General features: G+C 60.4%; 1 protein-coding gene across 1 annotated transcript; it reads right to left on the bottom strand.

Moving 5' to 3' along the window:
- Window positions 1-1,983: 1,983 nt before the first annotated feature.
- Window positions 1,984-48,534, bottom strand: NOTCH1 (notch receptor 1). The gene is made up of 34 exons (XM_074331350.1): window positions 48,240-48,534; window positions 46,410-46,491; window positions 29,020-29,282; window positions 28,099-28,437; window positions 25,856-25,978; window positions 25,140-25,373; window positions 24,619-24,774; window positions 24,281-24,466; window positions 23,855-23,968; window positions 22,848-22,961; window positions 22,334-22,567; window positions 22,143-22,253; window positions 21,222-21,414; window positions 19,629-19,774; window positions 19,245-19,358; window positions 17,363-17,482; window positions 16,862-17,014; window positions 16,138-16,366; window positions 15,242-15,443; window positions 14,403-14,556; window positions 14,119-14,303; window positions 13,476-13,608; window positions 12,947-13,204; window positions 12,744-12,856; window positions 11,490-12,061; window positions 10,834-11,262; window positions 10,099-10,247; window positions 9,155-9,371; window positions 8,910-8,997; window positions 8,652-8,817; window positions 7,772-8,067; window positions 6,567-6,714; window positions 6,372-6,469; window positions 1,984-5,075 (listed from the first exon to the last, which is right to left on the bottom strand). The coding sequence occupies exons 1-34, from the start codon at window positions 48,298-48,300 to the stop codon at window positions 3,654-3,656; spliced, it is 7,602 nt and encodes a 2,533-aa protein (XP_074187451.1). The 5' UTR covers window positions 48,301-48,534; the 3' UTR covers window positions 1,984-3,653.
- Between the last annotated feature and the right edge of the window lie 12,414 nt (window positions 48,535-60,948).

The raw sequence follows: 60,948 nt of genomic DNA, 5'->3' as shown, positions 1-60,948 counted from the left end.
CTCTTGCTGCCAACTGCAACCGCAGTCCTCAGCCCAGCCCAGGGAATAAAAAGGACAGGAAGGTGACAGTCCTAAGCACCATTGGTTAAGTGTGTAACTGAAGTTACAGGTGTGGACTTGGAGGCCAGAAGCGGGGAGGCTGTGGACCGGAAAGAGGAAGGGCCTGGGTGGAGCTGGGAAGAACTCCAACATCTTCAGGTTGCCAAGTGCCAGGCTGGCTGTGGCATTAACTCCTGGCAGTGACCTTGGCAAGTCCCTCCCTGAACATGTTTCTTTGTCTGAATAGTGATGGGCTGAGTGACATAGGCCCTCCAGGCCCCCCTAGTCCTTCCAGGGAAGGTGACCCCTCAAATGGTGATAAGAACATGGACCTGGGAGTTTCCCGCCCTGGCTTAAATGGGTGAACCTGGGGAAGTCACCTACTTCTCTGAGCCTCAGCTTCCTCATCTGTTAAATGGGATAATAACACTGTCGTAGGAAGTGGCCATGAGCGTTAGGTGAGGTGCAGACATAAACCTAGTGACTCACCGGTCTGGTGGAAGTGCCCATCAGAATGACCCTCTTGCCAAAGGGGGCACTGGCGGGGCACTGCCAGCAGGGGGAGGCAGAGCGTTGCCTCTGAGAGGGCGGTTGGAGTCCAGAAAGCCATTTCCTTGCTGGAGGCTCCTCCCAGGACTGGGCGGGACTCTGGGCTCTGGGGTGCTGGCGTCGGACACCCTGGCTGGTTCAGGACCTGGTCCCAATGCAGCCAGAGGAAGGTTTCTGGCTTCCCCATCAACCCCAGACGGCAATTTCTGGGAGAGGGTGGGGCATTCATTTCTGGACTTCCCCAGGGATGGGGGTGGGAGTCGTCGGCTGATAACAGATGCTCCATAAGTGCTCCCAGACTTGACTTAATGGCACAAGAGGACGTTTATTTTTCAAGCTCCATGCTTTGTGATGTAATACTCTGCTATGGGGACTGGTAAGTGTTGCTTTTTAATAAGTTTGATATTCAGCCTCGGCCTGAACCCATTAGGGGCACTGGTGACCGTGAGGTCCTCAGCCAGGTGTGGCCAGGGAGAGTGTCGGTCCACAGTCCGGTCTGCATACTCTTCTTTCATTCTACAGATAAGGAAATGGTTGGTGGGGAACACGGAACGTCACTGAAGTTCACACACTTTTTCAGGGCTTGTCTTTAAATGAAGTCATGTGAGCCGTGGTACAGTGTACAGGTTTGTCTTGACCTGGGCTCACTCAGCACAAAATGCAATGCAATCTTGTCGAAGAAACATACGACGCATAGGAAACAGCACGGCTCTATAGACAATCATAGGTTCGTAATAAACATTGATAGTTTGCTGATAATCCCGCTGTGAGGTCCAGAATGGTCACGAGTTCAGGGCTGTATGGAAAATGTGGAAAATCCAACTCTGAGGCCCTTCGCGTGTGGCACCTGTCGTGAGTGCTGCATAAATAATGCTTTCGTAGCACAGATGTCACCACCAAGCCTGGAATTCCCGTCCCGAGCAGGGAGGGTGACAGTATCCCCCGCCCCAGCACCCTCTTGGGTTCACAGAATCTTCCCACCCACTGTGTCAGTCCCTCGGTGGCTGTGCTCAGATGCCTCTGCCCTCCCGACAGGGTCTGGAGGGCCCTCCTGCCCACCAACCCCAGGCGGGTAAGTGGCCCAGAAGATGGGAGAGCGTGGAACCTGGTGTCACCTCAGAGATGTGAGTCCCCGGTAATGGGTTGCACATACCTTGCACTCTGCTGCATCTTCGCCTCTGCGGTGGGATGGAGGGGTGGGCTGGCCCTGGCAGATGCAGGGATCGTAGTAGAACTGAAAAGGCAACGTGGCCCCAGCGCCCCCTTCACACCCCGACGGGCCAGGGCTGGGTGGTCTCTCTCCATCAGAACGGGCAGAGGGACTCTGGTTGCCTCAGAGCAGAAGAGCTAGTGCCTCCCTCCCACCCTCCGAGAAAGGGAGCCACCACAGCCAAGTTTTGCAAAATCTGGATGGCCATCAGCATCATTTTTATTGCAAATCAGTTAACAAAAAAATGAAAAAAAATACATCATTTTTATCATCTACAGTTTTACATGTAGTTAACTTTTTTAAAAAAGTTCCTTTTCCTGTAAACTACACTCTATTTTATAAAACACAGTAAGAATCAACATCTTAGGATATGTCTGGTCATACCCATGAGGGATGGCACAATACTGGCCCCGGCGAGGCCGGAGAAGCCGCCCTGGGAGGTGGACACCTGCCTGAGCGTGCAGGCAGCCTCCCTGGGGTCGCTCCTAGGAGCTACGATCTTGGTGTCGGCAGCGGCGGCAGGTTACGAGGCCTGGGTTGTGAGCAGAGCCCCGTTCTGACACCCCTCATCAGCGTGACCCCTGACAGACTTGTTCATTCAGATTTTTTAAACAAAATCCACCTTTAAAAATGTATTTACAGACATTTATTTTGCCACAGGCTTATACTTGATATTGCAAGAATCTGCTCCTCCTCTGGGGCTTGGCCCCCCTAAACCAGGAGGGGTGGCCCTCGAGCAGGCTCCTGTCGCCCCCAGCTGACCACCTCGGCTGCACCCCATTGAGCCCCACCAGGCCCCCAGAAGAGTGGCCTCCCCACACCAAGGCCAGACACAGCCATGTTTTCCCAAAACCTCAATGTAGGTTGGTCTGACAAGTCTCCTCTATAAAAATGGGGCCCATCAGCAGTTGGGGCCCTTGGGCTGAGCCCAGGCCCTAATGGTGCCAGTCCACCTTCTGCTGATCCTGGAAGGTGCTGTGCCTCCGGCGGGCCAGCCCAGGCAGTCTTTCCCCACAAAAGGGTAGGATTCCTCCACGCGGGGCCAAGGTGGGTACCACACAGCCACACCTGACTCCTTGCTTAAACATCAAGGACTGGGGGCAGGGGACAGAAGAACTTCCAAACGGAACAAGAATTGGCAAGACCAACGAACAACTACATAACACTGAACCTGAAACAAAGATTCATGATTGGTACCACGAATGTACTCTCAGGACACCAAAAACACATTGCTGAAAGCACGCTTTCCAAAAAATCACTAACAAGCACCCAAATGCATAAACCACATCATTTTACATTTTACTTTCATTTGTTAGATGCAAATTAACCCATGTCCCAAAGATGTGAAGGTTTTGCCGCGTCATCTCTAGATGCTGGGAGGAGGTGTGGGGTTTGCACTGCCCGAGGCACCTAGGAGGGTTTGGGGTGGTGCTGGCTCAAACCGCCCTTCTCCGACATCACCTCTTTTTGGATTTTGAAAAAAAGAAATCAATAAATAAATGGCATTTATAAATCATGAATCTTTGTTTTATATTTTTTTACAGATACGTAACAATCTTTATCCTAAGTAGGAAAATTATGATTGAGAACTAGTTTATTTTCCTGGTACAGATAAAAATGTCTACCTGGTGCCATAGAAAACAGTACATATAAATAAAAAGGCAGTGTTTCCATGTAAAATAAAAGTACATAAATAAATACTAAAAAAAAAATTTTTTTGAATCCAGGTCCTCTTATTTTGTATAAAAACATGTGTCTTTTTATAAAAGCTCCTTTGGTCGGCCCGGCATCCGTGGGGCACACGGGCCAGCGCCCCAGCAGAGCCTGGGAAAGGAAGCGCCGGGCAGGCGGGTATTTACTTGAATGCCTCCGGAATGTGGGAGATCTGGGACTGCATGCTGGTGGGCGGGCTGGAGATGCCCTCGGACCAATCGGAGATGTTGGAATGCGGGGACGAGCTGGACCACTGGTCAGGAGACTCGGGGGACGGGGTGAGGAAGGGGTGCTCGGGCACCTGCAGCTGGTGGCTGGGGGTGTTGTCCACGGGCGAGGAGGAGTAGCTGTGCTGCGAGGGTGGCGTCAGGAACTGGGCAGTGGTCATGGGTGGGACCAGGGAGGATGGCAGCGAGGTGGGCAGGACCTGGCTGTCTTGTGGCAGGATGGTATGCACGGCCAGGCCGCTGGGGCCCAGCGGCTGCACGTCGGCCTGGCTTGGCTCCCCGCCCATGAAGCTCCGGCTCACGTGGCCATTGGCAGCTGAGCTCACGCCAAGGTGTGGCTGGATGCTGGGCGGCTGCTGCACCTGCTGGGTCTGCACCAGGTGAGGCTGGGTGGCCAGCCGCGTATTGGGCAGGGCCTGGTAACTCAGCATCTGGGATAGGGCGCTGGCAGAGAGGCCGCTGTGCAGTGGGCCCACCATGCTGTGCTGGAGGGCCGGGGCCTGTGTACTCAGTGTGCCCGGGGCCACGCTCCCTCGCAGTGGGTTGTACTGGTTTGGCACCAGGCCGTTCTGCAGCCGCGACAGCCACTCGCACTGGCCATTCAAGCCCGTGGTCCCACCCACGGTGAAATTCACGGCCCCGCTGCCACCGCCAGTACCCAGGACTGTGCTGGTGCTGGAAGCCACAGGCAGATGGGAGAGGCGTGGCGGCCCCGCCTCGAAGGCCAGCCGGCCACCCCCGCCCAGCGCTGCCATCTCGGGCTTGGCCGCCACACTCAGGTGGCTGATGCCCAGGTGGGTGTCGGGCATGCCAGGCAGGTGGTTGAGGGGCATAGATGGAGACTGCTGGAATGGGGAGGGCAGGAGGGGTGGCGAGGCCACATCCGACAGGTAGCCGTGGGGTGACTCGAGGGAGTCCACAGGTGACAGCACGCTTGCACTGTCCAGCAGGCAGCCCTTGCCGTCCTGGGACTTCTTCCTCCGTGCTTTGAGGTCCCTGGCCTCCTTGCCACCCCCGGCCAGGCCCTTGGTGCTGGGCTTGCGGGCCTTCTTGCCCTGCATGGCTGGCTTGAGGTTGCCCAGGTAGCCATTGGGTGAGCAGAGTGGGGGGGACAGGGTGGGCGCGCCCCCCAGGCTGGCGCCGTGCAGCGCGGGGCTGCGCACCAGGCTGTGCTCGTCCAGCAGCCGCAGGATGTCGTGGTGCATCCGCTCCTGCGCGATGTCGCGGGGCAGGCGGTCCATGTGGTCGGTGATGTCCCGGTTGGCCAGGTGGTCCAGCAGCACCTTGGCGGTCTCGTAGCTGCCCTCCCGGGCGGCCAGGAACAGAGGTGTCTCCTCCTGGGGACACGGGCACAGGCAGACGCGTCACCCTCACCGATGCCCCACTGCTAGGGGGACCTGCGGTTTGACGCCCCCACCCCACCACTGGGGTGGGGGGAGATCCTTTGACCCCACCCCCGCATGCTCCCGCTACCTGGCCCGATTAAGTCTTCTTAAAAAAAAAAAAAGCCTTAAATACATCATCTGAGACTCACCCAGAGGTGAGCCTGTGGGATCCTATATTCTAAACCGGGGGTGGGGGGTTCCTTCGTGGGGATCCCTCATGGGAAATCTAACAAACTGTGGCCTGTCCTCCTCCCTCCAAAACTGCAGACGCAAATGCTGCAGCACTTTCAGGGGCTTGAGGATGCCTGAAGTGTATCTGTGAGCAGCAAGGTGGGAGTCCCCCCTCAAATGTTCCCCCAGTGACCCTAACATCTTAGGTGCTTCCCTGGGTCTCGGCTTTCTTGTCTGTACAGTGGACATGCCGCGTGTCCCTGCTAGGCTGCCATGTGGAAGTGAGGCCTAATGCTGCCCGCCAGGCACACACAAGGCCCTGGTAGTGGCCCGATGCCCTGCGACCGGTCCGTGGGTCTGAGGTTCAGTCTCCCCAGCGGGAGGTGGGATCAAGCCTTGGCCTGCCGAGGACTCAGGAGCCCCAGTGCCCACTGCCTGCTGTGGCCCCTCACCCAGGAGGGAGGCCTCAGCTTGAAACACAGCGCAGATGAGGGGGACAGCAGGAGGTGGGGTGCCTATGCTTCTGTGCCAAGGACCCAGAGGAGCCTAGTGCAGACTCAGGACATGAGGGGCTTCCTTAGCCTCAGCGGAGACCATGAAAGTGGGGGCTGAAGGGGCTGGGGGTGTGGGGTCACATGCAGCAAGGCAGCCACTCATATTTACGTGTGGGGGCCACACAGTGCCCCAGGCCCCAACACCCACCAGCATTCTGGCTCCACCTGTACCATCTGGGTCTCCCTGCCCGGTGACAGCCAAGGGTGGAAGGTGAGGTCCAGGTCATAGAGAGGGACACACAGGACAGCTGCGACCCCACCATTCACTGCACTATGTCCTGCTACGGTGACAGCCCTGTGTTTTCCTGGGCTTGGGAGGCGACCAGTAAGAACAGGTCCAAGGAAGCAAGGGGTGCTAACGACGCCCAGGCACCACGCTACAGTTCTCGTCTGTGCCTAGTTCTCGCCCGGATTTCACAGGTGAGGAGGCCGAGGCCCAGGGTTTCAGTCACTGGTTGGGGGACCCATGGTCAGAAAGGAGTGGCGCTCGGTGCCATGCCCTGCCAGCCGTGCCCCAGCCCACCTTGTTGTTCTGCATGTCTTTGTTGGCACCGTTCTTCAGGAGCACAACAGCGGCCTCCACGTTATTCACAGCGGCAGCCCAGTGCAGGGCGGACTTGCCTGGGGGGAGGAGCAGAGCGGGGGTTGGGGCAGGTCGGGCGCAGTGGGCTGTGCCCCGCGGGCCATGCCCCGGGGGCTGCGCCACAGCCTGGCTTACCCAGGTCGTCCACAGCATTGACATCGGCATGCGAATTGATGAGGTCTTCCAGCATGCCCTCCACGGCCAGGCGGGCGGCCAAGATCAGGGGCGTCGTGCCGTCGTGCATGCGGGCGTCCAGGTCTGTGGCTCGGTTCCGGATCAGGATCTAGGTGACAGGGGGTGGCAGGCTCGGCCCTGATCCGGAACAGGTCCCCAGCAGGGACAAAGCCCCTGCTGGGGTCTGACTAACCACAGAGTGACAGGGTAGGACCCCACCAGCTGCTACCGGAGGGGCCGGGGCCAGAGTGCAGGCCATGCTGCCCACAGACCAGCCCCTTGGTGACCCCATGTGGCCTCATTTCATCCTCGCCACAGGCTTGGCTGCCACCACCACCCCAGGGCACAGGGGTCAGATCCCTGCCCAGCCACAGGGGAGAGTGTGGGCAGCCTTTCAGATGCTGCCCGCCTGGGTGCCACGCAGTGTGCAGGACTGGCCTCGTCCCTGTAAACAGCCTGTGGGAATTTACGGCTCTATGTGCCAGAAAGGCTGCCACGGCAAACAGCCAGGGCCTGCCTCTGGGGACTCGTTCCCATGGTCCTCGTTCAGCTAACCTCAATTTCTGTAGAAAGACAATGGGCTAAAAATTATGAAATCAAAGGTTCTATAGTGACACCCCCTCCTCCGCTGCTCACCTGACCATCTGTACAGAGCTGGGCTGCTCAGAGCCGGGGGACCAGTGGGGGGCTTGCAAAATGAGCCTCTATCGGGGACAATCCCCAGAGACCCAAGCATCCAAATCTCTAAATCCACCCTTGTCCTGGGCTTCCCAGCAAGGTCAAGGCTCAGGGTTGCAGGCAGCAAGCGGCAGACTCTAAACCCTTCTTCACACCGCCACAGGCTACGCCTCTGGCTGTGGCTGGGAGGGAGGAGGGAGGCGTGATGGGTCCGGGTGAGAAGGCCCTGCCCCCAGCAGGTCTCTTCAGCCTCCTGCTGGACCGCCTCCAGCCTGGCCTCCCTTTGAGGAGGACGCGTGGGGTTCAGTGGCCTCCCCAGCCGTGCACCTCACTCAGCAAAGGCTCGGGATAAAGACACCAGCTGTCCGTGCTTAGGCTATGCTGGGGATCAGGGCTCCGGGTCCCCGTGAACTGAGTCGCTGGCGCAGACCAGAAGAGAAGGCCCGTGGGGGGCTGGCCGAGGGTGAGTGCGTGGCACAGCTGCCCACCTGGAAGACACCCTGTGCGTCGGCAGACACGGCTGCGTGCAGCGGCGTGCGTCCCATGTTGTCCTGGATGTTGGCGTCAGCACTGGCCTCCAGCAGGCGCTTGGCCGCGTCAGAGCGTGAGTAGCGGGCAGCCAGGTGCAGGGCGGTCTCACCCGTACGGTCCGTCTGGTTGTGCAGACTGGCGCCCTGGTAGATGAAGTCCGAGATGACGGCCGGCGCGTCCTCTTCCTCGTCACTGTTACCCGTCTCCAGACCCCCTCCACTGCAGGAGGCGATCATGAGGGGCGTGAAGCCGTCTGCAATGAGGGCAGGGACAGGGGTGGGCTGTCAGAAAGCCTGGCCCCAGTGGCAGCTCCGGGCAGTGACGACTGCCCCAAGCTACCGGGCAGCAGTCTACACTCGTGGCCCAGCCTGTGGCGGCCTGCACACACGGTCGTGCCACCTGGGGCTACCAAAGTCAATCCCAGCTTCCCAAGCGATAGAGCCAAGTTCAGTTACCAACTGATCCTTGGGCAATGAATCCCCCCTGTGGCTCTGCTTATGACCTGCCTGCAATTTTTGCTGGCAATCCACCCAGAAAAAAGTGAATGGGAAAATGCAGTTAGGAAATCAACCTTCGATGTCTCAAAAGACGTTGGGAGAAGAAATCAATTTTCAGGGCCACGCAGGCTCAGTTGTCACTGAGGAGAAGCCAGGTGACCGTGACTCTGAGGACCGAGCACCTTGCCGCCTGCCCCCATGCTCAGCTTCCAAAGCACTGACCCCAGGGGCTCAGGGCAGGGAGGCAGGTGGGATATGGGGCCAGGGAAGCACAGGCTGCAGACGAATGGCCCTGACCGAGAACCCCGGGGCCGGTGCGGGCGGCTGGCCGTGCACTTGCCTGGCCCGCGGACATTGACGTCCATGCAGTCGGTGTCGGCCTCGCCCTGGGGCGGTGTGGGGGCCATGGCGGACGCGCGCAGCTCGGCGGCATCCAGGTGCTGCTGGGTCCACTGCCGGTGGTCCGTCTGGTCATCCAGGTCAGGCAGAACTACGGGCTCCTCGAACTAAGGAAGGGGGTCGAGTGGAAAGCCCCATCACAGCAGGCAGGGAGGGGGTGAAGGGGACACAGGGCAAGCCCTGGGGCCGCCTGACTCACCCGGAACTTCTTGGTCTCCAGGTCCTCGTCGCCCCACTCGTTCTGATTGTCATCCATGAGGGCGCCATCCGAGGCGTTCTTCAGGGGCCTGGGGTGGGGGTGGGGGGCAAGAGTAAGTGGGGGGGCTCCCCAGGAACATTCCCCGAGGCTAGGGCTTAGACCACACTTGGTGGGCGACGTGGGGCCATGTGTCTGCAGGGCCCTGCCTCCCCCAACCCCCAGAAGCCACGGCAGCGTCCACTAACTTGAGGCCCACGGAGTCCTCTCCGAGGGGCTCCCGCCGCTTCTTCTTGCTGGCCTCCGACACCTTGAAGCCCTCAGGGAACCAGAGCTGGCCATGCTGCCGCCGACGCTTTCGAGACAGCAGCACCCCACAGCCCACAAAGACGAGCAGGACGAAGGCGACCACGGCCACGTACATGAAGTGCAGTGGCGGGGGCGGTGGTGGCTCCACCGTCTCACCTGCGGGCACAGGAGCCGCCGGTGGGCGCCCGGGCATCAGGCGGCACCTTCGCGGCCGGGGGGCGGCGGACTGGCTCCGCGGCAGGGCGCCTCCTCACCGGCTCTCCTCCATCCCGCCCCCCAAAACAAGGTCATTTCTACGCGATTAATCAGAATTGCAAACTATCGCTAAGTTCTCTCCTGCACCAGCCGAGTATCTGGAGGCAGCTTTTACTTTTCTCCCCTTTAAGGGAGGAGGATTAGCCAACGTGAAACCGCTGCGCCCGCACTGAGCTGTTAAGACAAAGGATTTACGGGGATTTTCGAGATACAAACTTCAACACTTCACATGACACCGATCAATTCTTCTCTCTCCCCCACCCCTCTCTCTCCTTTTTAAAAAGCTGTAATGATTTTGAAATAATACCCAAGAAAGAAAAATCAGGGGGAACGGGCAGGGAGAGGAAAAGGCTCCCCCTTTCTGGCGGATGTATCTGTCCCTGGGGCCAGCCTCACTGGCAGCTGTCACTATGGTAGAGAGGGTGTGTGCCAGGCAGAAAATTCTGGAAAAGCGCTCCCCGAACTCTGGATGGCACGGCACCCACCCGTGGGTGGTAAGTGACACAAAGAGCAAGCGTGTTTGGGGAGGGAATTGGGACTCAGCCCCTCCCAGGCAGACTCTCCCTAAAACGCAAGCCAGCCATTCCTGAGGGTGACAGCCGGGCCGGGCAAGGGGGCTGCCACTTACTCTGCACGGCCTCGATCTTGTAGGGGATATTCAGGCTGCCCAGCGAGGCGAGCGCCCCCAGGAATGCGGCCACGTCTGTGGCGCTCTGGAAGCACTGTGAGGATGACTGGACGCACTGCCGGTTGTCAATCTCCAGGTAGACGATGGACCTGGGGTACGAGACTGGGTGAGGCGCGTGGGCCGCAGCCTTCCTCTCCACTCCCACTGAACGGGCAGGCTGCCTCTGGGGACCAGCTGTGGCCCTGGTGGCATCATCTCGATGGGTGGGGAGACAGGTACTCCAAGAACTCGAGGCGGGACAGCAGGGAACCACATGTGGACGGGAACAGCCCTGGAGGCGGATGGTGCCCCTGACAGCCCAAGTCAAGCACCAGCATGAGCCGGGCACACAGTAGGTGCTCATCAGACACCCCGCAAAGTGCTCCCCCACCCCACCCTGCCATCCTGTGCTTCCCTCGGGTGCCACAAGCTCCCCTTTGGCTCATGTCCGCAGGACAGAGACCTCAGAGGCCCGATCCTCTCCTGGGAGCTGACTGCAGGCCCCAGCACGTGGGCCTTGGGGTCACGTGCCCTGGGTGGGTGGGAACGCTGCCTGTGGCCCTCGCCTGTGGCAAGCCCGGAATTCCCAGGTCCTGTCAGAACCTTGGCCCTTTTACCATCAAATGGGGAGAGCACCTACTCTGGGATGGCCCCAGGGGTCAGGCAACGCCTGGCCGTGCGTCAGGGCTCACTCACCCGCGGATGTCCATGGGGTCCAGCTCCCTGCGCCAGCGCCCACCGCTGCTGGCTGGGAGTAGTGCCTCCTTCACCTGGTCGAGCAGGGCACTGGGGGCGGCCCAGCCCCCCGCGGAGCGCTTGATGGGGTGCTTGCGCAGCTCTTCCTCATGGCCGTAGTAGGGGAAGATCATCTGCCGGCCGCTGGCGTCGCGCTTGAAGACCACGTTGGTGTGCAGCAGGCGGCTGAGCTCCCGCAGGAAATGCAGGGAGCCGTTGCGCAGCTGGTCCGGCGGCATCAGCACCACCACCACCAGCGTGCCGGCCGCCAACCGCTCGGGCATGTGATCCGCACAGTCCAGCCCGTCCCACTCGCACTCGGCTCTGTTGCAGCCCTGGTCGCAGTGCCCATCGCTGAAGTGGTCCTTGCAGTACTGGTCATACAGGGGGCTGCGGGCGCACGTCACACTCAGGCGCCCTCCACCGCCGGGCCCTCCCGCTGTCCTCCCCGGGCCACACAGGGAAACGTGCTCACAGCGTGCACTGGGGGAACCCCCGGCCACCGCCTGCGCCCACACCGCCCTGCATTCAAGCTCGGGGGCCTGTCCTCCACCCATTCTCCCCGCACGGTGAGCCCCGGGCCCGTGCCAAGCCACGGCCATCCCCGCCGGCCTTACTTGCACTGGCTGTCGGCACGCTGGCAGTCGAAGCCGTCGAAGAGGCAGCCGGCCGAGTTGCACTGGCTGTCGCAGTGGCCGTTGCTGAAGTACTTCCAGCACTCCAGAGACTGCGTGCAGTTCTGCCAGGGGTCGTTGAAGTTGAGGGAGCAGTCGCCGCCGTCCCAGCCGCACGCGTGGTTGTTGCACCGCAGGCTGCAGACCTTGTTGCCGGCCTCCTCGCGGCACTCAGGGAGCTCGCAGGCCTCCTCGATCTGCGGCGGGGTGATGTCCAGGCCCGCGCCGCCCCTGAAGCTATAGTCCAGGATGTGGCACAGGAGCCCATTGAACTTGGCAGGACACAGACACCGGTAGAAAGGGCTCTCAGAAGTGGGCTCGCACGTGCCCTGGTTGTAGCAGGGGTTGCCACCCACGCAGGGGCTGCTGGCTGGGAACTGGCACTCGGGGCCTGTGAAGGGGCCCAGGCACAGGCAGGTGGGGCTGCGCGGGCCCGAGATGCAGGTGCCACCGTTCAGGCACCGCAGGCTGCCGCAGGTGCGTGCGTCGTTCTCACATGTGGCACCCTCGAAGCCCTGCCAGGAGAGGGTGGCCGGAAGGGGGAGGTGTCAGGGCGGGTGGCTCCCCAGACACCACGGGGCCCCACCCAGGCTCTGAGGCGTCACCACAGCCCCCCCACCCAGGAGGGGGCAACAGGACCCTTAAAGAGATAGTCTGTCAACATAAAAAGCTCTGGGGCTGCCAGGGGCTGGCCGGGAGGGAGGGAGAACGCATAGGCAGAGCACAGGTCATTTTTCAGGCACTGAGAACACCACACAACACTAACAGTGGACGTGTCACACTATGCGCTGTCAGAACTCGAACAACCCCCAGCACCAGGAGTGACCCTGAGGAAAACTGGACTTGACTCAGCAACGTATTGATGTTGGCTGGTCAATACTAACCAGTCAATAGTACCCGTGTATCGCAGACGCTAATAACAGGGACCTGGGGATGGGGTGGAGGGGGATGGGAACGCTCTACTTTCTGCAGTTTTTCTGTAAACCTAAAACTGCTTTACAATAGTGTACTGACACAACAGACGTGGACGCAAGGAACAGCAGGAGGTGGAGCCCTCTAGCAGGCATGTGTGCAGGGCCAGGTCCAAGTGCAGGTGGTCTCCTGCAGCCCCCTGCAGAGCAGAGAACCCTGGCGGGCTGCACAGGGCTTGGGGGTGAGGCAGCCCCCCTCCCACTGCCCACCCGGCGCTGCACCTACCGCCGGGCATTTGCAGATGAACCCACGGGCGGTGTTGGAGGCCACCGCGCACGTGCCCCCATTCTTGCATGGCTTCCCTTTGCAGCCGTTGATGACAGACTCACAGCGGCGCCCTAGGGACGAAAGTGGGTGTGAAAGACTTGCTTGCCCGCCCAGTCCGGCCCCCCGGCCCCCCGGCCCCCCGGCCCCCCAGCTGCACCCACCGGTGTGGCCGGCACGGCACTCGCAGTGGAAGTCGTTGACGCGCTGCACGCAGTTCTGGGTGCCGCGGGCGTCGCAGGGATTGGACAGGCACTCATTGACGTCACCCTCACAGCGCTCACCCACGAAGCCGGGCAGGCAGGTGCAGCTGTAGCCGCCCACCTGGTCCACGCAGGTGCCATTGTTGAAGCACTTGGGGCCCCGAGAGACGGGGTCGATGGGGGGGCTGCAGTCGTCCACATTGACCTCACAGTGTACACCTACAGGGGGCACGTGCCATCAGGGACCCGTGCGGACCCCACGTTGGCCCCTGCTCCCTCCAGAGGGCACCACCCGACAAGTGGTGAGGACAGGACCACAGACACTCATGAGAAGCAGGAGGAGGGCAGCTGCCAGTGGCCTGGCCACACTCCGCCCCTCAGCCCTGCACCTGCATCCTGGCTGGGTCCAGGAAATCTCTGGCCGATCACAGGGTGCTGCCTGACTGCACACTTTGCCCTGGACCCCAGCCCTGGGTGCAGCACCCCTTACCCTGTGTGCCCCGAGGACAGGAACACTTGTATGTGTTGGTGAGGTCGATGCAGGTACCCCCGTTCTGGCAAGGGTGGGACAGGCACTCATTGATCTCCTCAGAGCAGTTCACTCCATGGTAGCCGGCCACACACTGGGAGACAGACAAGGGATGGGGGCTGTGGCTCAGTGGGGAGCAGGGTGTGGACCCCAGCCCTGCGCAGGCTGACGGGGCCACATAAGCTGCCCTCTTGCTTAGTAAAGCCTAGGGTTCCTCGCTCCTGACTAACCTGGAGCAAGACTCCTGTTCAGCCAACCCTGGGAAGGGCATTGGTAGGCTAAGGGTCACTGCCCAGAGCAGGGGTGAGACCTTATCCTGTGCAATAGAGGTGGGGACCTCAGGGCGGGTGTCAGATGAGCCTAAAGGGAAAACCCTGGGGGAAGGGAAACCCTGTCCCACTTCTCAGTATTCTTCCACTTCTAGCCCCCGCATAAGACAACTCCTCCAGGCAGTCTTCCCTGATTACCCTAGTCCTCCCTTGTTGGAAATGAAAGGTATGCACATCTGTTGGGATCCATCTTCCCTACTGCTCCGGCTCCCAGCCCATGGCCTGGCACTTGATGACACTCAAACCAGACACCCTTACCCAGGATGGGTCCCCACCTCGCAGGAGTAGCCGCCAGGGTAGTCGGTGCAGGTGGCCCCATTCTGGCAGGGGCTAGGCGAGCACTCATCCACCTGGTCCTCACAGTAGCTGCCCGTGTAGCCAGCCTGGCAGCGGCAGTGGTGTGTGTTGCCTGCGTCCATGCAGAGCCCTCCATTCCGGCATAAGTTGGTCACTTCGATGCCTGCAGGGGACATGGCAGCAGGGAGCATGAGGCCTGGGCTTTCCTCCTGGGGGGCAGCCTCGGACCTCAAATGGGCCAGGGAGGGATGTAGCCAGTTACCTTGCTGCCATGCGGCCACCTCACAGGAAACGCTGGGCACGTCACAGTAGAGGCCAGTCCAGCCACTGTGGCACTCACAGCGGTACAGGGTGTTGGTCTGCCAGCACTTGCCGCCGTTCTTACAGGGTGAGGAGTCACACCAGCGTACAAGGTTCTGGGGACAGCAGGGACCAGCAAGCTTAAACTCCCCACCCAGGCCCACAGGCTGCCTCCCACCATGCTGTGTGGAACACATGCCCACCACAGACCCTCACGCCCAAGGGGGGCTGTGACGCCATCCTCCAGAAGTGGAGACTGAGGCCCCACGAGCTCCCCGCTGCTTGGGGGCAGCTGGGGCTGGGGGGGGTCTCTCTCTCTCTGGGCCCTCAGCAAATCCAGACCACCAGCTGTCTTTCCTTGAAGGAAGATTTTTCTTCAGCAGTAAACAACTTTGTTGGAAATTTTTTGTAATTAACGAGTTATGTAAAAACCTTCAATGAACATTAATCTCTAATGCTTTCACACATTTTCTGTAAAAACACTGGTTTTTAAGTCTTTCCCCAAGTTACCCAGTCTTTGCACTTACTCCATAAACCTCTGCAACCTGCCCTGAAGGGCCGCCCCGTCCACCACCTCCAATTCCTTGGGTGGCAGCACAGCCCAGGGCTGGGACCAGGCTGGCAATCCAGACCCCCAGGAGCATGTGACCGAGGCCACTCCCCACCCCGCCCTCTGCGCCGGGCTCTTCTCTACTTGGCTGATTTGAGCAGGCTCAGCAGGGTGGCTGCTATGATGTGCCATAGGCTGGTGCCCCCACCTTGGCCACCTCCCGCCGGGCACCCTGCAGCCTACTCACTCACCTGGCAGTTGAGGCCAGTGTAGCCCTGTGGGCAAGTGCACTTGTAGGTGCCATAGCTATCTTGGCAGGTGCCACCGTGCAGGCAGGGACGCGAGTCACACTCATTGACGTCGTGCTGGCAGTAGCTGCCCGTGAAGCCAGGTGGACACAGGCAGGTGAAAGAGTTGATGCCGTCCACGCAGGTACCACCATTGAAGCAGGAGCTAGAGGTGGGCAGGTAGCAGGGGGGCAGGGTGACTGGGGGCACGGGACCCTGGCTGAGCAGGCACCTCCACTGGCATCTCCCCTTGGCTCCGACCGTATCCAAAGAGGCCTGATGGCCAGAACAGGCCAGAAGCAGCCTGGCTGACCTCAGGGAGTCCAACAGAAGCTCCAGGAGGCTCCCAGCACAGGGCCAGGGACCTCAGACTCTCAAGCCCTCTTTCTTTACCTCCTCATAACTCATCCTGAGAGAAGCTTTACAACACACACAGGTTAAAATACAAATGAGGGAGATCAGACAATGTGGGAGATAACCATGTCAGAAAATAGGGATGAGAATGGCATTTAATGCTGAGTTTCCTGGCAGCCAAGGCAAAAAAGGAAACCAGATGGGTTACAAAGTTCTCCTGTCTGAAAGGAGGCACACCAATTCTTTGGGATAAACTACCAGGGTTCCTGGTTCTCACCCTGGCAATGGACAATGGCCCTTCTAGGAGGAACACTGCAACCAACGAACAACATCTGACTCAAGTCAACTAGCACTGAGTGCAACTAGGGGCACAGCTGGTTGGTGTGCAGTTGCCACACACTGTGCATGGCTCCTGTGGCCCGGTCCTCTCCCTGCCTCAGCCCGAGGCCTGCCCCCCTATGCACAGCACCCCGCCCCCCACTCCCATGGGCCACAGTCCCACCCACCTCTCTGTGCAGTCGGGCGTGTTGTTCTCACAGTGGATCCCGCTAAAGCCTGTGGGGCAGGTGCACGTGTAGCTGGCCACACAGTCGGTGCAGTTGGCGCCATTACGACAGGGGCTGCTGGCACACTCGTTGATGTCCTCTTCGCAGAAGGCTCCCTGGAAGCCAGGGAGGCAGTCGCAGAAGGCCATGTTGATGCCGTCTGTGCAGGAGCCACCGTTGTGACATGGGTCTGGGAGGGGACAGGAGGGCAGGCCTGAGGGGCAGGCGGGGGTGGGGGGGAGCTTTTCATGGTCGTGACAAGGACCTGTAAGAGCCATGCTGGACCGGGACTGGTGCCGTACTGTGGGAGGAGCCACTAGAATCGGGCTGGGAGATGCCAGGATGGGCTTGAAGCTGGGCAGTCTGGCTCCAGACCCTTCTGGAACCATCCGGAAGCACCTCGCTCGGTCCACGCAAGGCCTGCAGTGATGTGCCGTAAGCAGGCACCACCTCCCCAGCACTTCCTCCAGCATCTACCCTGGGCTCCACCCTGGCCGTGCCCAGCTGGATTGAGCTGGGCTTGGCCTCTTTGGGTGTGATGGCTAGCACTGTTGGCACCACCTCTACACCCAGGCACTGCCACCTCCATTCTCCCATCTGACCCCAACAAGCTCCCTGCCCTGTGCCCACCAGGGAAACAGGTCTGAGAGCAGCTCAGGTGGACAGGGCTGTCCAGGCCACTCACTTGGCCGGCAGTCGTCGATGTCCGTCTCGCAGTTGCGCCCCGTGTAGCCTGCCTGGCAGTGGCAGCGGTAGCTGCCGTTGGTGTTCTGGCAGGAGGCACTGTTGCGGCACGGGCTCTTCACACACTCGTTGATGTCGACCTCACAGGTCTGCCCTGGGTGGGGATCAGGGAGCTGTCAGCTGAGCCCCTCCAGGCCTCTCCCCCCTACACCCAGGAGTGGGGCCCCCTCAGCCCCAGAAAGAAAGGAATGGCATTCCAACTCGCCATCCCTAAGTTTCGGGTCCAGCCGATTATAGAAATTCGGGGCAGGAAAGGCAAGGTCAATTGCTGCTTCTAGGACGGCTCCTGCAGGTGGCTCTGCAGCCCATTAGCACACCTCCAAAGACAGGAGCTCACTACCTCATCCCCTGGAGCAGCCTGAGCCCCCGGACCTCCCTCCCTGTCCCAGCCCCTCCTGGAACTCAGCCTAAGCCAGGGCTGTAGAGAGCGGGCCGGCCTCACCCTGCCAGCCCGTGGGGCAGACGCAGGAAAAGCTCTCATAGTCCTCAGATGCCTTGCATTCGCCACCGTTTCTGCAGGGGCCGGAGGCACATGGGGCCAGCACCACCTCACAAGTGGCTCCTGAGGGAAGAAGGACAGGAGGTGAGACGCAGGGAGTCCCGGCCCAGAGGGCGGCTTTGACAGAGGCCACTGTGGCCACTGCCTATTGGTCGTTCCACCATGCGAGCATACTGGGCTGGCCCTGAGGAGGGACAAATGGCACGGCACTGGGAGCCCGTGTCAGCTCCTGACTGTGTCAGGACCTGAGCTGAGGGCTGAAGACAAAGCAGACAAATGCCCGGCTCCCCCACAGGCTGCAGCACACAACAGCGTGGCTTCACCCCACCAGCAGTTCCACGCAGCAAAGACTGGCGGCCTCTCCACATCACAGGGGCCTCGGGGCTGCTCCCAGCCTCACACCCTCCACGCCTCGTGGCAGCAAAGGGCGCACCAAGTGCAGTCCTGGGAGCTAATCCCAGGGGCTATGTCACAGGCAGGAAGTGCCCATCACGACACGCCATGGAACAAAGGCTGTGCCAGCAGGGGACGAGCCCTCCACTCTGCCCGGGAGGTGCCAACCTCGGCCCCGAGCTCGTCCTACTTATCAGGGATCATAGGGCAGTCTGAGGACCTGTGGGACAAGGCAGGGAGCTTGGCTAGAGCCATGTGCACACCAGGGCGACGTTTTCTCTGTGAAAGCCCAGAGGAGTTTTCCTGTTTACAGCCTGTGGGGACCGATTCCCGAGGAAGCAAGGAAGAGTTATCTTCCTCCTCGCCCATTATCTCCCTGGCCTGCTGGTGCGATTTTCCAGGGCCTTTCTTTCTTTCGGTTTCCACGGTGACCTGGGCGGCAGGAAATTCGCCAGAGTTTCCGACAATTGTGTGAAGGGAAGCAGGAAGCGGTAGAAAGGAAGCAGGTCAGCAGAGGCCTGCTCCACCCCGCCGGGCCCTCCAGCCTCCGATAGCAACGTGTCAAAAGGGACTCGGGTGCATGTGGGCGTGGAGGCCCCTGGCCGGCCACAGGGGGGTTTCCTCACTGATGCAGGAGAGAAAATCCAGGTCCCTAGTTTTGGTCAAAGAAAACACTGCTCTGGCCACAGGCCACCCGATGTCATGGGAACCACTGGCATGGCCCCTACCACTGCCTGCCCAGCCAGGCAGGGTCCTCTCAGGACCTCCAGAGCCCACTACTGTCCCCAGGGGCAGCACCTTCAGCCCACCCCGAGCAGAGCCTGGTGGCCCTGGTGGTTGTAGACTTTTGATGTTTAACTCTACATGTATCTCTTCTAGGGAAGGGATATTCCTGTGACCCCCTTGGCTGGGACAACAGCAGAGGCCGGGACACCCAAGGAAATGTCTCCTGTCTCTGCTCAGCAAGAAGAGGGCTCTTTGTTCCCCTACACCAAGACGGGCTGCCGTCAAAGGAATCTCTCGGGCCTGGCCCTAGGGGCAGCGCGGACCTAGGCCATGGAGGCTAACAGCCCAGGCCCAGCTCCTGGCTCTGCTGTCGAGAGTTCCATCTTCTCATCTCCTCCAAAGGCTTGCCAAGTGAAATATTTGGGACACACTTATACTAAAATTTTCTCCTGGGAATCCTGTATTTTTATGCTCATCTGGCAATGATATCTGCAAGGTGAGGCCCAAATTCAGCCAGCCTAGGAAAGCCACTGTGTACCCCATGGCCACCTGTGTACTCAGCCACCGCATTCCTCCGGCTGTCTAGAATAGGGTTAGGCCCCGCCCCACCCTCATAAGCCTATCCTCACCTTGTAGGCCCCGCCCCCACCCGGTAGGGCCCACCCACCAGATAGGCCCCGCCCTAGCCTCACAGGCCCACCCTCACCGGTGTAGGGCAGCAGGCAGTTGCACTTGTAACCGGCCACATCATCGATGCACGTGCCCTGGTTCAGACACGGGTTGGAAGCGCACTCATTAATGTTGGTCTGGCAGTTGGGGCCTATAGAGAGAAGGACAGCAGTCAGGGTATCCGTCACCTGGGTGCCAAGGCTGGGTCCCACTGCAGGCCCGTCCTCATCTGGTGGGAGGAAGAGCCTGTGCTGAGTGAGGGAAGGACCAGCATCAGCCAGGCTGCAGCACCGGCAGCAGGCTCCTCACAGGGAGGGTCTGAGACGACCGTGTCGCGGGTGGTCGTGCTGGCTGGTTGGTGCTCTGCACTGCCCCCTCCCACCCCCGAGGGGGCGCTGTGCTCCAGGAGCCCGCCGCTCACCACTGAAGCCTTCCCGGCAGGTGCACACGTAGCCGCTGGTCATGTCCCTGCAGGTGCCGCCGTTGATGCAGGGGTTCGACTCACACTCGTTGTTGTTAACGTCGCAGTTGGCCCCACTCCACCCAGGGTCACAGTCACACTTATACCTGCAGGGGGAACCACACCACGACTCAGGGGGGGCCAGGATGTGTGGGCCTGGGCTGTGGGCACTTCCGGCTCTGCCACTCTCCTCGTCTGGTGACAGGGAGGCGCCAGTGCCCTGACCCTTACAGTCCTTGGAAGTGGGGCAATGGCACCCAGCCTGCCCATGACAGCGGCAAGGCTTTGGCTTCCACTAGATGTGGGGCAGCACCCAGCGCAGGGCAGTAACCAGAAAGCGTGCCCCACTCACTGGCTATGTGGCCTTGAAGAGAGTGCTTACCCTCTCTGTGCAAAGCAAGGCCATGGGGGCCCTGCCCATGTCGATGCCCCATCTAGACAGCAGTGCCAGGCACATAATGGGTGTCAGACATGAAAGCTAAGCTTTCGATTCTTCTCTGTATCCCAACACTTCTGAGAGCAAATGGGGGGTGGGTTTCCCCACAGCAACTAATTCTCCAGCTGTCGGGACACCAGCTGGGTGTCCTACAGCTCATTTCTGATGCTACCTGCAGCCAGCATACAACCCACAGGTTAAGGGCTCGGTCGCATACGACTGCCCCACGTCAGACGCCAATCACCAGGCCCAGGGTGTCCCCTGCACTTTTAACCAACCAGCCATATTGTGTTCCCGCCATCCCCTCCTTGAATCCAATAATTTGCTAGAGTGGCTCACAGAACTCAGGTTAAGAGTTTACTTCCTTGATTAGTGGTTTATCATAAAAACTTAAACTCAGGAACAGCCAGATGCAAGAGATGCACAGGACGAGGGATGGACCGTTTACACCCTCTCCAGGCGGCCACTCTCTGGCACCATGACGTGGTCCCCAATTGGGAAGCCTTCTGAACCCCTTCAGGGAGCAGTCACAGAGGCCTGGCTGCACAGGCCTGACTGGTTCAACCACTGGCTTTGGGGAACCCAACCTCCAGCCCCTCCCCCACCCTCTAATCACAGGGTAGTTTCCTGGCACGCAGCCCCCATCCTTAGGTTACCTTAGCCACCTCATTAGCATAAGCTTAGGTGTGGTTGAAGGGGGCTTGTTATGAACAACTAAAGATGATCCACCCACTTTTATAGACCTGAGAAGCTGCTTCAGGATCCAGGAAAGCAACGGCCAACAACACATTCATTTCTGATTAACTCACAATGAACAATCACAGAAACACTGGCAGCTGCTGCTGCACCATCCCGTTTCTGGGATCACTCAAGCCTCCTGAGCCAACACTGCCCATGACCAAGGCATGGGCGAGGGCTCGGGGCAGACAGCACACCTGTCCTGGGGGAGGCTGCCCACCCACTCACCTGGCCCAGGGCCCACTTCCGGCCTGTCTGGAGCTTTGTGCAGGCACCTACCCAGCCTGCTCCCACCAGCCACCCCACCGGCCGCCTTCCGGGGGCAGGGCTAGGGTGACCAGGGAATGGAGGGGAGGGGTGGGTGTGCCCGAGCCTCATACCCATTGAGGCTGTCCCGGCAGGCCCCGTGAATGCAGGGGTTGCTGTCGCACTCGTTGACCTCTGACAGGCACGTGGGGCCATGGTAGCCCTCGGGGCAGCGGCAGGTGAAGCTGTTGATGCCATCCTGGCAGGTGCCCCCGTTGTGGCAGGGGTTGCCAGCACACTCGTCGATGTTGATATTGCACATGCTTCCTGTGGGCAGGTGGGGAGGGAGAGGTAGAGGGTTTAGCTCCCACACCTATGACCCCCCAGAAAAGGATGAGGGGTCTCGATGAGCAGGTTCTGGCCTCTCTGAGCCTCAGTTTGCCCGTTAAACTGGGATGATAACCAACCCCTCAACCCATGTCCTTCTGTGGTGTAAACCAGGCGAGAAGGCACTTCACACAACAGTGTCCAGTGTGTGAGCGCAGCACGAGCCAGCCTGGCCCAGCACTCTGTGCTGGGCACTCATGCAAGGCACCCTCCCAACAGCCTCGGGGGCACAGCCTGCATTGTCCCGAAGGACAGGCACCGGAGGCTCAGAGGCCAGGACTTGCTCAAGGGCTCAGCGTGTTCCCCGAGCCTGGCTCTGCTCTCGGCTTGCTGGGCCAGCTCGAAGCTGGGACCAGCGGCTCGAGGACACCCGTGTCCTCCCATAGTCTCTGCTGCGGTCAGCCGCGGCCAGCTGGTGGCCATGGGGTACACAGTGGCTTTCCTAGGCTGGCTGAATTTGGGCCTCACCCTGCAGATATCATTGCCAGATAGACCTAGGCAGTGGCCTGCACCATCCCACCCTTGGGCTTACCCGGACCTGGCCCATCCAGGACCCTGGGGCCATCACTGACCTTGACCTCTGAGCACAGCCTTAGTCCCTGTGGTTAGGTGGTGGCGGGGGCGGGGGGACAGAGCCCCGCCAGACAGCAATCTCTGGGGTTGCTCACCTGTGTAGCCCGGTTCACATGCACACTCGTAGCCGTCAATCTTGTCCAGACACGTGCCCGAGTCGCAGGGGTTGCTGGCACAGTCATCCAGGTTGATTTCACAGTTGGGTCCTGGGGAGTACGGGCATGTGGTGGTCAGCTCCTGAGCACCCCAATCCCCGAACCCCCCTCCACTCAGCCGGGCCGGGCACCTGTGGTCCCCTTGAGGCAGAGACAGAGGTAGGCGTTGTCACGGTCCTGGCAGGTGCCCCCATGGCGGCAGGGCTGGCTATGGCACTCATTGATGTTGGTCTCGCAATGGTGGCCCGTGTAGCCCGGCTGGCACAGGCAGGTGAAGGTAGCGACGCCGTCCTTGCAGGACCCATAGTGGCAGGGGTCGGGGTCGCACTCGTCAATGTCCACCTCGCAGTGGGGCCCCGTGTAGCCTGCAGGGCAGGGGCGGGGGCTCAAGGCAGCTGCTCCCTGCCCACAAGGCCGTCCCCTGCCCCAGGACTCCACCACCGGACCCAGGTCACTTGCTCCCACCTGGGAGGACTGAGGGTTTCTCTTTTATTGAGACACCCTCCACTGCTGGGGTCAGAGCTGAGCCGTGCTCTTGGCCCCTGGACAAAGGGGCCCCACACTGTCACCTCGCTGGCCCAGGCTGCTGACTGCCCGCTCTGCTGGACCCTGTACACCTGCTTTTCCTCCCTCTGTTTGGCTCACCTTCTGTGCACATGCAGGTGTAGGTGTTGGGCCCGTCCAGGCACTTGGCGCCATTCTTGCAGGGCGTGCTCGCACACTCGTCCACATCATACTGGCACAGGCTCCCAGTGAAGCCTGCAGTCCAGGAGAGGGGCGGCTGTCAGATGAGGCGGGCACCACGGCCCTGCAGCCAAGCCCCGGAAGAACCGGAGCAGGGGACGCCGGACATGAGCTCCTGAGCGCGCTTTGGCCAGGGCTCATCCAACGACCCCCTCCTCCAAGATTTCTCTTCTCCCCACCCTTTTGGCTACCAAGCTTCAGGTCAAACCCTTCCCAGTGCCTTCATAGAAGGGCCTGTCCCCAGACTGCCTGCGGTTGCTATGGTTACAGCCCAGTCACATAGAGAATGGGGTTCCTTGCTCTGAGTCTGGGAGGTGTCTGGGATGGCTGACTTACATCTCAGGAGACCCAAGGCTCTGACCCGCAACGCTTCCCTGGGACAGACTCCCTCCTTCAGTGGCGGTGGTGGAGGGGGGGCCTCAAGCCCTCCCAGCCATCATGTCCACTGCAGGCTGGCTCTCCCCAGCCATGACCTCTCAGAGAGCCAGTCTGGTGTCTCTTCCCCGCCCAAGCCCCTCAGGAGTTCGGGGAGCTCGCAGCTGCTCCCAGGGCACCCTTCCCTCCAGGGAAACCCCAGCAGCCAGGAGGACAATCTCTGGGCCCTGGATTCCCCCAACCCCTGAGCAAGCACACCCAGCAAGGTGAGGGGCCAGTACCCCTGCCCAGCCTGGCCTTGCACATTGGGAGAAGCCTGAAAACACCACTTCCACTCCAGAGGTGCAGGGCTCACCCTGCAGCCCGGGCCCCCAGTAGGAAGGACAGGAGGGGCTCCTGCAGGATGAGGCCTGGGCCTGGGCGGAGACCACCCAGAGCGCGGCATCAGGGCTCCTGGCCCACCTCTGCCAGAGGGAGCGTGTGGGGGACAGCCCAGGGGGACCAGGGGGACATCCCGGGGGGCCAGGCCTCACCTGTGGGACACTCGCACAGGAACTCATTGATTTTGTCCAGGCAGCGGCCATTCTGGAGGCAGGGGCTACTGGCACACTCGTCCTTGTTCACCTCGCAGTGCACGCCCTCATAGCCTGGGGGTGGAGCGGACGGAGTGTCAGCGCCATGCATGGTCTTGGCGGCCTCACCACAGCCCCGCTGGGCTGGCTCTGGGCACAGAAAGCGATGCCCAGCCCCAGCCACCGACAGCATACTGCCGGCACCCTCTACACCTTATTCCTGCAGCCCACCCACCCACTCTGGCCCGCTCTCTGCCCTCCAGGCCTGGCCCCTCTCGGTTTCCCCAGATGCTGGCGGAGGCTGTGGCCTGATGGGCGTGGAGGCTGGGGGTGCTCCCAGGGGCCGTCTGGCCCGACTCGGTTCCCCGTCAGGCAGGCCCCACGCACCGGGCATGCAGATGCACTGGAACTCCCCGATCTGGTCCAGGCAGGTGGCGTCGTTTTGACACGGGTTTGAGACACATTCGTTGACGTCGATCTCACAGCGAGGCCCGGTGTAGCCCTGCAGACACTGGCACTCGAAGGAGCCCAGTGTGTTGATGCACTTGCCTTTGTGCTCACAGGGGTTGGCACCTGGGGGCACAACACGGTGAGGGCTGCTCCCAGCACCCTGGTGTCTGGAACACACGGCCTGCCCGCCTGCCCACCAGACTGGGGACCCTCTGAGGGCAGAGTCCACCGTCACCACATCCCTGTCCCCGGCTGGTCCCCCGCCCGTTTCGTACCCAGCGCGCACTCGTCCACGTCCTGGATGCAGGCTGGCCCTGTGTACCCAGAGGGACAGGTGCAAATGGCCTTGCCGTTGACAGGGTTGGTATCACAGTTGGAGCCCTCATTGCAGGGGTTGCTGATGCAAGCGTCATTGAGGTGGCACAGCAGACCTGGGCAGGGCTTCGTGGTCAGCAAGGCATGGCCCCTTCCCGGCCTGGGAATGGCCAGCTGCCCACAGCTGGCTCCACCCCCACCCAAACTCCTCAGGGAGGGGCCTCCTACCGCGACGCTATCGAGAGAGCCTGTGGATGGGCCAGCAGGCCTGACCGCGGACACCCCTGCCCTTCTTCACTCCACAAAAACCCCTCCCGGGTTATCCTTGGGGGCCCTGAAAAGCCAATCTGTGATCCGAGCCAGGTCATGCAGGCCAGGCCTGGCACAAGAGAGTCCACTAAGGCAGGCGTCACCCTCGGTCCCACCTGGCCCTGGGGCCCCCGTCAAGGGCGGCAAAAAGCGCCAGAACCTGCCCCCTCACCTGTGCGGCCATGGGGACACTCGCAGTAGAAAGAGGCCACGCGGTCATGGCAGGTGGCCCCGTGGAAGCAGGCGGCACTGGCACAGTCGTCGATGTTCTCGCTGCAGTCCTCACCGGTCCAGCCATTGACGCACACGCAGTTGTAGCCGCCGTGGGAGTTGTGGCAAGTCCCACCGTTCTGGCAGGCGTTGGGCATCAGCTGGCACTCGTCCATGTCCTTGGTGCAATATTGGCCTGCGGTGGCATCAGGCCCGTTAGGCCGGGCAGCTGCCTCTAGACCCCTCCACTGCAGGCTGACACTCTCACCCCACCAGATGCCGGGTCCACCACCTCCAGGAAGCCTTCCTGGGAGCACTCGTCCACCCATCGCCAGGAAGAATTGCTTCTTCCCCTGCACCCATGGTACCAGAGGGGGCTTTTTCGTCTCCCTGCTCTAAGTATGCACATAGGTGCGGTGGGCTCCATGCTTATCTATCACCCCTGTCAGACAGCAAGCCCCCCAAGGCCAGGGCCTGTGTCAGACTGTGTCCTGCCCAGCAAGCTCGGCTCAAACCTGGGGACTCGATTCTGGCACAGGGCTCGATTCTGGCCCATACAGACCAGCCGATGCCACATGTGTGCTAACCGCTGGGGTGGGGCTCTCCATCGCCCGGGTCACACCTGGACCGGGCTCCGGGCCCCTGACCACCACCCCCGCTGCTTCCCCATGTACGTGCCTGTCCACTCCGGCGGGCAGCGGCAGTTGTAGGTGTTCACCCCGTCCACACAGGTGCCCCCGTTCTGGCACCTGTTTCCCGGACAGTCGTCAACATTCTCTTCACAGTTCTGGCCAGTAAACCCTGCAGCAGGAGGAGCCAGGGCCCAGTCAGCCGTCCTGCAGGGTCAAGCAGCACGAGCCGAGGCCCTCATCCTGCGATGCCCACTGCCTTGGGGGCCTTTCAGTCCGTGCCCAGCACGCCCCACTCCTGTGACCAGGCACCCCACTCCAGAGCCCACAGGCGGCATGCTCCTCTCAGAGGAATCATTTTGCAAAGGGCGCTAGACAGATGGGGACTCATGCACACAGGTCCCGAGGGTCTGTCACAGAAACCCCTCTGTGGCACAGAGTTCTCATAACTGGGCACTGCCTGTGGGCCAGGCACTGTGCTGGGGGTGCTCGGCCATGGGTGCCCCATCGAACAGGAGCTGCATGGGGGCTGGGGAGCTGCCAAGCTGGGAACTGGTGGAGACAGGAGCAGGTGGGCAGTCCCAGGGATGAATGTGCAGGGGCCACCCCCGCCCCAGCCTGGGGCCGACCTGCTGTGTGTCAGCTATTAATCCACTCAGCTCCCAGTGGGTCAATGATCAACCCAGAAAGGTGTGTCTGGCAATGGCCAGACCTGCAGCCAGTTGCTAATTAACATCCCTCCCAGGTGCCTTTGAACCCCCTGTCCTTGGAGACCGAGCCCCCCACCCCAGGTGCCCTGGAACAAAAGCAGGAGGCCAGGAAAATCCAAAACGCATATCAGAGTGGTCTGGGGAGTACCCCAAAATCAGAGCGCAGAGACCATGCTCCTCTGGTTCCTACTTATGCTGTAGGAGGCTCACCCTCTCCAGGAGGTGCTCAGCCCACCCCACCCCCAGGCAGGGCCAGCACACACCAGCTCCAAGCATGGAGAGTCCGCTGGTGGGGGCCCTACGCACCCATCCCACCTCCCCCAGTCCTCACCAAGGCTCCACGACCCATGGGGGAGTCCCAGGCTCAAGGTCACACAGCCACCAAGAAAGCATTGGAACTTAGAGTCTGGGGGCAGGCCTGACCAGAGGGCTTAGCCCTCAGCTCTCCAGAGACTGCCGAGCAGCCAGCAGCTCTCGGCAGACAGGTGGCGAGGGGAGTACCCAGTGACATGCAGGAAATGCACGTGCCTGGCGTCTGTCAGCACACAGAGGCATGGCTGCGGTGACAGGGCCCCCGAGCCCAGAGGCAAGAAGAGCACTTCCTCTTTGCAGGAGCGGGACAGGGCTCGCCAGGGATGCATGGGGACTGAGGTAATCCTCGGTCAGCCCCAGGCCAGCCGGGCCCTGTGCCCCACCAGTACCCACACCCCACCAATTCCCCTTTCTCGCCCCTTCCCCACCAGACTTAAGAGGTTTCCAACCTCGTCATTATTATTTTTAGATCATCAGCAACAAAATTTACTCAAACAAAAACTATTGAGGGAAGACCAATATGAACGACAAGACAATGGAGCTGCTGGAGGGACAGTGGGCGGGACAGGGGGGCTGCGCCTGCCGTCACCCCCACCCCACTCACGGGTGATAAGCGGGGACAGGAGGAAGGGAAGGGCCAACGCTGGGGGAAATGACGGTGCCAGCCTCGGCCAGGCCCCACCCGGGAAACGGGGGAAGCCCCAACTTGAACAGGTGCGGGTACTCCCTGCAGCCAGTGGTGAGAGGGAGTTTTGCAACTTGCAAGTGAGTTCCAGAGAACTCAAGACGAGGGGGACTCACGAGCGGCTGGAAGCAGGCTAGTGCCTGCCACCCCAGGAGGCTCGGGGCAGGGACACAGTCCCAGGGGCTGCCTCAGGAGGGAATGCCCAAGGAGGCTCCTCAGCCAGACTCGCCCAGGCCACTCCTCACTGAGGAGCCCCTCCTGGGGGCTGCAAGGGCCCTGGGTCCCTGGCACAGTGGAGGAGCATTGGGGGTCATGGACCCAGCTGTCCAGTCACAAAAGACCCCACCTCGAAGTGGGCGGGTGGGGGTTGGGGGTGGCTCCTGGTGCTACACAGGCCTAAAACTATTCCTTAGTCCAGACCCACCATCCCCCCATGTGATACCCAGGGTCCTGCCCACGTGATATACACCCCGTCCTGCCCACCCGGGCACCCTACTTGCCCCCCCAGGCACCCCGCGCTCCTCCACACTGGGCAGCTCATCCCCACACTCCTGGCCCTTCCTCGGGGCCGGCCATCGGCAGTACCTGGCAGGCAGGCGCATTCGTGGGTGGTGTCCCCCGTGGGGCGGCAGGTGCCCCCGTTCTGGCAGGGGGAGGGGCTGCAGGGCATGTAGGGTAGCTCGCAGAGGCGGCCAGTGTGGGTGGCCCGACACACACAGCGGTAGGAGCCGACCTCATTGACGCAGGTGCCGCCGTTCTGGCAGGGCCCAGGGTTCTGGCTACATTCATTCACGTCCTGCCTGCAGGTGGGGCCGTGGAAGCTGGGTGGGCAGCCACAGATGTACGAGGCCTCGAAGGGCAGACACTGGCCACCATTGGCACAGGGATTGGAAGCGCATGGATCAGCCTGCTGGCACATCTTCCCTGGTGGGTGAGCGGGATGAAAGGGTCATGCCGGCTGCCCTGGGCCCTGCAGCCGGGGCCTCCCGCCAAGCACCAGGGAGGTGACAGCCTGGAATGGACCCATCATCTCTTTAATCCTCAGGACCCCACCACAGGACACAGCCATCTTTCTGCAGGCAAGGGACTGCAGTTCTGAGAGGCTGAGTAACCAGCCCTCCCAGGACACACACCGGCGTGCAAAGGTGGCCCCAGATCTGACCCAGCCTGTCTGCCCTCGGAACCCACACTCTCAAAAACTGCACTGCAGCACCCCAGCTCCTGACAGAGGGCCCCTGCACTCCTAGACAGAAGGTGGGGTGTCCCTTTTCCCAGAGGCAGGGAGGCGTGGGGGCCCTGGAGCAGGGCAGCCGAAACCAGACAACTCCAGAGCTGGAAGGGACATGGGGGCTCTAGGGTGGACACTCGGAGCTATTTCTGGACCACAGACCCCTACGGCCTAAGGATAGCCCAGGACCCTCTCCCAGCCACAGACAGGGGCCGGGCATCTGCCACACATCACGTTCCGTGGGCAGCGGGGGGACGTCCTGGCTGAGGGTCCCTTACCTGACCAGCCCGGGGGACAGCGGCACTTGTACTCCGTGAGTGTCAGCAGGTCGCAGGTGCCACCGTTGCGGCAGGGGTTGGCGAGGCAGGCGTTGTCTCGGGGTGTCAGGCAGAGGGGCCCGGAGAAGCCTAGGCGGCAGCTGCAGGTGTAGTCCACAGCACCACTACGGTCCACCACGTGGCACGTCCCGCCGTTCTTGCAGGGGGCGCTGAGGCAGGGGCTGTGCGCCTGGCATCGCTGGCCCACGAAGGCCCCGCTGCAGCTGTGGCAGACAGCAGAGCGGTCAGTTCCACAGGCTCCCCCAACCAACTGCCCCTGCCACTCAGCACTGCGTCTGTCAGGGCCACGGCTGCCCCTTGGGGAGCACCAGAGGCTGCTGGCCCCACCCAGGCAGTGGGCACAGGGGGGCGGGCCCTGAAACCAGGCAGCGACCGACTGCTTGGTGTCCTGGGGGCTCCTCAAGGGGTGGTGGATGTGTTCTGGGACCAGACGGGAGATGATTACACAACATCGTAAATATGCCAAGTGCCACTGAACGGTACACCTTAAAGAGGTTAATTTTATGGTAAGTGAATTTCACTTCCATTTAAAAAAGAATAGTCATGTTCATTGGGGAACGGGCTACAGACCCAGATGTTTGGCAGAACCCAACTTTGATTTCAAAACGCACCCATGTGACCAGGTGTGCACCTCGGCAAGCAAGCCACAGAAAGGGGCCACACAGACCAGTCACAGCCACTCTCCAGGGGAGGGAAGGGGTGCACTGTAAAATCTTTTGTTTGGGGGGCTTTTACTTCTCTAGCTTATCTACAGTGAACATGCCTCGCCTGGGTAATAAAAAAGTTAACTCTTTCTTCTTTCAGTATCAACATGACGGCAGGTGTGGAAGGACCACAGACACCAGATCGACTGGCTTACCATTTGCTTTGGGACATAGAATTCTTTCAAGGATCTTCCCTGATGGGGATCTCGCTGGGACGCAGGCCAACACCCCATCCCACCCGCACTTAGCACCAAGTCACGGCTTGTCCCTTCACAGGAGAAGTCCGGCAACATCAGCTGCATCAGAACCACACGCATTACAGCTGGGGATGAGGTGCCAGGAGTGTCCTCCAAGAGCTCTGACCGGCCGGGCAGGCAGAGGACCACTGCATTTGCAGGTCTGTGCTCCCGCACAGTGGCCTATGAGCCAGGAGGGGGCTCCTGACTCCCCACCCACCAGGACCCCCCTTGGCCACCTGTTGGTCCAGTTTCTAGAGATTGGGCCATAAACCACCAACCGAAGTCACCTGTGATCTTGCTCTTGCGGGAAAGCTCAGCACAGGCTCTGGGACCAGCCAGGCATCACTCTTCCCAGGGGCAAAGGCTCTGAAGCAGAACGTGTCCCCGCCCTGGCCCTAGCCCCCACCCCCCTCCACCTCCCACAGTGGCCTGGGAAGGCAGCCCCCAGGCTGTACCCACAGCCCTGGGCACTGGTGGGCAGGGCCTTCTCCCACTTGGGGGGGGGGGGTGGCGGGAGCCTCAGGTGCCCTGGATGAAGAAGAGGGTCTCCTGGGCACTGTACTATCTGTCTTTCATACCCCACCCAGGAGGGCTGCCCCTGGTGCCAGCATCTGAAGCTATGGCCACCTAAATGCCAGCCTGCTGGTCCTCACTGCCTCCCCTTCTGCCCACAGCATGGGTGGGCAGGGCGGCCCCAGAAGGGCAACTGGTGGTTTGGGGAACTGGGATATGCATGTTTCTTAGCAACTGGGCTGCCCCCTACCCTGCGGCCCAGGAGACATCTGTGTCCCTGAAGGCTTTTGTGGCTGCAGCTTGGGCAGGGCAGGGCAGACGCAAAATGGCCACTCCGGCCCACCATCTGTTGCCAGAAACCAAAAGTCCAAAACCAACTGGCTTAAAGAAAACAAGCAGCCCCCTCTAGGAGGGCCCAAGGAGGCAACTCAGGCCTGAACCAAGGCATCTGCCCCTACCACTCAGGGGGAGGGACGGCTTGCTCCTGGTGACAGGCAGACCCCAGGAACACATCCCCTGTGCTGGGGCTCCCGCAAGGCCACACTCCCGGGGAAGGCAGCAGCCCTCCCCACCCCCCCACCCCCGTGTGGATCCAGTTACAGGCCGCCTGGTCCTGGCCTGAGCTCACTGGGACTGGAGCACTGGGCGGGGGTGGGGGAGCAGCGGCAGCACCTCCCCCAACCTATCAATGCCCCCCATTGTCAGGCAGGAGCTGGCTCCCGCTCCCACTTGGAGAAAGGCTTTCTTCTTTCCCAGCCACTGACGGAGCTGCAGGCAGTGGGTGCCGCACAGAGGGCGCTTGCTTGGTCATCAAAGTGGGGTGGGAGCCTGCCTGGTCCCCGCCTCCCTCTGGCCCTCTGTGCCCCCACCCACCGGCTCCAAGGAGAGGAAGACCCACCCAACAAGGCTGCCCAGTGCCCTACTTTGCGTGGGTGGGGCCTCGTCACTGGTCCCAGGGGATACCCAGGGCCCCCTGCTACCACAGCAAACCCCCGCTCAGCACCCTGTGTCGGGACACTGGGTGTCCCCAAATGGACCAGATGTGCACCCCGAACCCTCCAGCCATGGGGCAATGTCCTCGTGAACAGCCCCCCTGCTCTCCTGACACCCGGTCCTGAATGGGGACCCCAACATGGAGGACTGTGGAAGACTCCACCTGGACGGTAGCACACCGCCAGCCAGGCCACTTTATGCTGGGCTAGCCAGAGGGAAAGTACGCCCAATAAACCCGGCGTCAGCAGCATAGACAAAGGGTGGCCGGGAAGCAGGTGCGCCTGTGGCAGGGGACGCAGGCAGCAGCTGCTCCCAGCCAGGCGTTGGGGGGGAGGGGACAACCCTGGCGGGTGGGGCGGCAGCCAGGGAAGCTCCTCCTTGGGGTAACAGCAGCTGAGAGGGCCCATTGTCTCCCCACTCCTGCCCAGGCCTGGTGGATACTGCCGTGAAGGCATGCTGCCCATCCCGGCGGCTCGTGGGCTGGGCCTGGGCCTGGGCCCGGCCGCTGTCTACCACCAACACCCCAGCTACAGGACAGGCAGAGCCACAGGGAGGTGGGACAGCGGAGGCAGGTGCTCTGCGGGGGAGTGCCGGTGCAAGGTGCAACCAAGGCCTGCCCGGAGGGAGGGCTCCCCAAGCCAGGTGTGCAGGGTCTGGGCTGGGAGGACGTGGGGAGGGGGGGGGAGTGAAGCAGCTTCAGGCCAGTGCTGAGGACCCCTCCTCCCCGGACCCCCAGGCTCCTGCTCCAGCTCTGGGCAGCCTCCAGCCCATGCCACCTCTCTCCCAGACTGGCCATAACGCTGGGTCTTCCCAGGGACACACAACTGTCGCCTCCTCTGCCCACAGTGACCAGACTTCCCTAAGGTGGGAGGGACTGCAACGCCCCTGCTAGGACACGGCCGGGGCCATAACTGTGGGTGACCAAGCCCCTCATGGCCATTCTGTCCTCGACATCTGTCTGTCCTGGTGGGTCAGCGTAAGTGCCCGGTGGGGACAGGTTCCCCGGGTCTGGCAAGGGAAGTCACACCCAACCAAGCCTGGCCAGGGTCTCAGTGACCCAACCCATGCCTCCTGCGGCCCCCCCACCCCTGCTGCTGGGGCAGCGTGGAGAACCCAGGCCAGGAGGTGCAGACATCCCACAGGCTGGAGAACTGCCCTGTCCACTGCACTGCCAAGCTCAGGGCGCCCTGGGGCCCACGCCAGGGGCGCTTCCTCAGCTCCCTCCTGAAGGTCACCCCAGCCTCTGCTACCCCACTCGCCCTCTCTCCCATCCACACACACCCTGCACCCCAGGCGGCAGCAGGTGAGTGAGGGGTGGGGCTGGGGGCTGCAGGAGCAGGGCTGCCCGGGGGCTGGGCTTCCAGCAGACGCCTGCCTGGCCAGAGGAGCGCCAAATGGCCGCTGTGCCTGTTGTCCCACAGCCTGGCCTGCGCTTTGTTCCCGGCTTCAATATTTCCACTGTGCCCAGCTCCCCCTGCCCCCAACGCACTCCATAGAAATGCGACTCCAGAAAGCATCCGGAGGCAGATGTTGCCTCGACCTTTCACCCGGGACTAATTCTAAATTGTGCTGTTTTCCTTTCTAAGCTAAGCGGCCATCTGCCACCCCCAGGGGACAGATGACAGCTCCCTCCACCCCAAATGGGAAAAGAGAAGAGGGAGTGTGGGGTGGACTTACTAGGTTCTGTCCTCAAGGAGTTTCCGGTCCAGTGGGGCTGAGCCGAGGGGTGGGGGTGGGCCCTGCACCTGGGCGAGTGTGTGTGGGGGGGTGGCACCCTCCTTCCATCCACAGGAGGAACCAGACATACCCCAGAGGAGGTGCTTCCTGGGGGCTCCACCAATGGACTGGTGACACGTAGTTCAAGCAGGGGACCTTTTGGGGTGGGGGAGAGTTCCTCCATCCCAGTCTGCCACCTGCTATCCCACCAAGACAGGCACTGCCTGCCTGGGGTGCAGCGGGGGGTCCAGGGTACTGTGCTCACAGAAGGTCCTCGTGCATATCCGAGTTATCGCCCGGCCACCTGACCATCTGGGCCGAGGGGACTCAATGCTGGATTTGATTCTCGTGAGATTTACCAAGCGCACCAAGTGACGTACATCTGCTCAAGGAAAGTGTGGGGGACACAAGGGCTTTTCTGGCACGAAGGCACCCGCCCTGCCTGGCGCCCAGGACCTGTGGCCCAACTCAGTAAGGGACATCTCTGCACGTCCCTGGCCTCTCGCACGTGGTATCAGGCAGCCTGCATGGGCACGCTGTGGAAGGAGCCCCTGGACGCAGTCAGCCATCCTGCGCGGGCCTTTAGCGTCCTGTCCTTAACCGCTCCACCTGTCCTGAGCAGACGTGCCACAGGTGGAGCAGAAAAGGCAGGATTCCGTCCCACCTGCGCTCTACAGGGCGCCCCTCTCAGTGCCCGTTCCCAGCCCATCTGCCCATCTCCCAGGGCAGCAGAGTGGGTCCTCCTGGGCAATAAAGGGGGGTTATCTCTTCTACACACACCCATCCCCAGGCTGCCTGCCTGCGTGGGGGTCTGGCTCTGCCACAGGAGACACAGAAGGGGTCCCTCCCACTCCGTTCGCTCCTATGCCCCACCTGGCAGGGCTCTGCCTGCAGAGTGCCTGCTGAGCAGCCCCTCCCCACACCAGCAATGCCTCCCCTCACAGGCCTTCTACCCAGAAAGGAGTCTGGGGTCCTTGGGCTCCTGCTCTGTACACTGTAACCAACTCAGGGTCACCGGGGTCCACTACTCATGAGGGGCTGGGGAGCATGGATAGCTCAGTGCAGCCCCCTCCTCCCCAGAGCTTGGTCCTGCAGTACTAAGCAAAGACCCACTAAGGCTCAAGAGCCTCCACCCGAACCACCAATATGGACACAAAACCAGAGGCCACTACCAGGCAGGCAAGCAGGCCACTCGCCCCTGGGCTGTTTAGCCAGGAGGTTCTGAGACCCCTGGCCTGGGAGAACAGAACCACCCCTGACCCCTGATAAAGCGGAAGGCTGAGGCCAGGACAGCACAGGACTGAGGGGTACCAGACCTGAGCCCACAGACTCCTGCCCCAGAGGTAGTAGGTCAGGAAGCCCAAAGGCCCCGGGCCAAGGTTTTTTTTTGGGGGGGGTTCCTGGGACCTCAGCCCCTCCCTGTCAGAGGCCAGTCCAGTACTCCCACATCCCAGCAGGGGTCCCCTGCCTTCTGGGAGGCACCAGCTGCTAATGGGTGATGTGCTCCCGGTAGCATAGGCAGCGGCTTGGGGACCTCTGCTGGCCTTCTCCCCACCATACCCCCCCCCCTTCCCTTCCCATTGGGAAATCTCCAAACAAAGCCTCAGGGAGACAGAGTGACCGCCAGGTTACTGCTCAGGCCACTTGCCCTCACCTCCCAAAGCCCCCAGGACAAACAGCCACAGCAGGGAGAGGCCCAGTTTCCTTTCAAACTTGCAGGAACCTTTGTCCAGAGACCTGTCTGAGGGATGGGCTAGGACCCCCTCCAGGGACTGGGCTGTGCTCCAAAGGACACCTGGAGTCTCCCAGTCTTCTCCCCTTTCTGCTTCCCGTCCCCTTCACCACTTCATTGCAGGCAGCCAGTGGACACGGGGGTCAGGTGGGTGCGGGAGCCGGGGGCTTCAGCGTGGAGCTGCTACCTCCAGCCTTAGCAGCCACGGGTTGCTCAAAGCTGCAGGGGAGGCTGCTCCCGGCTCCCGAGGGGGGGCCAGCCAGGTCTGATGCACAGACCCCCCCACCCCAAACATCAGTCACCCTTCAGACCAGAACGGCAGCGGGGGCATGGTCTGGTGCGGGGGTGTGGAGCATGCCCACGGGCCCTGCAGCCAGTCCTTCCGGCCCAAACAGCTGCTCATAGCATTCTAGGCAATTCTGTCTGGAGTCTCTTTCCCAAGCTGCGTCTTTGAACGGTTTAAAATATGCTGGAAGGAGGAAGTACAGGAAAAGCAAGGGCCCATCCTGGCCCCGGCCGCCCCCCGGCCCTGGCCCCAGGGAAGCCTTTTGTGTGAGGGATAGAACCTACCCTCCCGGGAAGCCACCTTTCCCACGGCAGGCAAGACAATGCCCCCAACGCTCATTGTCCCACACGCCCCCCAGAGCGAGCCAGTGCCTGTCTGAAGGGACGGAAAGGCGCATGCAGAGGTAGAGCAGCTGCAGGGAAGAGCAGCCCAGGTTCACACAGGGTGGGGAGGGGAGCTGGGGGGCCAGCCCCTCCCAGCACTGCAAAAGGCACCACCAGCAAGCAAGGTCTCCCAGGAACCGCTGTCACAAGGGAGCCCCATGGGCTGTGGGGCATGAGTAAAGCCTGCTGACCCCCATTCATGGGGGAAATTTCCCATCTGGTCCCCAAAAGACAGAGCCCCAAGCTAGAGACAAGGTTGGAATATGTGTCCTCCCTGAACGTCTGCAACCCCAAATGGCCCCTCGAGACCCACGTGGATGAGCCTGTTGAGTCTGCGGCCCCCACTGCCAGGAAGGCCAGGGACCCCAATGCCAGGGGCCTCTGCTCCTAAGCAGGGAGGAGCCCAGAGGCTGTGAAGGAATCAGGTTAGCGAGGCTGGGTGCACGGGGAGGGCTTAATCCAAAACTCAATTAATTAAGTCAGCAATTGCAGACTGAGCTCCACGCCAAAGCCAGAAATGATTCTGGCAACTTCCTGCCTCTGCTCATAGGAGCAGATGCTGTGTGTGTGTGTGTGGGGGGGGGGGGGGGGAGGGGGGAGGAAGTTATAGGAGAGGAGAGGGCTGTCTTTCCTGGACAAGTGGGCAGGCATGCAGGGACAGCCGCAGCTCCGTGTCCAGCGTCATGAGACTGCAGTGGGAGGAACCAAGGACCCATATGTGGACTCCAGAATGAAGAAGCGAGGCCACCCCCCTGCCACCTGCATGTGGATGCTGCCAGCTTTATCTCCTTGGATTCTGGCACCTGCCCTGCAGGTGCACACCAGGGCCATTTCATAGATGAGAAAATTGGGGCTCAGGCAGGTTATGCCCATGGTACCTCCTGGATATGAATGCAGCTCTTAACCTTCCTCACCACCAATGGTGGCCAGACTGGGTGGAGGGCGAGTCACAGACTGTCAGAACAGGGCCGCCCCCTAGAGGCAGCTAAGGAGCCAGCAGGAGCTCCAAGGGCAGGTGGAGGGGGAGTACGCACCCAGCTGCCTGGCCAGGCAGCCTGGATTTCTCACCTGACCACCTGATCTCCCCAGACCAGCCAGAGGGCCAGTCCAGAACAGACAATGCATTCTTATATCCGCACAGGGTTGGCTGGAAACAAAACCCAGGGTGGGGGCGGGGTTCTGGGTGAGAGGCCTGGGAATTAGGGAACCGGCTCCTCTGGGCCCCAGCTCCTCCGCACCCCTTCTGTCCAGCAGGAGGGTCACTCCAGCACTGGACACCTGTCACCACCCTCACCCTCAGTGCAGGAGGCGGCATGACGTCCGTTGGCACTGGGGACGAGGGGAGGGAGTCTACCCTGGCTGGCCACTGGGCAGGACAAAGGAGGGCCAGCCCCTGTGCATTCTTCCACCATTCCCAGGACGGCACCCTGACTGGGCAGCAGGGACCCTGGCTGGCCGGCTGTGGGTTGCCTCTCAGCTGCGGCATGGGACACAGGCTTCCGTGGTGGTTCTCGAGGTCACCCGTCCTGCAACAGTCTCCATGCCGTCTCTCTGGCCTTCTTTCCCAGGTCACACCAGCCGCATGCTGCCTAGACTCCACCCTGGCAGCCCACCCGGTCCCTGCACCCCAGCCCCTAGGTTTGCACACAGGCCCACCACGCACACCTGGCTGCCCACTCGCAGCCCTCACTGTCTCCCCAGGCCCAGCACAGCCACTGAGGCTCCTAGGGACACAGCAAGTGCCCAAAGACGGAATCCAGCCAGCTGTACCCAAGCCGGGTAGGCCCGATGAGGCAGAGACCTGCACGTCAGACCCTGGGGACACCCAGGGCTCCTGGGCCAGCTGGCATTGGTCAAGGGCTGTCTGGGGCTTTTCCCCATGGGGAAAGTGAGAGGTTCTTGAGATGAACTTGACCCTCTGCCCTTGCATGACCTTGCCCACATCTTGGGGCTGGACTGGTCTCTGGGAGAGCTTTCTGTACGAGGCCAGGCCGCAGAGCAAGAATGTGCTACAGCATGGAGTAAAACTAACCTGACCGGTCCCGCGGAGGCCATGGGGAGAGCGGTGCACAGGACCAGTGTGCTACTTCTTATAGCCCATGGGAATCTACAGTCAGCTCAAAATAAGACGCTGGATTAAAAATAACAGTACAGGCAGTGGACGGCCTCTGCCAGCAGCTCCCAGGGGTGCTTTCCCACCCCTTGTGGAGCCTGGGCCCCCCATCCTCCCCAGGAGGAAGGGGTGCTCAGAGAGGTGAGTGGGCAGCCTGAGGTCACACCGCCCAGGCGGTGCAAGAAACGCGAGTCCTTCAGTGGCCTGTGCCACGGACTCTGGCACCATCAGGTGGCGGGAGCAGCGTGCTGGAATGGAGGCGGGGGTGGCAAGCCAGTGTGGGGCAACCAGCTTGGACTGTGTCTGCCTGTGGGCCACCCACCTGGCTGCAGCCTCCCCCATCGCTGCCCCAGGCCCAAGTGTACACAACACAGGTACCTGCGTTGTGTGGGACCCTGGGTCCTGGACCATTATGAGAGGACGTCACCATGGTCTGAGCCCCTGCCACATATGGACGCTGGGCCACACTGCCGCCGCCCCCCCCCCAATCTGGCTCTCAGTCAGACAGGGCCTCCCTCATTCTGACCACTAGAAGGGGAAGTAGAGGGTGTGGAGCCTGCCCATGGGGCCACCCCAGGAGGACCAGCCTGGCTGATGGTAGGGAGGTACCCCCAGAAGGCCCAGAGGTAGTCACCTCACTCAGGCCTTCTGTGGAAGGAGGGAGAGACAGGGAGGTGGAAATGTGGCCAGAGCCTCCACCTGTCCCCTGCTGCTGTCTTGGCCAGGCCTGAGCACCCTTCCTGCCACCCAGCCTTAGCTCAGAATCTCTTACTAAAAAGCTGTCAGGGAAAAATACACACACTCAAAACTCTGGCTTCTCCCCCAAACCTCTCATTTCCAGTAACTGTAGTTTCCGCTCATCAACAACCAAAACCAAGAGGAAATGGTGGGAGGCAGGTCCCCAAGGCCCACGACTGGGTCCCCAGTCCCCACTGCTCAGCCATGGACATATCTTTCCAGAGGCCGCCCACCTTCTCTCACACGCATCCACGAGCAGCAGGCCTCACCCTGCTGTGGGCCCACGAGGGCCTGGGACAGCATGGCCAGGGTCATGTCTGCAGACAGCTGCCTATCTGCTGTGTACCTGGGGCGACAGCACCGCCCCAGGGCCTGGCCCTCTGAGCAGACTCAGTGACTGTGGGTCTACAGCAGGTCTAGCTGGGTCCCCCTGTGGGCCCCAGGGCAGATGCCTGTGGCTTCGCTGTGACTCATGCTGGGCCATGAGTGTGGGGTGAAGAAGGCAGGAGGCCAGGAGCCGAACTGCTGCCTCACTTCTCAGCCGAGTGCCTGCGTGTCACCTCGGCACTCAGGGCTCAAGGACCATAGCTGGGCTTCTTCCCAGCCTCCAGCTGTGTGACAGGTGGGGTGGGTGTGTGTCAGATGTTTCGCGGCCACCTCTGAAACCCCCAGCCCTTCTCCTGGGTCCGCTGCCCTCACACCGGGACAAACAGGACAACTGGGGACCTGCCTGCCCAAGGCCTTGGCTTGGGCTGGATGAGGCTGGCCTTTCTCGCTACCTGTGGGGGAAGAGTTTGCTCAGCAAATCAACAGTGTCAATAGAGCAACAAGGGGACCATGTACCCAGCTTAAAAGAACAACCACTTCAAGCACTTCAGAGGCACACAGCTGACACCCTGCCCAGTGATGGGGCGAGCGGTATAGGCCAGAGGCAAGCTCTCTCAGCCACTCACTAGGGCGAGGCCAGCATGTGTCACAGCCTCAGACCTGGTGCACGGGAGTCACAACACGGCCACTCCTTTGGGGAAAATCCGGACCAATCTAGGACTTGGCTGACTTCCCATTGGAGAGAGCAGCTCCCACCTCCTGCCCACCTGTCCCCGAGCAGCCCTGTGCAGGTGGGGCCAGGTGAGTCAGCAAGTGTCCTGTGGTCAGGGACCCCATCTTGGAGGTAAGCTCTTGGGGTGGAGGACCCAGAGAAGCACTTGGGCCTGGCCTGATGCTATAATAGCTTGTGGCATGAGAACTCCCAGACGGAGGCCAGGCAGGCCATGGCAGCCGTGCCTGAGTGACCCTCAGGTGTGGAAATCAGAGACCAGGTCTGCCCAGTGTACACCCCCCAGGCTCACTTGAAACCTGGACCCCAGGTGCTCCCTTCCAGGAAGCTTCTGGCCCCCCAGGGCTGCCTCAACGGCTCAGGTAAAGGGAGGCCCCCAGCACAGGAAAGCCCTTGACCCATAGTGCAAGACCCATAGGCTGGGGACTCTGGGAGGCCTGAGCTGCAGAGAAGGGTGGGCTGCCTGGCAGGAGGCCAGGCTCCTTGGAGGTGCCCACGACCCACGTGATGGGCACCCACCCACTCAAAGACGCAGAAGGCAAGGCTTAATCTAACTAATTCACTCCAAAGTGTTAATGACACAATGTCCAGACCCCAGACCCTGAGGTTTAGAGGGCACATTTCCCAGAATGCTTCCATCACAAGGGCAGTGAGTGCAGGGTGGGGAGGAGATCCACAGTGAGAAGGGACCACTCAACGGTGAAACACTGGGGAGGGGGACTTCTGTTCCCAGAATTCCACAGGTCTCACAGATGCAGAGAGCAATCTATGCTGGGGGGGCCATCTAACCCCCACCCCCACTGGGGACGAGCAGGTGTCCAGATGCTAACATGCACACATCCACCTGACCAGAGGGGCAGCTCTGTCAAGGGTCTCCAGACCATTCTGGTGCCCTGTAGGACATATGGAACATTCCTGAGCCTGAGAGCAACTTGGAGGGGACCCTGTCTGTGTCCAGGAGCAAGGGGTCAGATCCCCAGCCCCCTCCCACGAGCTGGCATGGAGCCCTGAGCAGGCCAGGGGCAGGCAGACCAGGCCATCCTAACTCACTCACCCGGGGACATACCAGGCCCTACTCAAGGGCTCCGTGACTGCCAGGTGGGCAGTCACACAGGCCCATCAATAAGTGCCAATTCTTCCAGGAAGCCTTCCAGACATCCACCCCACCCCCATCCCACCTCCACCGGACTTGTGTCCAAGACAGTTCCAGGCCTCACATGCTAGTGCCCACCACTGGCCAATCGCTGCCGGTCTTCGGGGAGTGAAGCACCGACACATGCTACGACGTAGGAGAACCTTGGGAACATGCTCAGTGAAAGGCGCCAAACACAAACAGCCATGTGCTGTGTGAGTCTATCCACAGGAAACATCCAGGCTAGGCAAAGCCAGACACAGAAAGCAGAGTTGGGCTTGCCAGAGGCCGGGATATGGGAGATGGGGTCGCCTGCTTAACGGGTCTGAGGTTTGTGTCGGGGGTGATGAAAAAGCTCTGGAACTAGGTCATGGTAATGGCTGCACAACCCTATGAATAGTAACGGCCACTGATTGTACACTTTAAGTGGCTAAAATGGCACAACTTATGATACGTCATTTGCCACCAAGATACCCATATACATATCCATTCCCCTCAAAATCCAGTTGTTGACTCCTTGGTGTTCTCAGAGAACATGGCAGGGTGGGGCGAGGCCTTGAGGAGATGCCAGGAGAGGGCCGCTTGGGAAAAGGGCATTCCTCTCCCCACCCCTCCTCAGAGCACCTGTCAATCATGGCCCCCTCCCCAGCAGTCAGGGCCCAGTGGCGAGAACAGCAGAGCCCAGAGCTGGCCCCAGACTGGCGGAACCTGCCTTGTCACACGGCCAGGCCCGACTCCCCAGCTCCTCTGGCCACCAGCACCACCCGGGTACTTGCAGGGACATTCCAGGGTCTTACTGGGACACAGCAGGAAGGGAGCTCGGGGGCCACCTAACCAACCCTCTCCTGTACAGAGGGGGAATTGAGGCCCAGGGAGGAGATGCATGTCTGACGGGGGCACAGCAAACCAGAGACAGCCAAGCCCCAACCCTGCTGGGAACCTTCAGGGACATCCAACACATCCTAACTCACAGTCATGATGCCCTGAAGCCAGCCGCTCATTAAAGCCTCTGGGAAGGCCTGGGAAAGTTCTAGCTATGTCTGCACACAAAGGTGAAAGCTGACGTAAGCTGGCCTCAGATTCCCACCCCCGTGCCCAGCCTCTTAACCACTCAGCCTCAGTTTTTCCCACCTGTAAACTGGGCATTAAAAAAAAAAAAAAGGGCAGAGCTGGCTAACACCTGGAGCGGGTGGGAGCCAGTTGAGTAACAGGTCTGCCAGGGATTTTATTATGCCAGATAAAAGCACCTGTCTGTGTGTGGAGTTATTACCGTTCCATTATTGAGGAAAGCAATCTAGACGCTCAATCGACTCTGAAAGCCACATCCTTTCACTATTTATAGACGAGACATGAAACAGGAAAGGTGTCCTCCCCACCCCAGGAGGGCACAACCCTTCAGCCCAGCCTGGCACTGTCCAGTGGGCCCTATCTGCCAACGACAGCCACTGCCACCCACCAAAGGTGCAGCAAATGAGGAAGGGAGCCAGTCTTGGCTCACACAGGGCCTTCAGGCTTCGACCTGGCACTTGGGGACCCTCTCCCCTGCCACCTGAGCCTCTGGGGGGTCCCAGCACCCAGCCTGTGCCCCCAGCGCCAGCCCAGCTCAGATATCCTGTTAGAAGCTGCTCCCTGGTCAATTGTTTGCCCTGCCCCCACCCGCTTCCTGTTAAAGGCAGTTTTCTTTCTCTTTCTAAAAAATATTATCATTATTTTTTTCAATGGAAAAAATGTTGGCTGCTGTTCAGAGGTAGGGCTTGGCCCACGAAGGCACCTTCCTTTAATGAAGGCATGTTCCTTGATGTCTCCCCACAGTGGAAGCAGGGAGGTGAGACTTTCGAGTTGACGCGGTGCGTTCAACATGTGTTTTTCTAACCCTGTGTTCTTGAAGCTGAGGCACTGTGTAAACAGAGGAAGTCCTAGAGGGGGGCTTTTCATTCTCAGCCTAAGGGTGAGGGTGAGACTTAACCTGTTCCTCCCCCGACCTCACCCAAGACAGCTTCACCCAAGACTCGCAGGTGACTCAATGGAAACAGCCAGACCAGGTGACAGAAGATGCATAACGTTCCGTTCCTCCGTTCCGTCCCTCCAAAGTCAGGCGGCTGGCCCAGTCACTTCCCGCCCAAGCCACTTCCCGCCTGAACCTCTGAACCTCCTCTTTTAAAGGGAAGTCGTAGTCTCAGCACTGCTTCCTCGAAGAGTGGCCAGGGAGGGCCTTGGGCATTGTGGCAGGAGGGGCAGTGCTTAGGAACACAAGAAAGAAAGAGGCGGGGCCAGGCCCAGTTCTGGGCGTGTGACCCTGGGGCCAAACCCAGGACTCTCGTGCTCCTGTGTGCTTCCCGGTGCCCGATCCACACACAGTGCTGCGGGGTTGCTGGAAGCTCCCTGCCCACTGAGCTCACCTCCACCAGACACGTCACATGCACATGCCATTGCCTCTCCTGCCCTCACACTGGGATGTCAACTCCACGAGGACAGGGGCCGTGTCTAACCTGAGCCCGCTGTGCCAGTGCCTAGAGCAGAATCCAGCAGACAGCGGGCACCGCTGCTTAGAGCCATTGTGGGTAACAAGATCCTCAGACTCGGGGAGCCCCTTCCCAGGCAGTGCCGGGCCGGGCCCACCAGGCAGCACCCTTTGGGTTCTCTGAATTAACTCATTAGCTAACTAAACACTCTAGAATGGGGATCCTGAAACCAGCACTGACAGCTCAAAAGGAGAAGGCAGGAGGAAACAGGCTCGCCGGTGCCCACCATACGCCATTCTCACACATCCATTACCCACCACTGAGCGATCAATCGTGTATCAGACCCATGTTACACATGGGGAGTCCCAGGTCAGGTGGCCCGATGACCCAAGGTCACGGAGAATGGGGGTGCGGAGCCAGGCCTCAAACACAGGACACTCAAGCCCCCACCTACCAGCTACCTGGACTCTCCTGCCAGTGCTCTGGGTATGACGGCTCACCCCATCTCTGTCATCACCAGGATGACGCCCCAGTGAAATTCTGACTCTCTCACAGGCCTGGGGAGCATCTCAGACATCCGGGGACCTCAGCTCTCAGCCCAGAACCGGAAACTCCCTTAAGCCTTTCAGACCGATAATGCACACTACTCACCCAGAGGACGGCAGTCCCTACAGAGCTTCTCCCTCCCCTAATCAAAAGGAAAGAGAGGGAGCCCCATTCAGTAATGGCTCTGGACGCCTGCACCCTGGCGCCTTCAGGAAAGAAGGTGGCTTCCCCCTCAGCCAGGAGAGCCCAGCCCCCACACAAGCAGACCTCCCAGGGCCTCCGGGAATGGTGGGGCGAGAGCGGGAAGGCACAGGCGCCAGAAGGGAGCTCAACACTGAGGGGGGTCTGCTAAGAGGCTGGAGACGGGCAGAGGGCTGCAATGACCCCCCAGGGCCTGCCCACAGGCCACCAGCCTCCCACATAGCACCACACACACGGGGATGGGGACGTGCGGGGAGCCTTTCCTCCCGGCCTCTGGGACTTCCTGGGAAGGCGTCTGCACTGATAGAAACCTCTTTTTCCAACCCTGAGCCCTGCAGCCACCTGACTAGCAGTTTCTGGAGAAGGTTCCTTCTCTTTGGGGTGGAAACATGATTCACCAGGTATTAACGTACCCGGCCGGCACTGACACTGCCATTTCCCACGCTCTGTCCATGGGGAAGCCAGCAAACCAGCACAGAGTCCAAGAACTTTCAGGGACCCACCGGGGGCTGCAGAGCTGGGATTCATACCCAGGTCGGTAGGGCTCCAGAAGCCTACACCCTTGCACCTTCAGGAAAGAAGGTGGCTTCCCCCTCAGCCAAGAGAGCCCGGCTTCCCATGCTAACAGAGATCCCAGGGCCTCTGGGAACGGTGGGGCGAGAGCGGAGGGCACAGGCTCCAGAAGTGGAGGGGGCCAGAACCCTGCCCAGAGTGGCCGCAACACCCTCACACTGCAGGTGAGTCTGGACCTGGGCCCCTCCACACCTGGGCCTGGCTCTGATCCCTCGCCTCCAACACGGCGCCGCCCAGAGGTGGGGCCTCTGAGGACGCCGCTTCCGCTCGCCTTCCAAGTGGATCTGTGGGGTGTGCACAATGGGGTCTCTGTGGGCTGAGCTCGGCTGAGTGCCAGGCCAGACTGAGGCAGGCTTCCCGCCAGGAGGAGGGAGCACCAGGCCCCCAGGAGAGACTCGGCCCAAACCCTGATCCCAAACCCTGATCAGCGGCCTGGCTTGGGCTGGCAGGGCTCCCAAGGAGTCCAGGCTTGGGAGTGGGAGAGCACATCTCACTATCGCTCTGTACCCTTGAAGTGTCTCACCCCGACATCAGGGAGGGATACAGCGTGGCAGCTTGTATCCCAAGGCACCCCCTTTCTGGCCCAGGCAGCATGCAGCTCAGGCTTCAGCCTAGAGAGATCTCAGCGTCCTCTGGGCCAGGCTGTCCCTGCTCCCTGGTGGCACTGAGAAGACACTGCTCCCACTTTCCCCAGCACAGCACCCCCTCCTGTCTTCCCAAAACCCTCACAGCAGAAGTACTACAGAGACTCTCACCGCCCCTTGCAGAAGCAGGCGGGTGGGGAGGGAGCTGTGCATTCTGGGAAGCTACGCATAATTAATCACACAGCATTAATCCGCCTCCCCCAACAATAGCCGCTGCACTTCTACTGAATCCCAGCTGTCGGTCTCTGAATGAAAGGAAACAAGATTTAGGGCATCAAGCGTCGATGAGGCTTCTGCAGGAGGAGAAAAAGGCCCCAAAAAAGCAAAAAAGAAAAAAAAAGTGTGCATTCATTAGCGTCTGACAAAGACACAATCCGCTTTGTCCATTAAACTGCTCACAGACCTGCTTAATTGGCTTCAGTGTGGGGAGGGTGGGGGCAGGGGAAGGAGGGGGCTGCTTGCCCACTGGCTGGGGTTGTCAAGGGAATAGGCCCTGGGCACTTGGAATGAGGGCGCGCCAGGCTGGGGAGCAGCTTCTTCCTCTGCAGCCTCCAGGGGGAGGGGCCCTCTCTCCAGCCAGCAAGCACCTCCTCACTATTCCCATCAGGGATGAACTCAAGTTGAAGGGCATCGGCCACGGCAGAGAAAAACTTCCCAGAGGCTGACTGGACTCCCAGGCAGGCAGACCACAGACATGCACCCCCCCCAATGCCCGCCCATTTCAGAGCTTGGCACCTAAGGCTTAGGAGGCCAAGGGGCCAGTTGGTGAGGGGCTCAGAGTCGCAGATGCCAGGACAGAAACCAAACTTGCAGCAGGTACTCCCGTCTCCCCCCACCGCCTGCCAAGCAGGGGAGATGGGTGCGGCCTGTAAGAGGAGTTTCAACTTCTCTTCCCAGACTTCACCTGAAGCCAGAGAGGAGCGAGCTGGCAGGGTGGTGGCGGCTGGGCCTCTCTATAAGTTGGCCACAGCCTCCCTGGCAAGTGTCAATTGTTGCTCAGGGACTTTAGGAAGAAACAGGGTACAGGGATTCCCACTTAGCACCTCAGGAGCCCAAGGCGGCCCACAAAGGAGTGCTCGAACTTCCAGAGACCAGACCAGCTCCACACGAAGCATAATTGCTGGTGATTAAGTAATTGCCTGACTTTGTCCAATAAAAGTAGCACGTGACAGCGCCCAGCCTCCTGGGCCATCTCCAAAGGACAATGGTCTAGTGTTCTGTCCCTGCTGGCCCCGCTGCAGAAGGCAGGGGCTCAGCTCCCGACAAAAGCAACAGGTCCCGCAGGGGCGCGTACTCACACACAGGCCTCGGTGCCGTTGGGGAACACTTCACACTTCCCGCCATTCAAGCAGGTCTCGCTGGGCTGGGAACACCGCAGGCCTGGGGAGGGGCAAGAGGAGAGGTCAGCCGCTGAGGCACCAGAGCTCTCAGCCGAGGGAGAGGCCCACCCCAAGGGACATGGCCCTCCCCTCACCTCGGAGGCTCTGTGAATAATGGGGTTTCTGGGGGCAAGGGCCCTCAGGACGACCCTCCCTCAATGAACCCCAAGGGGCTTCAACATTCTACCCAGAGATCTGTAGTCAGAAATGGAGGAGAGGGGGAACAGGTTGGCTGGGTGGCAGGTGCACAGGTCCCGCTCAAAGTGGGGCGTGGTGGCCTGAAATGCTACCTGGACAGCAGTGGAGAAAACCTGAGATGGCCCTGGGCCCTCTCCCAAACATTGCAACCCCCACCCCATCTTCACTGGGGAGCCGAGCTGGGCTGGGGCCCCTATCCAGCCACCAGGATTGTCTTGCTGTTCAAACATGTTCTGCGAGGGGGCGGCGCTGGGGGGTGGCCCCACTCTGGCTCCCCATTCGTGGGAAAATGCGACAGCTGCAAGGCCAGCCGCCCCACCCGCCAACAAAGCGCCGGCCGGCCGAGGAATCAGAGCAGCCCATTGTGGTGCCAGGGCGGCCTCCTGGGGCACAGGGACTGCACCCTGGGGACCTGGCCCCGCCTCCACAGACACCCAATACCTGCTCCCTCGGGCATCTTCAGGGCGCCCCCCCCATACACCAGGGGAGGAGAATGAAGATGCCCCATTAAAAAGGAATTTGACCCCATTCCCAAGAAGAGATCAATTAATCAAGCCCCCCCTCCCCATCTTACCAGGACTGTGTAAATTAAGCCCCTCAAGGAGGCAGGGAGGGGGCATGACATGGAACTCTATCTTCTGGAAGTGGAGAGCTAATTCTCCCCTCCAACTTCTGGAGGAATTGAATTAATCACCACCAGATTCCTCGGAGACCCCCTCCACGTGAAGAGAGGAGTAAGAGCCCCCTCCCCACGTCCCACTCTTCATCGGGCAAGATTTCCAAACTTGAACTCCGCAAAGGGAAAGTCCCAGCAGTCGCAGCTGAGTCTTCTGCGCTCCCGCCAACCCCCAAATTGTGAGCCAGGACAGGGGACAGCGAACCGGCGTGGGGAGTAGACATGGCAGGCGGGATGCCCAGGAGCCCGGGACCCCTGGGTCCTGGGTCTGCGCCCCTTACCCCGGCCCTGCCCGAACTCTCCAACGGGGTAGGTAGGCCGGGCCCGCCTCGCGCCCCGCTGCCCACCACGCCCCGCTGCCGGCGGGGCCGGCGCCGCTCTGGGAAGGCGAACGCGGCGCCCCGGACCCCACACTCCGCGCCCCAACATCCGCCCCTGGCGTGGGCCAGAAACGAAGAAAAAAGATAAATAGCCCCCAAAGCAACAGGAAACCAAAACCAATTCGATTCAAATCGAAAAGTAGTAGGCAGTTCGCCTGCCCCGGAGGCGAGCCCCACGCACAGCTAATGAAGGGCGAGCCCCGGGCTGGGCCTCCGGGGGTGCTCAGCGTCCCACGCCGGATTCAAACCCCGCTCCAGGCGCGGGCGGCACGAGCTCACCCTGATTGGGCAGACGGTGCGGGATAGGGTCAGTCCTCCCCCAGCCCTGGACTCCGCTTGTTCCCCTCCCAACCCACCCCCGCCCAGGGACGCCCGGTCCCCCTCGCTCCCCACCCTGGCCGCCCGCTCCCAGCCACTCCGGGCGCGCGAGTAGGGCGCTGCCAAAGTTTCCGAAGGGCGCGGAAAGTTGCGGACTCGCAGTGGGCGGGCGCCTACCTCGTGCGCCGAGCGCGGGCAGCAGCGCCAGGCAGAGCAGGGGCGCCAGGAGTGGCGGCATGCCTGCCCGCCGGCTGCCCGCTGCGCCCGGTGGCGGCCTCCTGCGCCGGGCCGGCGGGGCTAACACAAACACGCGCGCGCCGGGAAATCCCACGAGCGGCAGCCCGCTACTGTCCTCTCCTTCCTGGATGGCGGGCGGCGCTGTACTCTTTTGGCCACTCGGCCCCGGCTCCACGCCCCGGCTCGACCCTGGGCTGAGCAGCGCCCGCACCCCGCGCCCCTGCGCTCCCTCCGGTGGCCGAGGCACTAGTGAGGCGCAGAGCGGCCTACGCTCCGCCCCCACCCGCCGGCCCCGCCCCTGGCCCCGCCCCCCGATCCCTCCGCACCCCTTGCCCCCTCACTGGCCGCGCCCCTCCGCGCGCCCCCACCGGCCTTGTGCTTCCTCAAGCTGGGGCGCACCGCCGGAGTCCGGGTCCTCCGGAGTTGGAGACTACGGCGGTGCGGGGGTTCGGGGGCCGGCTCTAGGGACTACTTCTCGTTCGAAAGTTTTTAGAGGCTGAAAGTTTGGTCTGGGACTGCGGAAGGATCTACCTCTGGCTGCCGCCGGCTCGGCTACAATTGGCAACCATTTGCATCTCAATAGCAGAGGCGAGGGCAGGGTGGGGAGAAGCGAGCCTGCGAGCGGCAGTTCCCTGCGGGGAGCTGAGAGCCAGGAGGTGGGGAGGAGCTTCCGAAGTCCAGTTCGGAAGACCCCAGGCTCGGGACGGGACCCTGGCAGAAGTCGGTGGGTGCGCCCCTAACCCAGGGGCTCCACCCCCAGAAGCCCCTTGGTCGCAGGTTTAATCCTCCCGGAGACCGTAGCCAGACACCCCTGGCTTTAAACTGCCGGGTCATTTGACCCAGAGGGATGGTGACGCTACGGCCGCAGTCTCTGAAAAGGGGGCTCTCGGAGCCCCAGGGGAACAGCCTGGGGCCAACGCCTGGCCGGATGGATTGCACACCCGCTCCCCCAGGAGGAACCCGCCTCGGGATGCTCCTTGGTCTCTGTCCTGCCCCTTCTCCTGGAGCCTCCCACCTGAGGTGCCCGGCAAAGCTTGGGTCGTGCAGATGCGCAGCTAGCGCCGGCAGCCCTGGCCCTTCCCATGTGCGCCTTCCTGATGATTTATTTCTCCCCCCATGATGCCAGATTTGGGCATCCTGTGCCAAGGCGGACTAAGCTCTGGGCATCCAAAATGCCTGCCATAGTCCTAGGAAACCAGAGTTCATGGCCTCCCACTGGGGACAGACAGCCTACCCAACCCTAACACGGGGCGGTGAATGCGGTGGCAGAAGGCTGGAGGCGCATCCACCCAGCCTGTAATTCCTGGCTTAGGTGGATGCCAGAGGGGAGGCTGAAATGTGGAGAGGGACTTTGCCTGGGAAAGGGCACTGGGGCAAGAGAACCCACACGACTGCACAAAACCTGGAGACTGGCAGAGAAACAGCTCTTGCCAGGGAGGCCCAGAAAGGTGGGCAGAGCTGGGGGCCATAGTGGCAGATTGCACCCCTGACCCCAGCCCACCCTTCTTGGCACACCTGTTTCAGGGCACTGGTAGTATCTGGGATGGTGTTCTGAGTAGTGGAGGGACAGCCAATCCAGACCCCTGGCAGCCACGCCCCTCCCCTGCCTCCTTGCAGAAGCTGGAGACACTTCCCAGAGCCAGGGGTGATCTCTCTCTCTCTCTCTCTCTCTCTCTCTCTCTCTCTCTCTCTGTCACGGCCTGGCCAGGAGGCACCTAGAGGCAGCAGAGATGTTTATACAACAGCAGTGGGAGCCTGGAGGAGTAGGTTTTCATAGAAGAAAAAGGGGGCTGCAAAGTCCCTCCCCAGTCACAGACTCAGGGCTCTGCACACCATATCCCCCTCTCCCCAGATGGACCGAAGCCTTTAAGCCAGTCCAGCCAGGCGCTCCTCCTGGAGCCACTGCCTGTGTGCTGTCCCTTGGAGCCGTGTGTCTCTGCCAATAGGCCCGAGACCCAAAGTGAAGACCCATCCAGCCCTGGCTTGGGAGCAGCCCTGGAGAAGGGGTGGAGGGGCGTCTTACCTGGGTCTGCCCAGCTATGCCAACTCTACTCTCATTAGCCCACAGAACACCAGGGCCACCGGGCCTCCAACCCCCTTGTCACCTGCCGCCTGGGGTACCCTATGGGCAACTGGGGCAGAGGACACCCCAGGAAAACCAGAAGTGGCTGGGACTGGGTAGGGGCTCCCTTCTCTCCAAGTATGGGAAGGGGGTGGGCCAGCCCTGGCAAGTGGGTGTGAAATTTTTACATCCGCAAATGAGGATGGAGATTTCTGGCCTCCCTTTCTTGCCCTTCTTTCTGAACCTTCCCAGGCCAGGGGTTTTGAGGCAGGGGAGGCATGGGGGTCCTGATGGTCTAGGACCTGGAGATCTTCTCTTACGAAGTGGGCAGCCTGGATCATGGCCGGCAAGAAGCTGAACGGGAGGGCAGCAGTGTGACTCGGACTTCCTGTCCTGCTTATGTGGGGTTGAGACATCATCCGAAGGGCCGTCCCCTACACAGGCTTCTGAATGCTGACGGGGGAACCTGGAACCAGTGGGGGTGAGGCTGCAGGCCTGGCTTACAGAAGGGAGGGACAAGTGTCCAGCCGCCACTTTCTTCTCCAGGGGCCACCTGAAGGGAAGAAGGAACTCACATTGTACACCCAGTCCAACTGCACTGGGTCAGTTCCCCTTTCTCGCCACCCTCAGGGTGGGCTGGGGAGGCCATGCTGACATGGACCCAATCCTGTCCCCCAAAGAAAACCCATCCGAGCTTCTTCCTTTTGTGGTCCAGCATGACTTGTCTTCTTGGGGCAGAGGGGCAGCGTATTTAAAAGTCCACAGGATTCTCAGGTACAGCTAGGCGTGGGGGTCCTGGCCCAGGGGTGTTGGCCCCGCCCTTCCAGCAGCGATTCCTCATGACACCTCAGTTGCTGACCCACCACCCCCACAGCCTGGGGGCGGGTGGAGATAACGGGAAGCTTCTGATCTTTCTGGCTCAGGGTCATGCCAGGTTGGGCCTTGGTCTTCAGCAGATAAGTGGGCCCCCCGAAGGCTAGGTGGGCTGTGTGTGTACAAAACGGGGCTGGGTGAACTGCTGCCCTCACAAATTGTTCATAATGTCGGGGACCGGGCTGGTCTTAGGGTACAGACAAGGTCTGCTGCATGTGGGTTATAGAGGGGAAGGGCGTCAGGGGAAGAGCAAGGGCTGGCGGCTGGGCTGAGGGTAGGGGTCGCCTGTGAGGGCACACTGGCCTGGTAGTAGGTGCCAGCTGGGGCAGCTGCAAGAAGACCCCAGAACACCAGGGATAGGTCCCCTCCACCTTTAGAAGTTGATTGTAAAACAGATCTGACCTGCTCGCAAAGAGAGAGCCGGGAGCCTAAGAAGTGTCCAGCCTCTTACCCCAACCCTCGTCTTCCACAGCCACACCCAGGCCCAGCACTGGGCTCCGACCCGCTGGCCCACTGAAGCACCGTCAGTGTACCCTGGGCCTCAGGTTCCCCCTCTACAACGTGATTGCTAAGGTCCTGTTTGCCTTTTTCCCACTTAAAATCAACCCGGAGCACTTCCCAGAGGTTTCCGGGACGTGGTTTGAGTGGCTGTGTGACATTGTTTCGGGTGGACAGGCGGATGAGCAGAGTGCCTCTGTGCGGGGTGGGCGTCGGAGCTCCAGCTCTCTCCTGAGGGTGAATTCAGACCGACCTCGCAGGGCTCCCCTCGTTCTCAGAAGGGAGATTGGGGCTCAAGCTTGCCCCTTCCTTGCCCCCCATGCAGAGACCCACTGTCACCCAGGCCCAGTGTGCACCCTGGGCCAGCTTCAGGGGGCCTGATGGGGGAGGCTGCCCTGTACCCCGTACCCCAGGCCATCTGCATTGGGTCAGTTCCCTGCTCTGCTTTCTCTGTGACTTGTACTCTGCTGAAGTGACCACTCCCTCAGCCTTCACCTCCTCCAGGAAGCCGTCCTAGAGCCCCTCAGCCTCCCCATTCCCAACACTGGTCTTACGGCGTTCCAGGGGGGTGTGCTGTCCTGGATACATGGACCTGTCACTGTGGGTCCCCACCCGAACCCACAGATGCAGCTCACCTGTGACTAATGGAGGGCTCAACGAATGTGGGATTCTGCACAGGTGCCTGCCCCTGCTGAGGAGCCTGTTCACCTGGGTCCACAGCAGTCACTACTTGGGAGCCCTGAGCCCTCTGGGCAGCTCGGAGCCAGGGTAAGAGTTGGCTGTGAGCCCCCATGCTGCCTACGAGGCCTGGGAAGGAGGGTCAGCACCCCAGAAGCAGGCATAGAACCTGGGGAGTGTGCTGCCCGGGCAAGTCCCTGACAGGTAGCTTCCCTAGTCGATGAGCTGACGAGGCCTGGCTGGTGTGGGTTCTGAGGGCCACGAGACTGGCCCATGGGGCCCACCCACGACTTGTCATTTGGGAAATGAGCTTCGAGGTAGCCAAAGCAGTGCAGGTCCTGACAGAGACCATCTGCCCATCGTTTCTTGGCGGCTTAGGCCTCAGAGACCACCTGCCTCTCCCCAGCAGCCCCTGGACTGATGGCTCGGTGCACAGACTCCAACAGCAGGTGGGCCTGGACATGGCCTCCCAAGTCCTGAGAAGGAGGGGCCCCTGTCCAGCCCCAGATCCCTTCAGCTGCCCGCAGAGCTTGGGCTGAGTTGGGCCTGTGGTTAGGTCACTCGGGGTTCAGTGGTCACCCAGGAAGACAGGCAGCCTCAGAGGAGGAAAAACCTGGCCACAGACTCCAGGGCACCTTGCCAGTTTGGGAGCCTGCTGAGAAGTGGGCCAGGCAAGCCCAAATCAGGGGAGCTGTGAGGAGGAGGGATATGGTGGGGGTATGGGCTCAGAGATGCTGTCTGCTCTCAGAGCTCAGAGAGGACACCTCCCGGCGGGGGCTGGCCAAGGGGACCAGCTCTGACAGGGAAGATGGCACCATGCCCATTTGATGGACTGGACACTGACGCTCCCAGTGGGCTCGTGGAGCCCAGCCTGGTACCCCAGTCTGCCCATACCAGTCCCTATGCCCACAGACCCTGGGCCCCCACAGAGCCTGCTGGGGTGCTCCAAGGAAGACTAGGACGCTAGGGCGCTCCCACCCTGCCTGGCCCTACACGCTGTGCTCAGAACTTTCTCCAAAAAAGAAAGAGCCCCGGGGGACGAAACTGCTGTGCCCCACCCCCTGGGCATTGGTACAGACAGAGCCTTCACAGGCCTGAGTCACTCATGGAAAAGCCAGCCAGGCTGAGTCCCTCCTCTTCCATCTATCTCCTCCCTCCTTCCTTCCCTATCTTCCTTCCCTTTCTTTCTTTCTGGGGTTAAAAATAACTGAAATTTTCCCTTTAAAAATCCATTTCTATTTTTATGGGGAAGATTGAGGCTTCCCACAACAGAATCCTTCTGCCCCAGCAGAAATTGCTGAAGAGGGGGGCCAGGAGCTCCTACAGACCGTTGCCCCCCCAGCTCCTGTGTGCCCCCTCTCCCAGGTGGAGCTCACCATCCTTGGCCTCAGCCATGCGCCTGTGGGAACCCTTGGCTCTTCGTGGGTTTCTCCCGTTTGCTCCAGACACATTTAAACATGTTTAGAACTCCCGTCTTCCCCCACACTTCCCCCACAGCCCACTGTTAAAAAGAAAATGGGTCTGGAAATGGGGGTTCGGGTTTCAGGGAGCACAGGGAATTCTCTTCCCAAAGTCAGATGGAGCATGGATATTAGCAGGTACAGCACATCTGTGAGTTATTTTATGTCTCCAGGGAAAAGAGAAAAAAAACAACAACCGAACAATTCTTAAGTAAGACCAGAATTTGCCTATATTTCTGCCTTGACAGCTCAGGAAAAAATTTGCCAAAAACCAGAGGCGCTGCTGAGTGTTGGCGTGGGAATGTTAGTTTAGTCAGAGACTTGCTCTGGGCCATTTAAATAAAAGCAGGCTCTTTGGTGGCAAATGCCAGCGAGACATGTCTGCCATGGAGCTTCTGCAGACGGGAAAGGGAGTTTGAGAATCTGCCTCGTCTCTTTTTTCTTGGCCTCTCCAGCCTTCTTATCATCACAATCAGCATTTCACTGGTAAACATTTGGAGCAATAATTTTCAAAAATCAGCAAGGAAAGTCAGGTCTTTCCTGTAGCCTTGACTGCTGCCCCAGGCTGGAAGGGACGACTTTTCAGGGCTGCCCACAGCCTGTCTCTGAGGGTGCTTCAGCCCCTTGAGGGTCTTTGCACAAACTAAGTCTGACGGCAGAGGGAGGATGCAAATCGCTGCATTGATGCTGGAGCCCGCGGGTCTGTGGGATTAGGCCGCATGTTCCCAGGGACTCGCAGGGCAGGCAGGGCTGAGAGGACTTGAGCTGGGCTGGTGGACGTGGGAAGCCACAGCCACCGCCTGTCCTTGTCCAGGAGGCTGGTGCTCAGCCATGTGATCTGCATTCACGGGGGTGTCACCGTGGGGATACCTCGAGGCCACCCCATGAAGCTGGGGCGGGGTGAAGAACCTCACTGGTGTTTTCACCATGGTTCCCGCATCAAAGGAAAGCTGGTTCCTATCACCTGTGGGTGGGGCCGGGAAGGGGTAACAGCGACCCAGGGCTCTGCTGGTGCAGGTGGGGGGTAGTTACCCTCTGCCACCCCCCCTCAGCGACTTAAGGCGAGCTGGGAAGTCCCTCTGTGGCAGGCACCCCTTCGCCCCTCCCTGGGGCACTCACTTATTGGGGGGTGTCTGTCCTTCCCGAAGCTGGGAGTCCTGAGTGTGGTTGTATTAACTTAACATCTGCTCCTCACTTAGAATAGCAGGCCTTGGAGTTAATCGAGGGAAGAACCAAGAAGCAAAGCAGATACCGTGGGTGTTGAGCCTCCCTTTGCTCCATCCCCCACAGCCTGGGGGCTTCAGGGAGAGGCCTTGGCCCTCCATGCCCAATCCGACCCTGGTTGCTGAAGAGGGCTGGCTGGTCCCGGGGAGCCTGATGCAGTGTGTCCAGTCACAGCTGTAGCAGCCTGCCTGTCCTGTCGTCTCCCCGTCTGTCCTGTGCCCAGGCCCTCAGCAGGCCAGGGCTGCAACCCCAGTCACCACTTACAGACTCGTGCCAGTGCTGAGAGGCCACTGTGACCAACGTCTCCCATTGGCCTGGCCCCGCCCCCCTGAACCCCAGCCTGGGCACAGACAGGAATGAACCGGGCAACGGGCAGACAAGGCACTCGTTGCACAGCCACTGGAGGGATTCAAGCAGGGGGTCCCGCGTGGAGCAGGATGGGTGCCCTGGCCGGGATGGGGACTGTATCTGGGGAGCCTTCCCCACGGTGCTGGGTCCTGGGGTGGGACAGTGACCAAGACGAGCTCCTCCTCAGTGGCACTGTGTGCTTGAGGACGAGGACGGAGGAAGGCAGTAAACAGGTATTTGTGGTGGGAAGTCAGGGGGCGGCAATAGGGCCAGGTAGAGAAGTAATGGAGGCCTTTCGGTGCAAGTCAGTGCAGGAGGCTTCTCGGAGGAGAGACAGCGGAGCAGAGACCCAAGGAAGTGAGGGGCTGGGCTGCACAGGTGTCAGGTGTCAGGGCAGAACTTCCCCCTCTGTGGCCCCCGCCCTGCCTGACGGACCCTGGATGCCCCCATCACTCAGGGCTTGCTGGTGCCTTAGCCTGCAGGCCGTGGCGGGTCCTTCCGTTAAAATCGGGGCAAATGCAACGCTGGCCGGCGCCCTGTGTGCCTTACTATGCCTGCCTGCCAGCTGGGAGGCAATCCCTGGCTGGTCTCTTGCTGCCCATGGCGTGTTATGACTTGAACTGTGTCTCCCAAAAAGATATGCTGGAGGGGTTACCCCGAACATGTGAAATGTGAGCATATGTGGAAATAGGGTTTTTGCAAATTTGATCCAGATAGGATCAGACTGTGGTACGGTCGGCTCTCATCCGATGATTGATGTCTGAGAAGGACATTTGGACACAGATACACACACAGAGATGGGATGATGTGGTCACGAACCCAGGAACACCAAGGATTGTCAAAAGCCGGCAGAAGTAGGGGAGGCAGGAGGGACCCTCCCCAGGAGCCGCTGGAGGAAGCTGGGCTGCTGACACCTGGATGCCAGACTTTTGGCCTCAGAACTGGGGGAGAATGAAGTTCTGTTGTCTGAAGCTTTGAGTTTAAGGTCATTGTTATTCAGGCCCCAGGAGAGCAGCACAAGGGGTAAAGGTATTTTAATGCAAAGAAAGCTAGGTTTTCCTTTCAGGAGCTTTGCACAAGGCTGGGGGCAGGTGTGGCAAGCAGTGGGTGAGGCTGAGCCGCTCACTGGAGGGGGCAGACAGAGCCGAGGTGTGCCCACCTGCTGGCCTTGGCCATAGCAGGCCCCTCTTTAGATGAAACAGCACCATGCAATGACGTTATGGCTGTGACCTCATGAAGTGGGACTCTCAGGGAGTCGCCCATCACAGGGATTGGGGAGAGTGCCACTAGGCCCCAGGCTCTCCTGTGGCTGAAAGGCTCTGTGTTCTGTGTCCCCGGGGCCAGTCTGCTTCAGGCCACACAGAGGACCAGCAGATGACACACCTGTCCCATCAGGGTGAATACTGCAAAGTGCCACCACCTTGAAACATGAATGTGTTCTTCCCCCTAATACAGGCTCCAACTACACTGACCCCGTAATTGAGGTTTTCTAGAAAACGCGGAACCGGGGAGCGGGGAGATAGTAGCAGAGGGTAAAGGGGGTCAAATATATGGTGATGGAAGGAGAACTGACTCTGGGTGGTGAACACACAATGTGATATATTACAGAAGTGTACACTTGAAACCTATGTAATTTTACTAACCATTGTCACCCCAATAAATTTTAATTAAGAAAAAAATTAAAAGGCAAATTTAAGATGAAAATAAACTTTTATATTCTCCATGATAGAAAAAGAAATAGAAAACAGAGGTGATGGCGACAGCACGTAGGGCCACTCAGTACGTCCAGTTTCTAAGGAAAAGCCCGAACGACCCAAAGAGATTTATGTGTGTTACAGTGTCCCGAGCTCTCTTTAAAAGAGGAAACTAGATAAGGGTGGGTTCAAGTTCCCTGTGATTCAGGTAAAACATGAGGACGCTGCATTTTCCCTGACTTGTCTGAGACTGCAGTTTCTTCTGGGCAGTTGTTCCTTAGGGAGACAGGCCGCCCTGGAGGCCTGTGACAATGACGGGTCCTCACAGGAACCGTGCTTCCTGTTTCTACTGAATGAGAGAACTGTCGCTTTCTTTCGCTTTCTTGAATCTTCATGAACCAGTTCCCTGAAAGTGCCCGACGTCCCCACAGGGCTGGCACCTGTGCCTTCCCTGCTCAATTTAACTTAAGGGGCTCTCGAGGGTCCTGGTGTGCGCCTTGTCCTTACTCTGCTGCTGAGAGCTGTGTCCCAGGCCAGCAAGAGGGAACTGAGAGGACCACAGCGAAGCCACATCTGGCTTTTCTTTTGCTTAGTTGGCTCCTCTTCTCATGCAAAAATGTGGCATTTTGTTTCCAAAGGAGACTCTGGACAGTAGGGAGGTCACATCCCCTAGAGTGGCCCCGCCCCACAGGTGGGCCCAGCTCTGGCTCACAGATGCTGACTTTGCCTGAGCAGACACAGCGTTCTGAGGTTCCCTGTCCTGTTGGAATGGTGCTCACGCTCAGGGCCACCGAAGGCACCCTGTGGGTGGGGGTGGCCCCAGGGACGGGTTCTGGAAGAAGGGCCGATAGGACTCAGCGATTGTGTGTTGGGTTTCTGGGCCCTTCGCGCCTGCCACACACAACCAAGAAAGGCATCAGCTCCAGGGACACTGGCAGGCAGGAGGCTCAGACCAGCCTCCCGCTAGACAGACGGGGAGGAGCCAGGGCTGGCCTTCCAGGGGCACTGGTCAACCCTCCACACTACCGACTTACCCCCTTCTGCACGTGCAGCCCAGCCCTGAGCCGGCCCTGGGGTGACACAGACGTGGCTTGTGTCCTGAGAGGCTCCAGAAGAAGGAAGGGACTATGAGATTTGGGGAGCCCAATCTCGGCTGGCGCCCCAACCCCCAGCAGGAGGCCCCATCTCCTTGGAGCCCAGAGCCCAGGAAATGGCCTCCCGACATGGGCCCCTCCCAATGAGACAGACCCGACTCCATGGGGACCCTCTCGCAGACACTGCAGTGGGTGGAAGGCGGTGACCCTGAGAGCCACACAGGCCGAGGCCAGGGAGCCGGAGTGGGGGCAGCTTAGGGGAGAGGGACAAGGAGAACCTTGCTGGAACACGGCCTTCTGACCAGGGGTCCCCCTCCTGGTCACAGCTGAGCCAGGGGCCACCTCTGCACCTCCCAAGAGGGAAAACTGAGGCAGACAAGCCCAGGGCAGGGGCCACACTTGTGAGTGTGTCCCTCTTCCATCTCTCCGTGGGAGCAGCATTTATTTTTCACATCAAGGCCCGTTTAGGAAAAACAAACGTGTTTGTGCGTACTGGTTACATTTTGTTACACAAATGAAAACGGCTTTTTTCCGTGGAGGAAGCCAAGATGTCATCTAGCCCCAGTGTTGCCTCGCTGTCTTTGGATTTTCATGCTACGTGAATTCCCCATACGCATGCGTGAAAATCTGATTTTCTCCTGCTAATCTGTCTCTGTTCGTGTGATTATTAGCCCAGCTAGAAGAACTTAGGAGGTGGGAGGAAACGTATTATATTTTTTGAGCCCCCACAGAGTACAAACTGGGGACTTTCTGAGCCAGCACATGACAGCGTTCCCTTTGCTCTCGGGCGTCCTACCCATGGTCATACCCCTCCAGTGACGGGGAACTCATCCCCTGAATCCCAGGTCCTCAGTGTGGCTTGAAGTCGGGAAGGCTCTGGGTTCCGGGGAGGTGAGTAACCCCATGTCCACATTGGCCAGATGGAACGAAATGGAACAGGAAACTAGACCAGGACGGGCTGGACTCCCAACGCCCTGGAGTCTCTTGAGGACATCCTGTGACCCAGCTGCAGGGGAGGTCCCTGCGGCCTGAGGGTAGTCAGAGTGTCCGTGGCTGGGGTGAGTGGGGCACACGCTAGGAACCAGTGTTATTTACCTCAGACATGTTCGGAGCTCATTTGAGATGCTGTGTACTGGGGCTGGCCTGAGACAAATGGCTTCCTCTGGGGGAGGCGGGGAGGGCCGGCTGGCGTGAGCAGGAGGAAACCCCGAGGCCCACATTCCCCATGCCCTTCCCTGGACCCAGAGCCTCTAGACTGGCATCTCACAGGCAGCCTGGCATCCTAGGAGCCGAGAGCAAAGACTCCGAGATGCTGGCCCGAGGCGCCCGGGTGCTTGACAGTGGACAGGGTGGGGTGCCCACTATGGCTATCCACCCACGGATTCCTGAATAGTTCGCGTGTGTTAAGTGTGTGTTCACATTTTAGAAATTGAGTTTACGTTTGGCTTAGAGTACCAGTGCTATTTGCCCCAGGTGAGGCCCAGCTCTAGAATAAACAGGCTGTGTTTTGTCCCATGGATTTCTGCCCTCCCCAGGACCCCACTCATGCCCTGTGTCGAGAAGTTTCACTTCAAGTGTCCACCCCAGAGAGGAGGGGTACCCGACAGTCAGGTTCCTTCAACTGGACTGACTTTACGTCGTGCAAAGAGTTTCCAGAATCGCTCCTAAAGCCCGAGGGAGAGCTTGGGGTTGCATCTCAGACCTTGGGGTCAGGACTCCCTGATCCATGACTCTTGGCTGTGGTCTAGCAAGCTGGGTAGCCATAGGCAGGTGACTTTCCTGCTCTGAGCCTCAGGCTCCTCACCTGTAGAATGGACTTGCTTCTGGGAACAGTGACGGGATGAAATGGATTAAGGGGACACGTGGTGCTTCTATGTCTAGGCCAGCACTCTCGGCGGACAGCTGAGATTCAGGGACCCACGGCTCCCCCAACATCTGTCCATGTGTTTGGACTTCCAGGTCCAGAGGTGGGCCTGTGGCCGAGGCTGGCCAGGACAGGGATACAGGCTTTGTGCAGGGCCCTCTTCCATGAGAGTTGTGAGCTGGGCGGGGGGGGGGGGGGGGGGGCGGTCGGGAGGGACACAGGCCATCTTTCCCACACTGTAGGGAGTGGAGCCTAAGAGCCCAGAGACAGATCGACACAAAGTCCAGATGGCATCGCTGGAGCCCCTGGATCTAGCCATACCTGAAGCTATAACAATAACCCCGTTTATTCTCCCAGGGCTTTCCTGCTCACAAGGCAATTAAATACGCATCCTCTCCTTTTACACACAGCGGCCTTGCCAGAGGCCAGGCAGGACTATCCTGCCTATAAGACCATCGGGACACCAAGGCCTGCAAGAGAAAGGACAGCATTCAGAGTGACACAGGGATTTGGAGGCACAGCCAGGATGAGAGCCCAGGCCTGTCTCCCTCTCAGCCCTTCCAGCAGCCCCCTGGCTGGGGAAAGCTGCTGCCTGCCTGTATGGCTGGTGTGTGAATAACCACTTAGGGCTTCCCTAGCTGACCTGATAATTGACTAGAGCTGGGGAGGCCTGGTGGCCAACCAGAAGCCAGCAACCCCTCCAAGAGGTCTGCCCACCACCCTCACTGCTCTCTATGCCACTGCCTAGCCAGCCTGACAAAGCCCCTGTGGCCAGTGACCTCAGAACTCCAAGCAGATCCCTTGGCCCAAAGCCTGTCACAGCAGACACGATCAACCCACTTCCTTCCCAGGTC

This window comes from Rhinolophus sinicus, linkage group LG04, assembly GCF_036562045.2.
Source record: "Rhinolophus sinicus isolate RSC01 linkage group LG04, ASM3656204v1, whole genome shotgun sequence".
In the NCBI taxonomy this organism is placed as follows: domain Eukaryota; kingdom Metazoa; phylum Chordata; class Mammalia; order Chiroptera; family Rhinolophidae; genus Rhinolophus; species Rhinolophus sinicus.
The sequence above is the reverse complement of the archived record's forward strand: the minus strand, read 5'-3'. Positions and strand labels throughout refer to the sequence as shown.

Excerpts from the sequence above, each read along its gene's own strand:
- NOTCH1 (XM_074331350.1), bottom strand. The coding sequence starts at position 48,300 with ATGCCGCCACTCCTGGCGCCCCTGCTCTGCCTGGCGCTGCTGCCCGCG. Across the intron at positions 13,609-14,118 it reads CTGGCGGCTACTCCTGCGAG|TGTGTGGCCGGCTACCATGG; the intron begins GTGGGGACCCAT and ends TCTGTCTCCCAG. Across the intron at positions 5,076-6,371 it reads AAGACATGCAGAACAACAAG|GAGGAGACACCTCTGTTCCT; the intron begins GTGGGCTGGGGC and ends CCGTGTCCCCAG.